We start from the raw sequence: 72,089 nt of genomic DNA on the forward strand, positions 1-72,089 counted from the left end.
TTATTTACAGCAGTGAGATAAGGTTCCCTGGGATTCGACTGATACCTAGCACAATTGCAAACAACAAACATAATTTCAAGTCGACTAGTAGTTAAGTATAGTAACGAACCGATCATGCTCCTGTACAATGTGAGATCAACAACCGACTTGTCCAACGAAGGTCCAAGACGTGTGCCGACAACCATAGGTACTCACAATTTCGAACTATTCGTCATTCCAAATTTCTCTAGCAGATTGCAAGAATACTTCTATTGATTTATGAATATTCCTTCTCTTCTTTGACGAATGTTTAATCCCAGAAAATTATTTATCTTCCCCATCACGCTCATCTCGAATTGACACTTCGTCATATTCTCAAATTCAGTTGATAATGCAGGGTCAGTTGAGCCAAAAATAATGTTATCAACATAAATTTGAACAAACATGAGATGATTCCCAACTTTCTTTCAAAAGAGAGTGGGATCAACTGATCCTTGTTTAAATTTCGATTCCTTTAAAAATTTGGTAAGAGTTGCATACCAGGCTCGTGGTGTTTGTTTAACCCATACACAACTTTATCGAGAATATAACAATGATTAGGGAATTTATCATTAATAAAACCTGGTGGTTGCTCAACATACACAGTCTCTTCCAGTACACCATTCAGAAAAGCGCACTTTACATCCATTTGATAAACATCGAAGTCCTTGTGTGCTGCATAAGCTAAAAATATTCGAATAGCCTCGAGTCTTGCGACAAGGGCAAAGTTTTCTTCATAATCAATACCTTCTTGTTGCGAATATCCTTTAACTACTAGCCTAGATTTGTTTCGAACCACATTACCTTCTTTGTCAGTTTTATTTTTAAAAATCCATTTTAAGCCTATTACTGACACATCATCTGGTTTTGGAACAAGATGCCGAACTTTGTTTCTTTCAAATTCAACTAATTTGGATTGCATTGCAACAATCCAATCAGGATCATCCAATGCAACCTTAACTATTTTTGGTACTATTTTTGAAATAAAAACATTAAACATGCAATAATCTTGATGCACATTTAGTACCTTATTTTTAGCACGATGTTGGGCTCTTGTCAAAACTCCATCATGAGGATCACCCAAAACTTGTTCTTTAGGATGATTCCTTGTCCATTTGTCCAATGGTGGGTAGGCTGGATCGAAATCCAAAGATGCATCTTCGAACAAGTCATCAGGTTCTAAACCTTCACCTACATTGGACACATTATTAGGTACATCATGAAAAACATTAGTTTGTATGTCCGAATCATTAGGTATAGTTCCATATTGCTCCCCCTCGACAATAGGATTGGACTGGTGATGCTCCCCCTCGAAAGTTGTATTCGAAATATGACGCTCCCCCTCAACATAATTACTTAAATTTCCATGCTCCCCTGTAGTCGAATTCAAGTGCTCCCCCTCCACTTGATCACCTTGTAACACAGGATGATTGTCGACATGACATTGAGAATTAGAGGTTAAATAAGAATCATCATTTTCCTAAGTTACTGTTGAATCCTCAGAATGTTTTGAAGCTTCAGGAATCCGATTATCCTCAGCATGAATTTCTGCGTCTATGGCCCTGTCAGGAACACCAAAAATTAAATCATAATCAAAATTAAAAGAATTATTAATTTCTGACTCGGCATTTGTTTATGAGATGATAGGCTTTTGATCAAATGGCTTTTCGACTTGTTTAACATGACAATCATCAAAAGTTAGATTGAAAGTTTCTTCAATCTTCCTTGTTCGCTTATTTAACACTCAATATGCCACCAAATATCCCAAGAATATCCCTTCATCAGCTTTGGACTGAAATTTCGAAAGGTTATCTTTGAGATTCATTATGAAGCACCTACAGCCAAAAATATGGAAAAAGTTCACATTCGGTTTTCTATTATTGATAATTTCATATGGACCGATGTTAAGACGACGATGAATGAAATATCTATTTTGAGTGAAACATGTTGTTGATACTGCTTCTACCCAGAGATACTGAGGTAGATTCACATAGGTGAGCATAGTCCTCGCTGCTTTGCAAAGAGATTGATTTCTTCGTTCGACAACACCATTTTGTTGTGGTGTGTAAAGACATGAAAAATTATGTGAAATCCCTAGGTCAGTCAGAATTGAATCCAAAACTTTATTCTTGAATTCAGATCCATTATCACTTCTGATCTTTCTGACTTTATTCCTCAAACTGAGTTCAATATGCTTTATCAATTCGATCATTACTTGTGTTGTTTCAGAATTCTGTCGAAGAAAGAAAACCCAAGTGAACCTTGAAAAGTCATCGACAATGACCAAAATTTACCTCTTCTTGTTGAGAGTCTCAACAGTCGAAGGTCCACAAAGGTCAATGTGAAGCAGTTCCAATGGTTCGATGATCTTTGAATCGATAGTAATTGGATGAGCTTGTTGATGTTGCTTGCCCTATTCACATGTTGCACATAATGAATCGTTATCAAATTTTAAAACAGGTAAGCCTCGAACAAGATCATTTATCACCAATTTGTTCAGATTTTTGAAATTCAGAGACAATCTTTGATGCCACAGCCAGTTCATATCAGACGATGCCTTTGAAAGTACAAAAACAGAGGGTACGCCAACTATCGGCTTGATATTGAGAGTGAACATATCACCTTTCTTTTTCGACTTGAGAAAAACCTCTTTGGTTTCTTTATTCGAAATAACACTTCCTTCCTCGTCGAAGACAACTTAATTACTAGTCCCCACAACAAGTTGCGAAACACTTATCAGGTTGTGTTGATGTCCTTCAACATAAGCCACTCGATTGAATGTAAACTTGCCATTGGTGACTTTCACATAGCCTTTAACTTTGAATTTTTTGTTATTCCCAAACTTCACAACACCAGCATTGTCTAAACTTTGATAATCTCGCAGATTTTCCTTTCGACCTGTCCTGTGACGAGAGCAACCACTATCAATATACTAATGTTCATTGTATTGCTCGTCACTCAACACCTGCGATCAATTAAATAATTTAGGTCCCCAAGGCTTTTTGGATCCTTGGTTATTAGAGTAGAATGCATTATGAAATGAAGATCCTAAAACCCAACTTCGAGCTTTAGATTTCAAACTATCAATTAAGTCAACTTCTACTGACATAGATATCGAAATGAAATCATTCATTGGGTTAGGTTCAACACGAACTTTCCTTTTTCCATCAACACTTGGTAAGCATACCTAATCTCCTCTTGTGAAAATTTCCCTGATTAATATGACTTTCTTTTTCCTTCAAGCCAATGATTTATATTCTTCGTGTCAGTTTTCCCTTTGACAAATGAAGCTTTGACTTTCAACTTTGAATTAGGATTGGGAAAGTGATGTGGTTTTGGTTTAAATGGTTCACTCATTCTTCCTTTAACTTCCAACTTGTCGAATTCTCTCTTTGGCAATGATGGTGTAGCATGATTGTGAAAACGGGTTTTAAAATGTTTGTTATAACCAACAGATGTTCGATTATAAACTTGTTTCCATTTGAAAACCTTCTTTGATTTTGAACTTGATGAAAAGATCTTTGTTCATTTTGTTAAAAACCACTTCTATGAAAATTATTTTGTGAAAACCTTTCATTTTATTGATTAGGAACAAAAGTCCTTTGTTGTTAGTTTTTAACAAAATTCTCATTTCTTGGTTTTTGAAAAACTTGTTTTTAACTTGGCTTTTGAACTTTGGAATGACTTTTTGATAAATCATTTTGTTTTTGAGCGGGTTTGTTCTGAACGAAAGACTTATTTTGCAAAGAAGTCTTGACTTGTTCAACCTTTTTCTGTTCAGATGATTTTGTTAACAAAACTTTTTCTTTCTTATGAGACTCGGCATTTTGCCAATAAACCTTTTTCCTTTCTTTAGGCATCGAAATTCCTTCATCTTATAAAATCTTTTGAATTTGTTCATAAAATATTTGAGCTTTTGTGTTTTGAGAAACTGATTCATTTGAAGGTTTTTTATCATTTACTTTATCTTTCTTAACTTCCCAAGTTCTTTGTGGTTTTCGCCTTTGAAAAGTGGATGAGTTTTTGTTAAGAGTATTTTCAACCGTGTTTTGGTTTGAGAAAAACCCTTCTTTCGAAACTGCTTCATTATCTTCAACAATGATTTTGTTGATTTCAGGTTTCACTTTATCTCCATTTCCGGATGTAACAAAAACTTGATTTGGGAACACTACATCATCACTGCATTTGAAATTTAGATAAACAATAGAGTTTGATTCGAGATAATGAGGGCCTTTTTCCTTCATCACTTTTTCGAATTTCTCTGTTTCCTCATACACCTGATCAACAACCACTCCCGGAATTGTTGTTTCAACTAGAACATCTTCATCATCAGTGTCACTATCAGTTTGACTATCTTCGACAACAACATGATTATAGTAATGAACTTTCGATGTTGAGGGTTGGTCAGTGTTAACCTTTTCCAATGAATCATCACATATTTATTTACCCTTAGCCATCGAAGTAACATTAAGGACAGAGACCTGAGAACAATCAACAACTTCCTCTTCCTCAATTTCACTGATATTGTCAGAGTCATCTTCGATATCATCAAAATTATGTTGAGAGTCTGATGTCGAATTCTCAGTCTTTTTCAAAATCTTAATTTGTTCAGTTTTAGTCAACGTCTCATTCACAATATTAACCAAATCATTAGCATCCAAACATTCATCAATTTTAACAATACCATATGCATATGAGTCATTTGGGACTTTATCAAACTCAGAAATCTTTTTCTCACAGTCATAGGAAGTCGAATCGATCTTTTCCCTTTCGAATGTTAAAAATGGAAAAAGTTTCCTATGCTGTTCTTTACTAATGTCCGATGAATGATGTAAATCAGTCAACTTAGCATATAGTCTTTTGGTCGAGTTACAATATATGTTTCTTTGTTTAAGAATATTACAATTGTCTGTCCTCAAACCATCCTTATCACAAGAAACATTCTTTAATTGCAATTCTAAATGATATATTCTACTTATCTTCAACTCCATCCTTTTTTGTGGTTCTAGTAGTAACCATTTTGATTTCTCAGCATCACTACTAACAGAAATAAGCATGCCATTAAAGCAAGATAGAGTATTATCGAAATCATACAAAATAGCATCATATGAACTAAAAGTAATATCAAAGGATTCAAGAAGAGAATGTACCTTAAAAGTCATTGGAGATTTGTCAGCACTGGTATAAACGAAGCACCTTTCTGTCACATTCTCTTCATCCTCACTTCCTTCTTCAAACTTTGCATACATGGCTCCATGTGTGGGGTTTCCCATTTCCTCATCATCTGATCCAGATGACCAGATTTGGTATGTACCATCCCCATCGCCACTTCCTTTTGCAACAAGCGACATCCCATTCGTCCTTATTTTGACTTCTTCTAATTTTTCAGTATAATAGGCCTCGTCCTTCACTTTCTCTTCCTTAACATGCAATCACTTGCCATATGGTTCGCACCATTGCAGTAATGACAATCGAAACCAGAGTCACCTTTCATTTTCTTCTCTGGCTTCACAACCTTAGACTTGTTATCTTTCTTCTCCACCTTCGTCTCCTCTCTCATTCCCTTCGCAGTAGATGGATGAGTTTCCCTTAAAATCAACTTTTCCTTTTTGAATTGAATGGCTTCTTGAAAAATTTCTTCACTTTATTGTTTGAGTAAAAAGCCACCGCTTCGTCATCAGAATTAACAAGCAGACCTTCATCTTCAGATCCATCATTCTCAGCTGACACCACCTTGATTTCTTTAATTGTTGCCTTCGACACTAATGCTAGAGGATCACCCAAACTCATTTTTGTTTCTTCAGCTATTTCGTTGATCTCACTTTCATGAGCTTTCAAAACATTGTAGAGATCACCAAGAGAATAGTTGTCAAAACTTTGTTGGGTCTTGATCATCAGACTGATATTACGCCACTCTTTTCGAAGCCCCATCAGAAAATTCAAGTTGAATTCAAGAGTAGTACGATTTACTCCATATCAACTGCATTTGAAGATTAATTCATTCGGACGATCATAGTAGAGTTCAATATTCTCACATTCCTTCTGTTTGAATTCTCCTAATTCAAGCAGACACTGCTTAACATAACTTTTTTTTGTCTTCTCGCTCCATTTATACTTATCTTTCAAAGTGTCCCAAATTTATTTAGTAGATTTGCAACCATGAACATAGTTGTAAACTACCTGTGGAATAGCACCGTGTAGTTCTCGCATACATCGTTTATCATTTGCTTTGTGTTTATTAGTTTGAGTAGCAACATCAGCAGATGAACTAGCATTTCCGACTTCATCAAGCATTGAAGGACAAAAGTTTCCACTCTTGACACATTGCCATAGATCTTTATCAATCCCCATCAGATAATCTTCCATCATATCAGTCCATTGATCATAGTACTCAGGAATCAACATAGAAATTTTGGTTGAAGAACCAAGGAGATGAGAGAATCCAGTCATCAAGTTCATGTTGAAGTTCGCCATTGATGTACGGGAAAAGTTGATGAAAAGCTTCAGAAAGAAGAATCTAAGGAGTGAATCTTTCAGAAATCAATCACCGAACACTCGATTTATCAAACTAAAAGCAGAATCGAATCAATACAGACGATCAGAAAAGATTTTCTAGATCAAAACTGCGGAATATTTTCAATCTAAAACGAGATTCAAAAACTTTTGAAAACTCTAGAAAATCAGAAATCAACTGTAAGAATCCTGCTCTGATACCAAATGTAGTTCGTATGGATCGAGTAAACGAAATGAAATCAAAGTTTGAATTGAATGTAGAACACAAGTTGTAAATATAACCTGGATGGCTCAATTATACTTCTGAAAGATACAAGAGTGTTTATATAGTAAGAACACGAAGTGCCAAAAGTTACTCTAACTCTAGCACCTATCCCTATTTATAGGAATAACTGAAGTAAGCAAAAAAAATACATAAGGGCGTAAATATGAAAGCTTAGAATCTAAGCTACCCTTACTAAATACATATAATCGAATCTAGCATACAAACTTCGAATCCTATCAAGCTATGTTAGGTCACAATTTTGTGGTTTGAGCTAGGCATTCATCTTGTATAGGTCTTGGTAGGCTTTGGGGTTTGTTATGGTGGTTGTAACTTTTGTGTGGCTGTGTGCGGTCGTACATGTGTGTGCGGCCGTACACCCTGTGTGCGGCCGCACACGCGTGTGTGGCTGTACACTGGTGTACTGTTGGGTGTGCTATAAATAGTAGGTTTATGTGTCAGTATTAGGTGAAATATGTGGGTGACGTATGTGTATGTGTTTCCCAAGGTGTACCTGACATTTATGCGTAATAGATGTGTGCATGCTTGGTTTGATTTACCTTCTACTCCTTCTACACTCTGTTTGATTGTTTGCAATTCATTGATTACTGATTTGGATCTATAGATCGGGACTTACAATTGGTATCAGAGCCTAATCAGTGTCAATTTGAAGAATCATAAGAGTGTGCGGTTGAAGATAGTTGTGGTTTTTGAGGTGCATTTATAATTTTTATTGAGAAACTGCTTCTAATCATTGTTTTTACTAAGTTTGGAACCAAAATTCATTCAAAAATCTAGTATTTTTGGGTGTGCGGTTGAAACTTTGAAGGAGTACGGTTGAACGAGTGCTGCCAAGTGTGCGGTTGGTGTGTGCGGTTGAGTGTGTTGTTGGTGTGTGCGGTTGGAGTGTGCGGTTGGAGTGTGTGGTTGAGTGTGCTGTTGGTGTGTGCGGTTGGAGTGTGCGGTTGAGTGTGCGGTTGGTGTGTACGGTTGGCGTGTACGGTTGTAATCCCTTGTGCGGCCGTAAACCCTATCAGTTGTTGGGACCCAGGCGTGTAATGACCTGGGTCCCCAAATCTAAATAATCCCGCTCATTGTGCAGGAACAGCTATGGAGGAATGTCGTCAGACCTTGGTACGTCGACAATGGTTGTTCCAAGCACACAACAGGAGACATCTCCCAACTGCACGTCATTCAGACTATTAATGGGGGCTATGTTTCCTTCGCGGGAGGTTATGGAGGGAAGATCACTCAAAAAGGAATAGTTATAAATGGAGTACTGAGTTTTGAGAACTTCATATACGCTCTTGAGTTAAAATGTAGCTTGTTGAGTGTCTCACAGATCAGCTTATGGACTACGGATAATGATATAAGGTTAAGCAGTGAAGACCTCGATGCTTTCTTTGATACTGTACATGATGTTGTGCAACCTAGACATAATGAGTTAGTGGTGTTCTCAAACTGACGTCTCCAACTTTTGATCAGATGGCCGACACCTTTCAACCGATATGGATACAACATCAAGGATTCCTCCCCTTCCAGTTGCTATTCCAACTTCATTGCCATTTGATGAGTGATCAGATACTGACACAAACCTCCCGCCTCTTGTGAAAAGAAGACGACTTGATCCGAGGCAAGGAGCAATTATCCAAGAACAAGCACCACCAGTCCAACAACCCGCCACAGCTGCTACACCAACTCAACCAGCCCTAAAAGGACCAAGTGAAGGAAGTTCAGGGGGAGCAGACCCATCTATCTCAGAGCTCAAGGAGGAGATCATTACTCTTAAACATAAGATCATCGAGAAAGACGTTCTGATCTGAAACCTCGATATTCGAGTTTCCGAGCTTGAAAAAGAAAACTTTCAGAAGTCTAAACAGATCTCCGATCTCCAGCTTAATCTTGGTGCCCTATCAACAGGCTACTTTGACTTGAAGAACAAGCTTATTGCAGAATTTGGTGACAAGTTCAAGACCACAGTCGAAGAGCCTTGTGTGACAACCCGAAATTTTCTATCTTGTACAGTCAAACACTTCATTGGAAGTCAAACTCATTCCTGCTAACTTTTAGCACAATTTGAAACCTGTTTGAATGTTCTGAGCCTTGTACACTTAAGGGATAAGTGTTGGGGTTTATCTGCTGGATCTATAGTACAAAGAACGAGTCTGAAACACCTTGACCTGGAGTTCACGGCCACCACATGGGAGTTTACGGCCGTAAACTCCATGTGGGCCGTAAACTCCACCTTATATGATCAAGTGAAGGCCATTTGTTCATTTCTTTCTTTCCCTTGGCTGATTTCCTCCCAAATCCTCTCGACTATCATCCTGATCTTCGTCCCCGATCTTCAAAACTCGTAAGTTTCTTGCCCTAACTAGTTGATATCTTACATGAACTAGTGATCTTACATGATTTCATCCGTGAAATCATTCCATTTGTGTAGATCTTCAAGTTTCACCAAGAACATCAAGAACACACACTAGTGTTCTTGGCCAAAAACGACCATTCAAGCTCCTAGATCGTAAGTACTCTTGTTCTAACTCATTGTACACTAGGTTTAACATGTTTAGAGCTTAGAAATCACAAAGAAACACAAGATCAAAGGAGTTTACGGCCAAGACATGTTCTTGGGCCGTAAACCCCTATAAGTGGGGCAAATTGCACCCTAGTCCCTTACCAAGCCTTGGAACTTAGTCTAGAACCAACCACCATTGAACTAGGGACCTTAAACATCAAAAAGGCCATGAACATATAGAGTTTACGGCCGTAAACCCATGAGGAATGGTCCATGGGCCGTAAACTCTATAAAGGGGTGAAATTGTTCCTCCATGACTTCCTAAGGCTTAGACTTGAAGTAAGGATGCTTCTTTGTGACTTATAAGACCTCAAAACACCACATGGCACTTAGTACCATGAGTTTACGGCCGTAAACTCATGAAGGAATGGTCCTTTGGCCGTAAACTCATGTTAAGGTCAATTCTTGGACCTTAAACTCACATAGCCTCTTGTTTAGCCTTGGAACACTTAACCACTTAAGATATCATACCTTTAAGCCTCAAATGGAGACCCATTAGAGAGTTTACGGCCAGGAGTAAACTCCCCTGGGCCGTAAACTCCATTAAGTATGGTCCATGGACCATAAACTCACTTACAATGCCTTGCAATCTTTTGTTGCAACCCAATGGCCTCCTAACACTTTGACCAAAGTGTTTTCCACACATTAGGGTGTTTATACTTGTCCAACTAGTGTTATAATCACTAATTATTTACATACATATGTCTTTATATGTTATTAGGATCTTTGTGTATGTTCAAGTCTTCACTTGACACCAAGCACTTGTCCGACACTTCCATCCGATCCACTCACTACAGGTGAGTTCATACCCCTTAATTAACCTTTTAAATGTTTTTGAATGCTTTTATGGGGGAATACAAGTTGAATCATACTAGTTATTATATCTATCACATGTGATTAATAACTAGTACACAAATGGATTTTCTACACTTTTAGCTGTTTTACCAAGTAAACTACTTCAAAATGATTTCTCAAACGTTTTTACATGTTGAACTCGTTATCAAACTTGTTTTATTTACTAAATCTTTCCTTTCAAATTCTGTTACAATTGTGTTTCAAACAAATGATTTCTTATACTTTAAAATGTTCTTATCAAACAAACTGCTTTCAAATCATTTTTATAAACTGACATCAAGTCATCGATGCTTATTTATTAAACTTTTCAAAGGTTTTACAAAACTCCTTTTATACTTTTATATTGTCAAATGCATGCCTATATATGTATAGTTATATAAGTAATGTTTAAAGGACTTAGGAAGGCTAGCTCGCTTTAATTCCTTTTCCTTCTTTGGATGTGGCTTTAGGGTATCGGTTATCCGTCCGAAGGTCGTCTAAATATTAGTTATATATCTTGCATACGTATATAGTCATAAAAGTTCTATCGGTCAATTCAGTACCTTTGGGTAGCAAAGGTATACCTTCGGTTATACACATACATTAATAGTAACTATAATAGGTATAGTTAAGCAGATACTAATTACTATTCCTAGTACAAGGAATCGCACCAGAGTCAGTTCATTCATGAGTCTATACAATTATTTTAAATACTATAAATAGAATGTGACATACTACTTCTCGATACGACACTTCTTAGTGGTATCACCTTGTAACCAGAGTCTCCTGGAGGGAGAACGGGCATTATGTGTATAGATCTATATGGGACAGACACTCCCACATCCCGACTGCTAGCTACAGTCCGAGCCGACTAGGCCCAGGGGTGACAAAATGTCACCATACTACGTGTGACCTGGAGGGTCATCAGTTATTCGATCGTCAATCAGCATGGTTACATATGAGTTCACATTCAACCCTTTATTTATCCAATTATGAATTAAAGGTTAATTTAGACTTTTCGAGGCGTATTGTTCAATCGATACCACCTGGAGTCTACCCTTCTTTCACTCAGACTTTTCGAGGCGTATTGTCCATTCGATACCACCTGGAGTCTACCCTTCTTTCACTCAGACTTTTCAAGGCGTATTGTCCATTCGATACCACCTGGAGTCTATGTTTCTTATTCACTTTATAGCCAGTAGTATTACTGCTGAGGTAAAATATTATTTTCCCTATTACAGTTACTTTGTGAATTTATCACACACACGTTTATTTATAGCTATATTTAGATAATAATAGTTATACTAGGGGAAAAACCTTCATTTTTACAGAGGTGCAAATCTTCAAAATAGTCGGGTCTTGGTAGAAGACTGCTTTTCAATACTAGTAGGAAATATGGGATTTTCTAGGGATTTTCATACTTATACCAAGTTTTCATAAAACAATTACAAAGCTTTTCTTTACAGTTTTCCAAAGCAATGACACTAAAATTACTTATGTTCTCACCAGCTTTAAAGCTGATACTCGCTTTCAAAATAACTTGTATTCTCAGGTCACCAATAGACAGGTACGACGACCAGGTTTTGTGAAGACGGAGCAGTCAAGACTCGTCTTTTATTTTGAATATTCGTTATATTGATTTATTCTATGAAAGAACACACTTGTATTTAAAATTATACTATTAATGCAATGGATGATGTTGTTGCTTGTTTACTACTTTGCATTGTTGTGATACTTTACATGACGTCCTCCGCCCCAGAACGTTTCCGTCGTTCTCGGTTTTGGGGTGTGACACCTTGTGCCACTGCAGTGATCAACTTTCGAGATAGCTATTGTGTTATTCGTCTTGTTGATGCTAAAGATCTTCTGCAGTTCAGGAAGCGAGACATACACACCTTGGTGATGCTGATTAGAACGACTGAGTCTTTGCTAGCCACAAACCAAGGGGGAGACTGTTAGGTCACAATTTGTTGGTTTGGGCTAGGCATTTATCTGTATAAGTCTGACGTGCTTCTGATCGAAGAAGACCTGAGTCCATGCTAGCTCAAACCAAGGGGGAGACTGTTAGGTCACAATTTTGTGGTTTGAGCTAGGCATTCATCTTGTATAGGTCTTGGTAGGATTTGGGGTTTGTTATGGTGGTTGTAACTTTTGTGTGGTTGTGTGCGGTCGTACATGTGTGTGCGGCCGTACACCCTGTGTGCGGCCGCACACGCGTGTGTGGCTGTACACTGGTGTGCTGCTGGGTGTGCTATAAATAGTAGGAGTCTGTGTCAGTATTAGGTGACATATGTGGGTGACGTATGTGTATGTGTTTCCCAAGGTGTACCTGACATTTATGCGTAATAGATGTGTGCATGCTTGGTTTGATTTACCTTCTACTCCTTCTACACTCTGTTTGATTGTTTACAATTCATTGATTACTGATTTGGATCTATAGATCGGGACTTACAAGTTACAAAATACTTTCACACCTCACAACTAATATTCGAACCCAACAGCTTCTCATCTCTTTCTCCATAATCTCCTTCAATTGCTAGTGTTGGGTGTGAGCCATTAGAGGTGTGACATTTGTGACACTTTTTCTCAAAGACTCAACAACACAAGGAATTTGGATTGCTATTACTATATAGTGATCAAGGTATGATTATACTATCCCTAATTGTGAATCTCGAATTTAATAGAAGCATGCTAGGGTTTTCTACTTTGTTGTTCAACTTGTATGTTCAATTAGAGAAAAAGTAGATCAAAATTATTTAGGGTTGCATGCACACATAGGATTGTTTGTTATGCTCAAAACCCATCACCCCAACCCTTATGGCTTCCTAGACGAGAATCCTCAGTCTTGGGTGTCTTTTCCTGGCTCACTGCGATCTGAATCTTCTCTGTCTTCCTCTTCCCGAGGTGCGTGTCACAACTAGCATTTTTGGCTAGGAAATCTATCTATGTATGATCAACTCTTGATGTATCTTGTAACTTTAAGATTGATGTTATACATGTTATTCATTTCAAAAACAACTATTCAAATCAAAACTCACTCGGGAAGCCCTAAACCTAGTTCAATGCACTATGATCACTCAACTTTGGATTGTGACCCTAATTTTTTCCGGTTCAACCTCTTATTGGACCAGGATCCTTTTATTGGGCCTAATGGGCCAATAAACCCACAACTTGATTTATTTTGGGTTAAGATACCTCATTTGGGCCCTAATTGGACCCACATTCATTAAGTAATTGATTTTGGGCCACAAAAACTCTTCATGGGCCTTAATGGGCCGTAAACATTGTTGTGAACATTATTGGGCCGATAACCCATTGTTTATACCACTTTTGGGCCGAAAACTATGTTATTGGGCTCCATAAATTCGAGCTAAGCTAAGAAAAGGCCCAAACCATTTCCTCTTCATTCCCTTTAGCCCAATCCTCGGCCCATTTATTAAAAAAAAAAAGAGAATGATGCTAGATATTATGAGTGCCACCTCATTATTATTTACCATACTTTGATGCATTGTCTAACATGTATCAAGGAAATCAAGAATTGTCCAACATACTTCAAGAACCACTCTCTCTCCCCTCTTTTCTTCTACTTCGTCCAAGAGCCAAACACACACACACACACTTTTTCAAACACTTCCTCAATCACTCTCAAGCATCCTTCTTCTTCTTCCTCCAAAATCTCGAAATTTTACTTGTGTTCAAGAGGATTCTCACAAGAATATCATCATTTCTTGGTAAGTTTTACATATCCAAGCTATATAACTCCTTTCTCATGATAGATCACTTCTCCTAAACATTTTGGTGATCATACTCATAGAAAACCTCCATAAGCTTGAGATCTACAACAATGGTGTGTTATGACCAAAAATCTCTTCATCTTTTCTCCAAAACCGAACCAACAAACCCAAGGTGAGTTCATACCCCCTATTTTCTATTTTTACTTTGTTTTGGGGGAGAATACAAGTTGTGTTGTGTAGATCTATGTGTGTATGCATGAATATGTGTGCTTTTCATGATTTATTTGGTGGTTATGTGTTATTTACTTCATAAATCTAAAAATATGTTAAGAATATTAAGTTTATCACTTGGATCTACATGAAAACCTTGAGAAAAGTATGTGTTATCACATATAATACATGTAAACTAGTAGATGTGGGATTTATACACTTAAAATAGTAAAAATGAGTGTTGTGTTCCAAGATCTATAAACTAAACTCAAAAATCAGCCCTTCACAGAAAGGTTTTGGTCCAATCTCTAACTGTTTCGACCACCTAAATGATAGTATTTTTCAAAACTCTTTTACATGAAAAACGTTCAGGTTTATACCTTTAAAATGACTACTCTCACGTTTTCATATGATTTTTCTACAATTTTTGGAGAATTTTACAAACTGCCTATCAGATTTGAAATAATTTCGGACCAGCCTGTCAAGGTGAGCAATTTCACACTTGTTAGAATCCATTAAAAATTATGAGAAAAATTCTGAACAAAGTACACAAAATTTCCAAACTTCCATAATTTACGGATCCAAATTTCGACTTACGATGATTTTTATACAAATTTTCCAACAACTAGGTCAGAAAAGCCCAAAACCAGAAAAATGTGTGTTTTCACAAAAATCAAGCCAAAAATGATATTTTTGACAAAAATGGGTTTAAAATGTTATTTTTACCACAATCTAGTCATCAACACAAGTTTTCAACAAAATGGAGACTAAAGTGTTATTCTTACAAAAATTGGGCCTTAATTGTAAATTTTTGGCTTATTGGGCTAAGAACGTCATTTTTACAAAAAGCGGACTTTTATGCTATTTTAGTGAATACTTGAACCAAAACCAACGATAAACTAACAAACGGATTAATTTTGATCCCTTTCTAGGTTATTGGGCCTTTGTGGCCCATTTATATGTTTGATAGGTCATGTATACTATTTATATGTTTATTGGGCCTCATTGACCCATTAACATGTGCGACGGACCTTGGATACTATTTGCGTGCTATTTGGGCCTGTAAATGCCTTACATGTGAAATGGGCCTTAGTTGTCCTTTCATATATATTTCGGGCCCATGTTATATAATCTCATTCCAATTGGGCCTTGAAATGATTTACATGTTTAGCGATGCCTTAGTGGTTCACTTACATGGTTCATTCGGCCTGGAATGAGTTTATACTTTTCTTCGCGTAAATTCGATTAAGGATCTAGTGAGTTTTGTCGGTTGGCACCTATTAAGTGTACGATCATAGCCTGTAGTTATACCCAGAGTCTCTTGGAGGGAGAGTGGGGATTTGTGTATAGATCTATACGGGGATGACACCCCACACCTGAGCTGTTCGCTACAGTTAGACTAACTCAGTCTAGGGTGACGAAAACCTTATAATCAAAACCGGCGTCCAACAACGCCAAGACAGGCGAAATTGTCATTATTTAGTATGGTTATGACGGCTCACTTAGAGGAATTAACACTATGAAGTTTACGGAAGACCATTCTCTTTTCTCTTGGATTACTCGGAAACATACTCGTACTGGTACTCAACCTCGGGGGTTGGTATGGCAGCTTTCTTTTTTTACAGACAACATCGGGTTGTCTGGGGACATTCTCTTTACATTCTCTTTCATTCTCTCTACGTTCTCTTTACCCCTTTTATTCAAATAAACAATAACATACATGCATTAATACAAGATCTGACATAAACGTACTAAACAGCTTTCAGAAAATATAGGATTTTCTGGTGGTTGCAAAGTTATACAAATCATTTTCACAAACATGCTTATGAACTCACCAACATTTTTATGTTGACCTTTTTAAATTAACTTGTATTCTCAGGAAACCGTTGAAGCGGGATGAACGAAACAAACTAATGGATATTTTGTTATATTTTGTTTCATCATACTCTGACTATTTTGGCATGTAATATTCAAATACAATACTCGATGTAAACAATGAATGTTGTTATATTACATGTGTGATGATGATGATGTTATGTTTCAATTATATACTCTGTAATGATATTACAATGTTGAAAGTCACACCAAGCCCCCGGACGTTTTCGCCGTCTGGTTCGGGGGTGTGACAGTGCTCCAAATCAATCTTCCGCTCTCGAGCTCTAGCTATCATGCCATTCAGGGTCTTGCACCCTGAAAATCTCATAAACTCACTCATATCATCCCTCAACATATCATGATACCTCACCTTCTTCATCTCCTCGTCCTCCGCATACTGTGGAACCAACAAAACCCTCTCCCGAAATGAGGGAGTTTGCACTCCCAACTGTCCAACCGCAATCTCGACCCGAAAGGCCTCGAGTCTCTCATCCAGCAACTCCATAATCTCAGTGCAGTACGTGTATTGATGCTCCTGCTTAATTTCCATGATCCCCTCCTTGATCGTACCAAAGATCACATGAGTTTGCTCCAAAATACCACGGGTGATTTCCGACAAGATGAACTCCCGCACCCGCTCATCCATCGGCTCAACACCAACACCTAATCCTGAACCAGAACCCGAACCTCCTCCACGAGTTCTCATCACCATTCTCAAAAGCAACTAGACAATAATCAAAACATACTCAAAGAATCCTTATCCCACAGGCTTCCTAGATTCTCCTTGACCATCCTTGATTCGAGTACAGATCCTATGCTTTCAGTAGTACGGGCCCAATACTAACTTCTACACCTATCCATACTTTCCTCAAGAGTTTTCCCGAATCCTCTAAGTCACCTTCTCTAATCGATACTCCAAGTACCTGCTAAACAGCGCAACCAAACCCACTAAAGCACTTCCTAGGATCTCCTAGGTTCCGACCTCACCCTGCCATTAGCTGCTGAAGAACTCCCACTAATATCAGCTAATTACTTCATGAATATAATCACATGCCACAAATCTTAGATAATCCTTCGAGTAACAAAATCAACCCTACAACGGTTAGACTCAGACGAGAGATTCACAATAGAGTCAAACCCATCACTCCAAGATTATTTAACGTTTGCAACATGTGACTTGACATATTCACTTAATAGTTAACTCACATCACTAAGAGTTCCATAGAGCACAAAGCAAGAAACATTCATGCAGTAACACTCCAAGCCATAGAACAAACAAAGGACATCCTAAGCTCACTTACTACTATCCATGCTTGGAACCTCCACTCTTACTGCCGGTTGCCTTATGCATGCAAATTATACACAATACAGGATCAAATAGACTGTCGAATAAAAGAATCGACCCTAGCACCACAACCAAACGAGGGACATGAAATAAGTCCAAATAAGTCATTCTAAGGCTATATGATCCTAATCATATACAATTTTTAAAGCATACACTTAGCAATTACTGATACCAATACATATTCCCAATCTAGCATAACATCCAATGCTTCATAGGCTACAAAGCATCACATATCAGGCCAATCTATCATGCAAGTCCTGAAAGTATCCCTAGCCGTATCCTAGCATGAAAACATTCATATCATATAACATATCAACATGTATGGGTATTCTGGGAATCACATACTTGAGTGTGGTCGATTGCACGCATCACACCCCCTTTTTCTTTATAAAAATCTTTTTAGAAAATTTATTTCCTTTCAAAAGATTACCAATTCCTCAGTTTGAGTTCAGAAACACCCTAGAGTGTGCCCGAATCCCTCAAACCAAGGCTCTGATACCAACTTGTAACGTCCCAAAAATTATAAGGTAAAAAACTTCATTTTTAATTCAACCAGAAACACCAATTATCCTTTTCAATCATTCAAAAGTATATTAGAATAAAAATGTTATCAGAGTACAATCTCAAAAATCATATAGTTACAGAAACATAGGTGGATGCAATGCGATCAAGTCGGGCCCTTCCCTTTCAAACCGGAAGTACCTGAAATCATAACCATAAAACTGTACGCACAAAGCTTAGTAAGTTCCCCAAAATACCACATAGCAAAACATACAAGTGCCATGGGCTTCCCCAATGGTCTTTCCATGAAATATCGAGGGCCAAATCTCGGTCTAACATACAAGTGTCATGGGCTACCCCCATGGTCTTTCCTTGCAATGTAGATGGCCAAATCCCGGTCTTACATACAAGTGTCATGGGATACCCCCATGGTCTTTCCTTGAAATGCCAAGGGCCAAATCCTGGTCTTACATACAAGTGCCAGGGGCCATATCCTAGTCTTTCATGCAAGTATCACAGAGACAACTAGCATTCTACATAAAATTATAATGGGCTGGCATTGGTGCCTTCGGCCCACGGTTACAGTAAGAAAACTCACCTCAATCTGAGATAACCAAAACACATGCGCTGATGCTACCGAAATCCTCACACTGAATACAACCAAAACATCCTTAATCAATAATTAAATACAACTTTCCAAAATCCAAGGTCCCAAACCATATTCTCTACTTCCAATGGGTAAAAGACCATTTTACCGTTCTCAGATATGATGCAATAAACCATGAACCAAACTCCAAAACTCCAAAAGACCCTGCGTACCCAACTCGTACGGCCCACTGAAGCACAATGTACAACTCACTAAAGCTCATGGACGAGGACTTCATGTATTATGTTGAGCGTACGCATACATACGCCCAACGTACTCATCAGATGAACAAAACTTCATATTAAGCAATTAATGTTTAAGGATAAAATGTCCAAACTCAGATCTAACCTCTAAATAAGGTCTTAATCCATAAAGTTGCCAACTTTACTCCTTTGCATGTCTTAATGGGACCCAAAACCCGTTTTTATCTAGCTAAACCCATAATATGAACATCAACTTAAGCATGATTCATCAAAAACCATCAAGATGACATAACTCCATAATGGATAAAGTTTCCAATTTTATCTATTAGAATGGTCCAACCAACCAAGATCTAGTCTTTAAATCTCAAAGGGACCAAAAATACATTTTTTCCAACTTAACGCATTAAGTCCAAGTCTCAACCTTTTAGATCTGAATCAATATGATGTTTAGATAGATAAAGTTTCCAACTTTATCCATAACAAGGTTACAAACTTTCAAGATCTAAACTTTATGCATTAAAGTGACCAAAAGCTCATAACACCCACGACTAGCTAGATCTATCAAATGCATCATCAAGATTCAAACTTTATACTTCTAGAAAAAAGATCAAGGTGAACAAAGTCTGTATATACAAGCTCCGATGCAACCAACACTTCTCCAATGAGCTCCTTCTTCTCCAAGATGCACCAAGAACACTCCAAAGCACTTAAAAACACATTCTTTTTGCTCACAAGGCTCAAACTAGGGTTAGGGTTTCAAGGGAGGGTTTTTGAGTGGTGGAGGCTGAGAATGGAATGGGTTTGGGGAAGTTAAAGAGCTTAAATATGGTTCAAACCACAAAAATAATGTTTGGGCACTGATCGCGTACGCCCAGCATACTCCTGGTATGCCCAGTGTACTCAGGGATACCCTAGTATGCCCAACATACTTCCCCGTACGCCCAACGTACGCGGCTTAACCCAAAACCGTCCTAACTTAAAACGGTCATAACTTCTTCGTTTCAACTCTGATTTCGACGATCTTTATATCAATAGAAAGGTATTGAGGAGCTATACAGCCCTATCTAAATACTTTTGACTTAAAATACCTCGAACTAAAATTATTAATTCGTAAAAGGCCTGAACCACCACTTTTACCATTATACCATTGGGCTCTAAAACACAAACCGAACTCTTGGATCACATAATCTACATTACCCTCATCCAAAAGGGTCTAAACCTCTCTTTTCCCAAAGCCTTCTACCTTATGATAATTGATCTTCGGTTCACGGCCCCGAACTATGGAAAGACTCCGAACAGGATGTTACACATACACATAAGCAGATACATACATACACACATATGTATATATGTATGTACGAACATATATACATCCATACATGTACATACATATACATACTAACAACTCCTCTTTTATATATCTAATTCCAAAAACCCGATACCCTTTATCATTGAAGGATTATAAGTGGGTAAACTTTGTTGGTTGCTTATACAAGGTGCTTTTCAAATTTATTTATAATCGTTTAAAGAATGTATTACCGTCCCGAGCATATGTCGTATGTAGAAGGGTGAGTATTTTAGATGACCTAATTTTACTTAATGAAATATTCTCTTGGTCTAAGAAGATAAAGGAAAAAACATTAATTTTCAAGGTGGACGTTGAAAAAGCATTTGGCAATTTAATTTGGGAATTTTTAGACTTGATTATTAAGAAAATAGAGTTTGGGTGGAAGTGGAGAAGATGTGTTATGGGATGTCTTTCCTCTAGTAGAGCCTTCTTCTTGGTCAATGGATCTTCGACTAAGCAGGTTTACATCAAAAAGGATGTGAGACAAAGTGACCCCCTTAACCCGTTTCTTTTTATCTTCACTATGGAAAGTGTACACCTGTCTATGGAGGCGGCTTGCGACCTTTACTACTTTATAGGCATCTCTTTTCCTCACAATGGTATGGATATTTCTCATCTTATATATGTTGATTATGTAACTTTTATTGATTAGTGGTCGAATATTGATTTTTTCATCCTCTATAGATTACTTTGTTGTACCTTGCATCGGGTTAAAGGTGAATTTACATAAAAGGAAAGTTTTTGTTGTTGGTGTTAACAATGTGGATATTGATAGATTTGATAGTATTTTGAAATGTGATCCCACATATTTCCCTTTCATTTATCTTTGTTTACCAGTGGGGCTAATATGAAACTTGCTTGGCATTGAGCTCCGATGGTGGACAAATTTAAGGCTAGTCTTTCAAATTGGAAAGTGAAATCTTTATCGTTTGGTGGCGCCTCACACTTGTGAAGTTTTTTCTTAAGAGTCTTCATATTTATTATATCTCTTTGTTTTGTGCTCCTAGGACGATTACCAATCTTGAGAGTATTAAAATGTGGTTATTATGGGAAGGTAATTATGACTAAAGAAAATATTTTGGGTTGTTTGGGATGTGGTTATTAAACCGAAAGAGAAGGGTGATTGTGGTGTTTGTTGTCTTGATTCCACCAATGGTGGTGGAAATTAAAATTTGAAATGATTCCTTTTGGTTCTCGTGTATAAAATCCATCCATAATCTCAAGCTCATTGACGGGAATCCTTTAACTAAAATATCTATAAATGGCGTTTGGTTCAATATATAACAAGTGGATATGGATATTGCAAACATGGGTATTACATTAAATAACTTGTTTAAGAGGGTGGTGGGTATTAGAGATAAGACGTACTTTTGGAAAGACATTTGGTGTTGCGATTTAGCTTTGAAAGATCTTTGTCCCAATTTGTATGATTTGGAGAGAAACACATATTTTTTGGTTATGTAAAGGGTGATTTTAAAACTTGGAATAGAATCATAGTGGATTTAATTGGGATTGGTGTTAACAATTAAGAATGGGAAGGGGGACTAATTAACTCATGGTTTTGGTTGACTTGGTGAGTGATTCCAGTTCAACAAGGGCTATGCCAAATGTCATTGGGAGGGTGATAATTTTGACTCCTTAACTGTAAAGGCGTTGTGGCAACTTATGAACAACTACAAAGATTCCCAAACAAACATAATCAAATGAGTGAAGTGGATTTCTCTAACAGTTAGTTATTTTACATGGAGATTGTTCAAAAAAAAGAATCCCTACTTTCACTAACTTATGAAAATGCGAGATTAATGCTTCTTCCAAATCATGTCCGTTCTATCAATCATCAAAGGAGACTATCAATCACTTATATATTATCATGGTTTTGTTGTGCATATATGGAAGTGGTTGATGCAATGATCTGGTATGTTCAAGGACCAACCTTCCTCGTATTCAATTCTTTTGGAGATGCTCTCAATTCTAGTATAGGTGGTAAAATGTTAAAAAGCTAATTTTGTCTATTGTCTACTAAGCTTTAAAGATGATCTGGAAGGCACACAATAAATTTATCTGTAGGAACGAAAGGCAGGAGGTAATGCTTTTGACGATTGATATAAGTATGAGCACGTTTAATTGGATTAAAGTAGGTGTAAATTTAACAATCGTGATTGGTTTGTTTGGTGTATTTGTAACCATTTATGAACTTTTATTGTAATTGAATTGAGCTTCTCGCTGAAGTCCTTGCTTTTTTTTGCTAATACATTCGATTGTAGTTCCAAAATAAACTTATTTTAATGAGGGGTTAACGGAAGAATAGGTAGAAGGAGAAATAGATTTCAAAATGAATAAAAAAACTATGAAATTTGTATGGTAGAACCTCTTACAAAATTTTTGAGATATCAAATTAAAACTAATTTGAACTTGGTTATTAGTTATCAAATTGTCCTAATATATAAAGGTTATAAATTACTGAGAATATATATATATATATATATATATATATATATATATATATATATATATATATATATATATATATATATATATATATTACAAAGGGATATCTACAGAAAAGTTCCAAAATTTTGGAAAAAGTTTCAATAAAGTCGTAAAAGTTTTTTTTTAATAGAAAAGTTTCAATTATTTAACATTTTGTCTAAATTAACGAAAAAGTCATTTTTTATATTTGAATAACAAATAATAGATTATATGATTTTTTCAAAATAATGAGACTTTTATGTTAAAAAAAAATAAGGATTTTTTTAAAATTTTTTCCAAAATTTTGGGACTTTTCTGTAAATATCCCATATTACAAATTAAAATTATGAAACATAAATAAAAATTTAGTTTACGATATGGAACTAGGAACCATTTTATCAAAGAAAATATCTTATTGTAGTGACCTTGGAAAATAATTATAGATGTGAAATGACCCAAATACAAAAAAGTTATATTATTGCATTGATAGAGCTAACGAAAATTAGAGAAACACAAGAAACAATTATTTAGTATATTACAATCATAATGGTTTTTTATTGGTCATGCACATTTCTTGATCTTAGAGATTCATAGATACTCATTGACTATAGTATTAACCGATGATTGGTACCAAAACTAATGCAGACTTTCTATGAACAGCAGCGCCAAAGCACTCTGACATGTCTAGATGTTCATTCGTTTCTCCATTGGGAAGTTTCCAGTTGAAGTGATAAAGTATATTAGCAAGAGGGAGTCGAACATTGGCTAAACCTAGGCCTACTCCAGGGCACATTCTTCTCCCAGCTCCAAATGGGAGATATTCATACTCTGCACCGACCATATTAGTAGGGTTGTTTTCAAACCTCTCTGGTATAAAACTTTCAGGATCTTTCCAGTATTCTGGGTCCCTGTTTATTGCAAAGGCATTGATTATAAGTTTGGTCTTTTTAGGTATATCGTACCCTTCCAAAAAACATGATTCCCTAGACTCTCTTGCCATAAGCAAAGGCCCTGGAGGGTGCAACCTCAACGTTTCTTTGATTACTTGGTTTAAGTAGCCGAGGTCTCGGATATCTTCCTCTAGGATCCTTTCTTTTCCATTTAGCAATTTCCTTAGTTCGGTTTGTAGTTTCTCCATTACTCTGGGACTTCTTATCACTTCTGAAAGTGCCCATTCAACTGTCGCTGCTGAGGTGTCCGCTCCAGCTGCAAACACATCCTGTATTATATAATTATTAAACCATTATGTTTGTAATACGATAATATATATATATATATATATATATATATATATATATGTTTACGTTCATTTGAGACCATGTTAATTTTGTGAGACCGTGAGACGCAATCTAAAAATAATTTTAAAATGCAAATAAAAAGGAAAAATCCGAAAATTCTTTTTTTAATTATTATTTTCGTCATTTTCTTTACCTAAAAAAAATAAAAATAAAATAAAAAAATAAAGATAATTACTGTTTTTTTTAATACGTGAAATATTATAATAGAATATCTTACACTGTAAATATTCCAATGTGATTTTTAGAATGTTAGAATATTCTGGTATTCTAGTAGATTTTGTCAGATATGTAAAATATTCTAATATTCTACTAAAATATTCTAAAATTCTACTAGATTATTTCACAGATATTTCAAAAAAATGTAATTTTTTTATTTTATTTTATTTTTTTGATAAAAAAGTGACGAAATCAATATTTAAAAAAAATTCGAAAGTTTTCAATTATTTTGCATTTTAAAAATGTTTTTTTTTATCTACGAACTGAGTGGCTAAGATTGCGTCTCTCTGTCTCACAAAATATAGTGGTCTTACATGAACTTAACTATATATATATATATATATATATATATATATATATATATATATATATATATATATATATATATATATATATATATATATATATATATATATATTGGTATTTGAAAACTTACCAAAAGGACTGCTTTTATATTATCAATCGTCAAAGGAAACTCAGTGTTATCTTTGACTCTTAGCAAAATATCAAGAAAGCTTTCATGGGATGTGTTGCACTGTTTTTTTAGGGTTTCAGAAAATACTTTGTTAACTATATTCTCAACTGCTTTGCGTATCTTGGCTAACCTAGCACGTTTGCCTGAAAGATGATGAATAAATTTTTTGGAAGGAAAGATATCAGCCACATCAAAACCTCCCATTTCTGTTAATGTCTTCCTCATCAAATCTGAAAACAATATTGGGTCCTTTAGTCCTTCACCGAATGCAGCCCTACTTACTATTAATGCGATCCTGCTGAAAATTCTATGGGAAAGATCGATAGGTCTCCCTGGCCCAGATGATTGAATGTCTTGAACAAGATTCCAACACTCCTCCTCACGGAGAGAATGAAACGACTTCACTTTCTTGGCACTCAAAAGCTCTATGGTGCATAGCTTACGTAATTGTCTCCAGTATTCACCATACGGAGAAAAGACGATATCTGTGCTATGATATACGACAACCTCAGCAGTTAAATTTTCGGGTCTATCTGCAAATGTTAAGTCATAGTTTGTCAAAACCTCCTTGGCCAATTTTGGGGAGGACACCACAATTGTGGAGATCTCACCAAGTTGTAGATGCATAAAAGATCCGTACTTCTTGGCTAAGTTTGTAAGACCATGATGTGGCAAAGTACCTATATACGTTTGTCAATAGATGTATATTTGTTTAGTTATAAGAAAACAAAAATACAAAATACATGCGTTATCCATGCATGGATGCAATTAATTAAAAGTATATTTAGAGCATCCACAATGCATAGTTCAATGGGAGAGTTGAATGAGGTGGCATGCCTAATTGGCATTCAATGCATTAAACTCTACCATTGTAGGATGTCATGTTGACATTCAATGGGTATGGAGTCAATGGTCATTGAACTCTTCCATGGGAAAAATGAAACCTTTTAACTATTAAATATATATTCCATTGAACTCTATTGAGTTCAATGCATTGTAGGAAAATTAATATAGAGTTGTATAGCAAGTAAAATGATGATGTGTCAATCCATTAAACCCTAACAATTTTAATGCATTGTGGATGCCCTTATATGTAGAGATCAAAACAAAACCATCATTAAGATGATCTAGTGGTGATCACTTAGGATTTAACACTGCAAATGAAACATGTTTGATTCATATATAAGAATATACAGACCGAAACAAAGATATGTACCAATTAAATGATGCATGTGTCCTATGATAGGAAGTCCCCATGGCCCAGGAAGGAGTTTTCTCTTGGGTGTTTGACGAGTGGCAAACTTGAAAAGAAAGAAGAGGAGAGTGGTAAGAGCAATGAAAATAATAAAAGAGAGTTCCATTGTTAATGCTGAACATAGAATAATTAAATGAACACTTATAGTTCTTAAATAGCTGACATAAATCTTGAAATAAAAAGTATTGAATAGATATTTTAGTCATATAGTTTATATTAGTAATATATATTTATACCAATATTGAATTTAATTTTATAATAAAAATTGAGGTTTTTTTAAAGATAGTGAGAGAAGGATGACCTTTGATCTTTGACCTTTGAACCAAGGATATATTTGACCATTGGACTCGACGGGATGCTGGTGGCTTAGAGGATTTCAACTCGTTGGTAATGGCACATCTATTATTGTCATAGAGTCAATTGACTATGCATTTACAATTTTCTCTGACCATTTTGCTTGACAATCATAACTTTCCATTATTATTTTTTTTAATAATCTTTTTATATATTTTTTTAATAATCCATTTAATACTTATTTTTAATAACTATAAAATAAATCATGAAATTATATAAAATTATATTTCTTTTATATTGGTATACCACATAAATAATGTTTATATTATATTTTAATTTATTTTTGCATCTCACATCTTTCGTAACAATTTGGTGGCTACTTCATAAATCTATGTCACGATTATTATTATAAATGTTTTAAAAATCGATTCGGACCGGCAGATCGAACTGCAGCGATTGGATCGGGAACCAGATACGAGCATGGTTTAATAATGACTGATTTTATGTCAATTTCTAACCGGATCCAACCGGACGGTTTCTTCAAAATTCAGGTTGAACCGATGTAACAGAACCGGTAAAAAGTCGTTTGAACCGGTTTATTGGATTTGTATAGTTGGATTTTACTTAACCTGTTAGATAAACAACTTATTTCTAAAGAAAATTGAACATTTTCGGAATTTACACAACTCGAAGGCGGACGCACACTACCGCCAGATATAGAAAAAAATTTGGTTGAATCGGCGGTCGAATCGGTTGAATCGATGATCGAACCAGTTGAACCGGGAACCAGTCACCAAACCGGTTCAACTAAAAATCCGATTTTTAAAACATTAATTATTATAAATATAATTTATTAATATTTCAATATTACATCCTTTTACATCTTTAGTCCTTTATTTTATATTTTATTTTTCTGTTTCTATCTCTTTTAGTTATGATATATTTTATTTACAACCTACTACTATTATTATTATATATATATATATATATATATATATATATATATATATATATATATCAACAAAATATAAATTTATTTATAATCTTCAAATATCTCGTCTAATTGTATATTAAAATTATTGTGTAGTGCATTTAGTGGAATGTATGTATTCAAGCTAGCATTATATATGATTTCTCATCCATCAGAACGTTCTAATCTATAGCTACGACAAAGTGGCAAAAGGCTATGTTATAAACTAGGATAAATCTTACTTAAAGACAAAGTAGTTGCGAAATATATAAACTTGACAACTGATATATAGAATGATAATGAAAGACCAAATGCGTAAATAGATAAACATGATGAACAAAGAGCAATCTTAGATTTCAATGAATATCTTCTAGAAAGATGATGAAAGGTGTAAGGAGAATCACATCCCGGTTCGTCTTTTATAGACATGCAAAAAAGATAATCTCATAAATAACATCTGACACAAGATATATATATATATATATATATATATATATATATATATATATATATAAAGATCTATTGAAACAGTTAATAACCGAGCATCTTTATGAACTAATAGTTAATAATTGCTTATACGAAAAGGCGAAACACTAAAGTCAACTTCCTCTGATGCTCTTCTTCGAACGACACTTTACTTCAGATAACACAACACTTCGGTCATCATCTATTGATAAACTTCTGTAGTGGGTCACTTTTAGGTTCATCAATCTCCACTAAGTGACCGTAGCTGCTTATGATTTAGATATCTTAAGAGTTGTTCAGGAAATCAATTGTCCTTTGGAAGAATCTTCTGACAACAAACATCCATTTAATTTGCTTTATAATTTCCAATTTAGTTGCAACAGATGCTTCATGAGATTCTAGAGCAATGTTCATGATGCTATTCAAGAAGGGATTAGAGCAACAATGCTTCTAGCTTAGCCTGAAAAAGTGCTTCTCTTCTGTATCTTTGAGTCCATAAACAACTCCAAATTCGGGAGTGCCAGTGATGTCATATTCTCGATCTTCAATTCCTTCAAGGCGAGAATCCATATCTTCAATGTATAGAAGAGGAATAAGAAGTTTATTTCATAACAATTGATGCAATTTCAAAGGAGGTTCTTTAAAGAAAGGTTTTAGATTGGTATGAGAGCAGGCTTCGCTGATTCCTTGGCGGAAATTCTTCTCTTTAACTCATTTGCAATGTACAATAGATCAGCGGGATTGGCAATTAGGATGCCTGCTTCGGTGAGATAGTGTTCATGTTCATCAGATCTATGCAGTTCGAAAGCATAATACATAGTGCCTCTGAAAGGAAGAGATCAGAAAGTTTTGGTTTTGATAATTGTTCTTCTTAACCATCCACACCCATAGATCTTCTACTGGTACTTAGAGTAAAAACCACTTAGCCTCTTTCTTTCCTCATATATTGGATCACTCTAAGGTTTAATGACTTAAAGGAGAGGAAAGATAGGAAAGTATTGACCATTTGGAAAGATAGGAAGATCCCACTCGATTGGAGACTTCTCTTTTGGATTGTCTTCATCTTCATTAGATATGTTTTCGATAGTGACACTGTTGTGATATGTCTACGGGTTAACTCTATCTCTTTGAAGAATGGAATGAAGGGCTTGAGAATCACAGCAAAGAAAACAAGATCGTCAGTCGTCGTCCGGGAGGCAGTCCCGGAAGGAGGCTTCGACGATCAAGTTAGTTGGTTTCTTAGAGAGAAGGTGAAAAGATGTTGGGTAAGAGTGTAAGGGTCGTGTTTTTTCGATCCCTTCTATTGGAGGAGAAGGAACCTTTTTATACCTATGGTCAGGGGGACAGATCCCCGAAAGTATCTTCTACCTTTTTCAGGTTTGGCAGGGACGGATGGCCTTCTATTGGTAGATCGTGCTCTGTGAGTGGTTGTTTGCTATTGGTGCAGGTTTTCCAGGAGAGGCACCCTGAGCGCTACACCTGTCGCTCTCGGAGGCAATTGGTACTATTTTGTCCTGACACTAACCTTGGCGCTTGGGTGCCAAGGAACGAATACGGGATCGCGAGGGCGAGGGCGAGGGCGAGAACGCGGCGCTAGACATACGCCGTCCTTTGCCCAAACCGTCTACCATACTGACGGTTCCATTATGTTTGACGTATTCCTGGTGGGATACGTTATCAAGTCCCCTAGGCTAGTAGACGTCAGCGTCTGCTTAGGGTAGCTGAGTTGTTCTAGCTTAGATCTGGACACGCTTTTGGTGGGGATGGATCTTTGATAACCTTTGACGTGACAGAAGCGTCTGCACAGGCGGTTTCCATCATCATAACCGCTTGAACTTCACACCTGCATTTAAATCTTCCCCTGTTTGTGTCGATTTCTCTTTTATTCTTACTTCTTCTTACTTCTGCTACTTCTTTCCCTCTTTCTCTCTGTTTTTCGAAGAATAAAGGTTGGCCCCAATACCAGAATCGTTCCTTCTCCGAGCGATTTCACCGGTCTCCAAGAGCGGTTTGGCTTCCTCCCTGAGCATGGTGTGGAATACCCTCGAAAGGGGGCTATAATTTCTCGTCCGCCGGAGGGGAAAGTTGGAGTCCCCATTATGATCTTCGAGGATGGTCTGAGGCTGGCAACGGCAGACTTTTTCGACGAGGTAATGCGTCAGTATGGCTTCCACATGGACGATTTGAGTCTGAACGTTGTCAACAAGATTGTTGGTTTTGAACTCGTTTGTCGCACCCTTGGAGTTCTGCCACAGTTTTGGGCATTCAAAGCTTTCTTCAATTCTTCTACTCTGTCTAGTGCTTGAACTTTTTCCAAGAGGGGGGGGGGGTGTTCACGCCTTTATCTCTAACAAAAAAGCTCCAAAGAAAAACTAGCAAGACCGGTGGCTCTAGGTAAATCTCAACCTTTTCGGTTTTGGCTATCCTCGTTTGACTACTTTTTCCGATCGAGCACCAGAACTGTGGGCTGCCAGTGCCACTGTGGCGCAAGAATTGAAGACCATCTGCATCAATGGAGAGGATTAGGAGGATCATATGCTGGCTACAGTTGGGATGAGTGTTGCTTGGAGGGCTTGGGGGATGATGCCTCAGTTCTATGTTGAGAAGGATGGTAAGTACCTCTCATTCCCCCCTCCCTTTGGATTGTCGTTTTCTTGTGTTTTTCATGAACTGTGTTGGCGTGTTTCTCGTTTGCAGGTCACGAGACGCTCCCTCTACCGGTCAGTTCCGATCGTTCCTTGGCCCTTGCGGCCCTCTTGTTGCCTCTCCGCCCGGGTCTGATTCTCCCGTTGGTCAGGTGTTGATTGACGCGCTTGTCGGTGGTGTTACTCATGAGGAACCTTTGCCTTCTGATACGGAAGAGGAGGAGACGTTGACTGGACTGACTCGGCGTAACACTCGTGCGGCCTCCAAACGACGACTTTCCTGGCTAGATTTGCCGCTTGTAGAGTCTGTTGAGGCTAGCTCCTCGGGTCGACGCCGGATCAAGAGGCAGAACGTGGACTTCCTTTTGGGGGAGGCAATGGTAGTGGTTGACATCCCCGATGATGACACTCCGCAACAGTCGGAGGGGATGAGAGAAGGGGAGAATGAACTGCCCTATGGACCTAAATAGGAGCCAGTGGAAACTGCTGCCTCAGATGTTGCTCGCGAAGGTGTTCCAAACTCACCGGTCCTGCTTCTAACTAGGGAGAGTACTGTCGAGGGCTCTGCTTCTGCTCCGGTGCTGGTGGTTCCTTGTTTGTGTTTCCGGTCGAGCTCTGTGACTTCACGTGTGTGTTCCTTCATTTCCTTCTTTTCCATGCTTTGTGACCTTGCTGCACGAAGGCGTGTAGGTACGCTCAGTGATGTCCAACCTCACTTGGTGTTCGTGCTGACGATCCTTCATGTTTCTGGAGTGGTATGTTGTTGTTATCGCGCCCTCCCCCCTAGGCTATTCGTTTGGGGTTGGTGTCATTTCCTCTTGTTTTGGGTGTGGATATTTGTTTTTTTGCGCTTGACCGTATGGGTGTTAGTTATTGTTGTGCGCTGCTTTCTTGGGATGTGCGCGGTAGCCTAAGCGGCGATCGCCCGAAGTGGTTTTGCCTGTGTATTTAGGGATGTTACTGTTGCTAAGCCGCTGGTTGTTCTGAATTTTATTGTGTCATGTATTGTTGATGGGATGGCCTGTAGTCTGAAGAGAGCAGGTCGCCCTAGGATCATATCTTCTTCTGACTTGTGTGTAACTACCGAGAACTTGATTATCCTTGTTACCCTTTCCTTTTCATCGTGCCTGAGTAGTGTCAACAGGAGGTTTATGGTCCCGAGTGGCCATAGCTTGTGTCCTATGAAGCCCACGAGTAGGGCTCGGGTTGGGGGTCTTAGGCTTCTCTTCCAGGATGGTAGGATCCGTTCGAAACAGTGCTCATAGAGGACGTCGGTGCTGCTACCTCCATCAACCAGGGCTCACCAGATCTGATGTTGTTGTACAAGGGTGGGGATTATGATTGGATCTGTGGGGTCCTAGTCAGGCGCTCATGGGTCTTCCGATGAGAAACTTATGTTGAGAATATCGTCGGGTAAGCCGTCGATGCCATTGTGTAACACCCATAAAAATCATGCTAGATTTGAACTTTTTAAAAAACATTTCAAAACCATTAAATCATTACAACTTGTTTTCAAAATGTTTAATATCAGAGTTTTCCAAGAAACATAAACAATACATGAGGAGTTGTACGATCACGCCTTCGCCTTGTCGCGATCCCCTGATGTACCTGAAACAATAAACTGAAACTGTAAGCCCGAAAGCTTAGTGAGTTCCCCCAAAATACCCATACCCACAACAATACACATATAATCATAAACAACATACTATGGGTCCAGTCAACCATCGGGTTGGAATACCCCAGGCCCTCAACCATCCGGTCGGAATGCCAACATACTATGGGTCCAATCATCCTTGGGATGGAATACCCCAGGCCCACAACCAACAGGTTGGAATGCCCACACACTATGAGTCCAATCATCCTCGGGATGGAATACTCATGGACCACAACCAATAGGTTGGAATGCCCAGGTCTATTGGCTTCCGCACAAAGCAGGTAAGCCTCAACCGCCAAACAAACATGTGCACATATACCAGATAATCACATAACAGTCTATAAACAAGCAAATTGATCTAACGGATCATATCACATAACACACAATACCATCCTATCTACCAGGATGCCGATCTAACAGATCATACTAGCATAACATATCCAGATAACCATCCAAAGGGCCGGCCTTGGTGCCTTAGACCCTTGAGTATCGTGAGGATAATTCACCTCTCAATTATCGTCTCGAAAGATAAGCTCAAACTCTCAGATCACCGCCACAAACTCCACCACCTATATTTACCATAGAACCATACTCGTAAATTTCCAATTTCCCAAAATGCCCCAGAAGTCAATTAGTCAACCCTTGGTCAAAGTCAAAGTCAACGGTCAAGGTCAACGGTCCACGTTGACCCGACTCGTCGAGTGCAGTCACTGACTCGTCGAGTCCTTCCAAGACTCGAGTAGTCGTGAAATCCCCCGACTGACTCGTCAAGTTTCCCTTCAACTCGCCGAGTTCATGCGTGTCTAATTATCAGGAAAACCCTAGTTGACTCGCCGAGTCACCCCACTGACTCACCGAGTCCATGCAAAAGTCCTTGCACGACAATCTTCATCAGACTCACCGAGTTGACCATGCAACTCGCCGATTCCCTTCAGTCCTTTATCCATACAGATGCTTTTTAAGCCATTTTAAGGTTCCATATTGCAGATCAAGCTTCCCAAGGTATGTTTATCACGTAAAGTTGCAAACTTTACGTGCATGCAAGGCTCTAAAGGCTTAGAATGTCAAATCCAAGCTTGAAATGGAGTTTTACACCTAAGGATAGGTTTACACTTGCTAAAGCTGGAACTTTATGGACTTAGAGACCAAAGAGAGTTCAGATCTAAAGTTGCAACTTCAGATCCTAGCTCATACCCAAGAATAGCTTCCTAACATGCTAGAAAAGCCCTAATCTTTAACCAAATGGGATCTAGAAGAAAATGAGGTCAAGGTAACGACTTGATACCTTCAAATGATGCTAACTGAGGTAGATTTCAGATCCACACACGTTCCTTGCTGCTAGCTACTTGATCCTCAAGCTCCTCTCACTAAGATGCACCTTCCAAAGCTTCAAACACACAAGAATGGAGCACACACACGGATTAGGGTTTGCTGGACTCTCAAGAGGCTGTAAGGGAGGCTAAGGGAGGCTAATGTTCCTTTAAATAGGGTGAAAAACCCCGGAAATTAGGGTTTCATCCTCCAGCTCCTACTCGTCGAGTCCTATTCTGGACTCGGCGAGTAGGTCACTTAAACACATGGCCAAACCCGCTCCTACTCGACGAGTCAGGGCATCAAACTCGTCGAGTAGACCTTACAACTTATGAAAATTAAAGCCATAAAATTAATACCTGAAAGTTGGGGCGTTACACATTGGTTGGTAGTCGACGCCTGGCTCTGTTCTCGGGTCTTATAATTGCAAATATTTTATCCTTTTTGATTTGTTGTTTATTCGCCTCCTTCCGGGTTCTCCCGTCTTTCCGTTCGGCTTCGAACTTTGATCGTAGAGTCTTCGCGACTTCCGTTAAGTCTTCATTCAGTCACATGTCTTCTACTTCTTTTTTGAGGATCGCATACTCTCCAGTGTCGTGGGTTTTGCTCTTGTGATATTCGCAATATTTGTTTTTCTCTTTTTCCGTCCGTTGAGGGGTTTTTTCTACCGCGTGTACTTCCATCTTACGGCTCCAGGGCTCGTCTTTGACGAATGGGTGGAATCTATGAGATGAGTGTCTCGAATTTCTGTTATGTTTATCATGGCTTCCATCGTTGCGCTCCTTGTGGCTATGGTGGTAGTGGGAACCGACTGATTCTTGTTTGAGGTAGGCGTTCACTACAACTTTTAGATTGTCTTTGTTTGCGTTCTTCTCCCTCGATCTGCCTTAGGTATTTTTCGACCATGTATTTGAGCTCATCCATAGATTTTGGCACTATTCCTTGGATTTTCCTTGACAGGGGGCCTGAGAGTAGCCCCTGGGCGAAGTCTCTTGTGACTAGAAATTCCTCGTGACTGTGGACGCTCAGGGCCCCGAGGGTAAACCGATCATAGTATGCTCGACGGAGTTCATTGCTAGTCTATGGCGACCGCCGCCCATCGCAACGGAACATCCGGCCACGACTACCACCACAACGCCTCAAAGAGCGCCAACCGCCCAATCACAACAAACAAAAAATCAACCACAGCCATCGGCGCGACAGGCGGGGACCAGCGCTTGTTCCCCCGGTACCATTCTATCAGCCGCACCACCTGCAGGCCATCAGTCTTCTCCGATGGCCGCCATGTCGCATATCTCGTTGTTTGCACAAAAACCACCGTTCAACCCATATCCATACCACTACCAAGGCGTGTACCTAAAAACATAGCCACAAACCCACAACATTCAAAGCACACCAACACAGGGGATGAACTCACACACTACGGGGCCAACGGAGTCAAGTTTGCAGCCAAATCAGGTGATGCACGCATACCCCACACATGCATCGTATATGCCTCAAGCGACCAAGTACAACCACAGGTACCATTACGAGTGTGGCCAAGGGTACAACAACCCATACCACGTACAACCGACGATGGTCAGCGGAACACCCAACTACCTACATATGAACAGCCCCGTAACAAGTATTAGCTCGGCATTCTGCTAAGAGCTATTACAATATGAAATACCACATTCTTCCTTGATCCCAAAAATCCCAAAGTATGACGGCACGACAGATCCTGAAGAACACATAAACACCTACAAGTGGACAATGACATCCCTTCGGATGGACAAGAGATTTACCTGCACCTTCTTCCCGGTAACACTATCGGGAAATGCTAGCAAATGGTTCAAGGCACAATGTCCGAGAAGTATCTCCTGCTTCGAACAGTTGAGGTACCTTTTCCTCCCCAACTTCATGCAATTGAGGAATGTCAAAGGAGATGCGAACTCTATCATGGCATGCAAGCAAAAAGAGGGATAATCCATCTGTGGGGCCGACTATCGGTGGCATCAGTGTCTGTGTGAGTGGTTGCCCTTCCAGTGTCGACAGACCACTTCCTTCGAGGGACTGCATTGGTCTAACCGGGATATTGTCATCACCTTCCTGCCGTATCGGCCCTTTATCCGTCATTTTCGGCGCCTGATGTTGTGAAGTGGGTTGTGTCGTACTGGCTGCACGTCCGGATGGCGCCAACTGTTGTGACATGTCTCCAGTTTTACTTCATCTCTTTGAAGAATGGAATGAAGGGCCTGAGAATCACAACAAAGAAAAAAAAAGATCGTCAGTCGTCGTCCGGGAGGCAGTCCCGGAACGAGGCTCCGACGATCAAGTTACTTGGTTTCTTAGAGAGAAGGTGAAAAGATGTTGGGTAAGAGTGTAAGGGTCATGTTTTTTCGATCCATTCTCTTGGAAGAGAAGGGAACTTTTTATACCTGTGGTCAGGGGGACAGATCCCTGATAGTATCTTCTACATTTTTAGGTTTGGCAGGGACGGATGGCCTTCGATTGGTAGATCGTACTCTGTGAGTGACTATTTGCTATTGGTGCGGGTTTGCCAGGAGCGGCGCCCTAAGCGCTACACCTGTCGCTCTGGGAGGCAATTGGTACTATTTTGTCCTGACGTTGACCTTGGCGCTTAGGCGCTAGAAATACATCGTCCTTTGCCCAAACCGTCTACCAGACTGACGGCTCCGTTATGTTTGACTTATTCCTGGTGGGACACGTTATCAGACACCTTCTGGAATTTTCTTATCATTAGAAGTATCGTTGGTCTTCTTCTGAGCAACATATTTCGGAGGAGACTTACAATTTTCTTCTTCTTATCACCCTTTCGTGAAAGAAGGCACAACCTCATTCACGGATTCCTTTGCCAAATGCTCCAGTTTGTCAAAGACTTTGACAAAAGATTGAGTCATTGCCTTCGAAAGAAATTCCACACCAGTGTTGATCTCTGCAGTTTCAAGAAATTCTCCAACCTTCTTGATATACCCACCTATCTTGTGATTTTTTTTCTCTAGGCCACTTCTTCATCTCAAGGAAGTTGTTGGAAATCTTGGTACACATACTGGTAATTATGATACTGTTTATTTGATAGTGGCGAAGGATTTGTCTTAGATCTTCTACCTATTCTCCATGCTTCTTTCCCAGTTCAACAAAAAATAACCCACATGCATCCTTAACATAGGTCTTGTGATCAGACAGTTCCTTGGAGAGATGAGAAATCAATGTAGAGATAGAGTTTGAAGTCCTAAAACTTCTTTAAGAGGGATTCTTTAGCATAGTCAGGAGTGGAGAGAACCTTCTGAAGTGGTGCTTCCAATTCTTCAGAAGTGATTGAATTTGGTTCTGAAGGAACAAACTTCGGCAACTGTTGAGGAATTGGATCAAGTTTAGCTACCAGAAGTTTCAGGTTGCCAGAAGTTTGATGAGGATTCAACAAGTTCTATTGGAGGCTTTTGAGATGTGGTTGTCTTTGAGATGGGATGAGGCTTTATGAATATGTTGGGCATAATCCCAACTGATTCAGAAACATATTCCTCAGAATCATTTCTAAAGACATCATCTCTGAAGCTTAGTTGAGTTTCGGTTAGAGTTTTGATGAAGACTTGAGAGTTGTTGAGGTTTTGGGATCGGTCTTAAAAGATCTTGGAGTGTTTTCTTCTAAAGAGCTATTTTCTTCTCTCCGACATCTTTCTCATCTCTCTCTTTATGTAACACCCTATTTTTGCCTTAAAATATTAATGACCAGTTACATAAATAGATGTTTTTGATCGAGGACTATTTAGAAAAACATTCTTGATAAAATTTGTAGTAATTGAAAAAGCGAACCCATGCATATAAAAAACGCGTAAATCTGACTTCATATGAGAAAATTATGATTTTTTGAAGTTTCAGCGTAACAGTGTGCAACACGGAAACCGAAATTAAAATCAATCAATTGTTAGGTAAAATATTCTAAACGAGAATTGAAGATCTCATGAATGGGAGTCCGTCGATATAAAGAGAATCGAGAATGTATGACGTATGAAAGGGTTATGATTTTTATACGGACTTTAATAGACTAAGCCTGTTAAAAATATAACTTTAAAAATAAAGTGAGAATAGCCAACGGAGTCTAAATGAAAGTTGTAGTAATCGTCGATAGCTACGTACAGATATAAAAAACGTCGAAAACGGAGTTCGTATGAGAAAGATATGATTTTTAGAAAATAATTAAATCTCATAGCACACGACGCTTGTAGAAGGTGGGACGCGGACCACCAGAATTGTGACACGTGGCAACATGGCAGGGGAGAGACACCAAAAAAACGTGCGGTGCGCCTCTAATCTGCAAACAGTGAGTGCCCCCAAAATCCGCCTATAACTAGCATTTCACCCCTCATTCACTTCTTACACCAAAACTTCATATCTCTCTCTAGTTCCGAACTCTCTTGAGTTTTTTCAGGGTTCTGATGAATTTCATTAGCGAGGTATTGCGGCATAGGAGAGCCCGAAAAATAGAAGTGCTCGGTATTGAAGACCTGTCTGCCCAAATCTCGGTTTTCGCTAGAAATCTTTGTAATTGAAGTTACATTTACTAGGCTTTTAAGATAACTTATAATTATAATTATAGCCGTTATTAGGAACCTATAAGTGCTAGATTCATCATTAATTCCAGGCATAATACTGATTAATCTACTTACAAGATAGGTGTCTAGAATGGGCATGTTGGCTTGGTTGTTGGATTTCATAAAACCCATATGTCGAAATGATCGTGCCTCCCAACTTTCATGTCTAGTTGATCCTTATGTCATAGAACTTCCATTATTCATTGGAATTAGTGAAAGATCTATCCTTCATTACCAGATTCCCGTATGGACTAATAAGCTAATGTATTATAGGTTATTACTTGTTAGACACATTGCTCGCCAATTGGATTACCCAGAAATTGTTAATCTTCGGAGAAATTGTCCAGGTGAGTTTTCTCACTATATTGTATACTCCTGTAAGTATCCTCTATATGTTAGGATGCAGTTTCCCTGTAGTATGCAATTAGGCAATTAGGTTGGTTTAGTTAGTTGCCTATAGTGTTAGACTGTTTGTCTGCTATATATGTGTATTATATGGAGAGTTGAGGGCGGAACAGCCTCGTGCTAAAGGCCAATAGACTCTAGGCAGATTAGCGTTATGCTAAAGGCCAAAGAGCGGACTAGCTTTATGTTGAAGGAAAAAAGGGATAAACCAGGTTTATATTGAAGGCCAAGAGGCGGGCCAGTTTTATATTGAAGGTCATTATGTGTATGCATTGTATACGTATTGTGGTATATGGTATTTTGGGGAACTCACTAAGCTTCATGCTTACCCAGTTAATTATAAATGTATTTCAGGTACTTCATTAAATCGTGAGAAGGACAAGGCTCAACCATATACACACGCATTCGCAACATTTTTTCTGCAGAATGTAATTATACTCTGATATATTGAATAAATCACTACTAGAAAAACAGCATTTTACGACGCGCAATGCGTGTTGTAAAACGCTCAGACGACGCGCAAATGTGTGTCAAGAAAGGCCCTGTCATAACGAGAGACGACACGCTTTTGCGCATCGTCTATTTACGACGCGCATTTACGACGCGCGTCTACGACTCGCAATGTGTGTCAAGGAAGGCCCTGTCATAAAGAAGTTGACACGCTTTCGCGTGTCGTAAAACGATGCACATTTACGACTTGCATTGCGTATCATTAAAGCCCATGTCATAAAGAAAGATGACACACATTTTTGCGTGTCATAAAGTTTAAATGTTTTAAAAATTATATATTTTTTTGTAAATTTACTAATTTTCAAATTACATCACACATTTATTGTCTCATAATATAAAATAAAATTTCATTCACAAAAAATAAAATAAATTGAACAAAGTATAATATGTCATACAAATAATCATTCAAATGTTAAACAAAAATAATACATTGCTAACATGGATTATACATTCCTATAAAACTAACAACCCTCGGTGACCTTGATCTAGATCGAGGTCGACTTGGATCGATGGCGACGATTGGATTTTAGATAGACGACATGATTACTGACCTAAGACCTTGTGCAACCACCACACGTTTTAGTGTCTCAAGGGCTAGTATACTTCCTCCTTGCCATCCAATAGTTTTCATTAACAATGGAACCAATGCATAGTATGATTTCTCCTGCATGTTGTTGACATTTTTTGAAAAATATTAGAAAAGAAATTTATGATCTTATGATCTTAATACACCTTCATATCATCAGATGCATCTTGTAAGGACCTAAACATATGAGGGAAGAACTAATTATTTAACCTCTATGATAGGGTGTCAACAACCCTGTCAGGCCGTGTAACAATCTTTTTGTAATCTATCTAAGCATAAACAAATCCAATATTATAAGACCAAAACACACACAAACTTGATAGATCAAGTGGAATGCTTTTGAAATTCTAACCTTGTATGCACCCTGGTATTCTCTAACCTGCACATCACAAAAAAGATGAGGCTTATAGCAAAAGACTCTCTAGATATATAATGATAAACACAGTACTAGCTAGTTACCTCTTCACCCATGATAAAGACACTGGAATCAGCAGCCATTTCCTCATCAAGAGCAGAGTTCAAAGCATCTCTTACTGTCATCTGCAAAAACATGAAGTTAAATCTATATATACCAGTTTCTCTAAAACCTTATTTCAGCACTATGCAAAGGTCTACTAGTGTTGACATCATCAGTGAAGATGACATCCATTCCAGCTGTAGCCACTTCATTGTTATATGTTGCTGATGGATTCAACTTAGCCAATAAGAATCTTGCCTGTTTTTCACATATTTTTGTGACCAAAATTGAAAAAATCAACTACATTCAAAAACCAAGAATGTAATTTACTCTATAATTAATGAATATTGTAAAATTTGTTATTTGGAATGCAAGGGTAAAATGGCCATTGAGTCTCGTTCAAACGGTCAGTAGCCATTTAGTCTCGTTCAAAAAATATTAATTAATTATAGAGTAAATTACATTCAGAAACCAAGGAAGGCCATGTTGATCACACACCACCAATCTGCATCATCATGTGGAGCTTGTAACAACCGAGCAAATGCCTACAAAATATAAAAAATATATCAGTCTGATGGTTTTTTTTTTTAATTATAAAAAGGAAAAGTGAAATGAGTAATTCGGTAAATTAACAACTTTTTACCTGAACAAACTGTGATCTTTGAAGATTGAACATGAATTGAGGGAACAATGAGAAACTAGGGTTTAAAGAAAATGAAGAAGGGTCGTCTTTTCTATAGTCCCCAAATTTGGAACATAGACGAATTAGGTTTCTATCTATCCACCTTGTTGCATCAACTGATTCCTGAAAAGGGTAATTCGGTAAATAAAATTTGTGTAAAAAGTACTAGAAAGCCAACGACTCAGCAGGCCATGACCGAGTTCAGAGCTATTCCTCTGACCAGAGATTTGACTGCCAAAGCATTCCTCGGCTATCGAGAACAAAAATGCCCCATGTTTATGCTACTCTGCCACTCTTTATCCCTACAACCAGTTGTTTTTTTACCATAAAAAATAAAACCTTTTGACTGACAACACAAAGACATCCCCCCCCCCCCCCCCACCACACACACACCCCAAAAAAAACTACTACATATAATGTAGCATCTCTAATAGAGCATCTCTACTACATATAACTACTACATATACCGTTTTCAGGAATGTCTTCAAGTGGGTTTTTTGGGTTTAGTTTGTTGATTTTATCTTTGGCTGTTATAGAAGCTATCTTTTGCCCCAGAGACTTGTCAGCCTGCAACAACATTCCATTTTTATTGTAAAGTGTAAGAATTTAAAACATTCATCTTGGAGAAAATTACAAAAATGGTCCCTGAACTTTTTTATTCTCACGTTGTTTATCTTTTAGTCCAATATTGAAACTTTTTTTTCTTCCAATTCTGGTCCTTATTTCAAGGTTTCATATCGATTTTGAACCTTGCAATAAGGACCAAAAACGAATATAAGCAGTTTCATCTGGACTATTATAAAACACCTGCCAACATTTCAGAAAATTAAAAACATATAACAAAAAGGGCAATTCGGTAAATTAACAACTTTTTACCTGAACAAACTGTGAAGTAAAAATATAAATGTATAATAAGTGAAGTAAAGACTGAAGTAAAGTAAAGGAAGTTGAGTTACAGAATTTACTCCACTGATATCATCGCATTTGCCTGCTTCTGATCTCTAAAGGGCACTTATCTTGATTCAGTGACTTGATGGGAATCACTTTGGGATACTTGGTCTCCAGTAAAAGAAACATGGATGTTCTAATTTCATCACCTAAACAACTTTTAGCTGCATTTTTTTCATTGGTTCGAAGCTCTCAAGCTTTTTTACTTGAAAGTGAAGTGTCTGGTGCAGCATAAATACTTGTTAAGAGCATGGGTTTCCATTACCCCTGGATTGGAAACAACTGGTCTGTCATACAGAAAAGAGCCACCGGCTGCTTGCTCATAATTTGATCTCTCTCGAGATTGTTGAGCATATGTCAACACCTGCCCAGTTTTTTTTATATTAAAATTAAAATAAAACACAGCATGCATTCTTCTTTTCTTTTCTGTATGTCTAATCTCTAAACTAAAATAAAGAAGTTATACTGAGACGAACAAGGGGATTCCTATGTTCTAGATATCTAACAACAATTTCTGCAACCTCTCTGTATCTTGACATCATGAATTCACCTGTATTTCTGTTTCATGGAAAAAGTTTATTCAAGCAAGTAGCAACTAGGGTTTATTAACTTAACTGCCCTTTCCCTAACAGCTAATGTTGGATCCCTCAATGCCACCCAAATACAAACCCGATGATGGCTACTGCCCATAGGACTACCACATGAACATTGAAAACTGTAGAAGCATTAAGTAATGATTACAAAATACAAACCCGCAAGCGATGCTTTATGAGAAGAGCATGAGCATCTAAAACCTAAAAGAACCAGAAAGGGTAGAACGAAAATCGAGCAAGAGCATAGGGGTACCTGAAGAGAAGAACGGAATCTTGTTCGAGCAAATGATGTTGGAGGGTTTCCGGATTGCAATTACGATGTAGTTTTTAACAGAAAACAGTCATGCTTTCCAATTCCATATAGGAGTGCAGTGCTTCGGCCTTTGAGCGTAACATTCGTGTTTGGGCCCATGTTTCCAGAAATTCTAGTATCCGCTTTTGGGCTTCTATAATCTTTCATCAATACGGAAAGATGCTTAGAACAAATGAGAATCAGAAACAAACGAGAATCAAGATTTGAATTCCTATTGAGACTTGAGAGTATAATACTAAATTAGGGCTTTTCTGACAATTTCAACATCGAGTGGGAGATATGGCGGTTCCGGTGGGTAGAAGTAAGTAAGCCTTGATCCATGTCCTCCCTTTCTCTCGAACGCCTTTTGTATCCGATAGAGATTCCTTCATAACTTCCACTTACCGATGATGCTGATTATCCAGACTGGCCTTGGAAAACGACATCAACGGAGGTGAAGGGAACGGACAAAGAAACCCTTGTGAGAGAGAAAGAAAGATTCGATTTGAAGCAACCAACAAATGAAATTGAAAGGTAGAGGCGCTACACTCCTTTTTTTTGTTCGTGTCACCACACATCAACATAGAGAAATCGAGAACCCCTGCGGGTTTGATCTGTTCAAAAGACGGGATCAGAGATTTGGTGATATTGTGATTTTGTTGTGGGAGAAAAGAGGATTGGTGATGATATTAGGATTTTTTTGGGTATTAGAGTGAGAGAGATATACAGAGAGAGAGATAGAAAAGAACGATGGAAATAAGGTAGAGGATAACGATGGCGGCCTTTCAAACTTTTTGGATTTCGTTTCCCACCAGCTGCAAAAGAAAAGAACGCTCCTTTCATTAAAAAAATATAAAGCGACATTTCTAGATGACGCCCATTTTAAAATAGGTGACCTCCGTGTTTTTAATTTTTTTTGTTGGACGTTAATTTTAGGGCACGCACAAAAGCGTGTCCTCTATCCTTCAAATTTTAGAAGAAATGACATTATTGTTAGGGCACACGCTTTTGCGTATCGTAAATCACCGCGTGTCATTGTTTGCGTGTCATTAAAGGGCTGTTTTCTAGTAGTGAATAAAAACTAAAAATTTATGTTGAAAATTAGGACTTTACACTTTAGCTTCTTTCTCAACATTTTCTTTAGCATGTCATTAAACTCTTTCTACGACTTCTCTTTTTTTTCCTTGCTTATATTTCTCTTGCTTGATTTTGGTTGTATTGGATTTACTTCTGTCAGAGGAAGCAGATCCTTCAGGAGACTTGATTTTATTTGACTTAGGATCTGGGGAAGTTTTGCATGTAAGAAACTTTATTAATTGAGTGACACCCATACACACAGAAATACCAACTGTTCCTTGGAACTCTATTCAAGCAAGTATAGATACTGAAGTTTCCATCCAGCCACACTAACATGATGGTTTTTATGTTAGTCCTAATAGAATTTCCTCTGGATATATCCAAAGTTCTGGCAGCATAAGTTGTATCTAAAGCAAAGGCTTCAGAAGTGAAGTATGTACATAAATGAAGAAGATATTATCTTATGAATTCAAAGAAACTTACCTAAAAGAGTGTCCATTCGGGGATGAGTGGAAGAAGTAAACCCAACATATTTTTTAGAAGATGTGGTTGTGGAAGAAAACTTAACTCCTTTAACTTTTGAGATACCTTCTCTTTGAGGAGGTGAATGGTCTACTTTGATTTCCTCTGACCTGGCGGGAGGTCTATTATCACACTCGGATTGTTGGGAGTCTGTGTTGTGTGATAGAATATGACTTTTGGGAGTAGGAGAGGGGACAATAGATTCCTTGTGCTTCTTTTCAATCTTCTTCTTCTTCGCAATGGATTTCCGATGAGTTGGAGTATTCTTGACTTTGGTATGAAAGGCTTGCTGCAAAGTTCTTATAGAGGAAGAGGTAGGATGTTCCGATTATGGTTCATCCGTATCCTTGATATGTTTCGCAAAAACATCAGAATATCTTGGAATTAAATCCAGGAGGGTAGTAGATAGACGTTTGGTGTCACCAAATTCAGTTTGATCAGGAATGGGAAATTTTTTCATATATCTTGCTTCGAACGTCTCCAAAGATTCGTCGATGGTGCAGTCTTGGAGAGAAAGAAAAACTTCAAAGATTGACACGTTTCTTTTATTTGAAAAATTGCTTTTGAAGAGAATGATTTAAAATTAAATGTAATTAGTTATGGTTTTGAGGACAAACATTCTTTGAGAGGATAATGAGTCCAAAAGAATAAAACCGATTAAACATTTAATGCAAGTCATAAGAACTCTATTTATTGTACCTTTCATTGTCTTGGGGATTAATGGCTTCTTCTTATGGAAGGGAAATAACATAACTTGTGGACATATGTGCTTTGGACATATGCGCTTCTTCGTTTAATTCTCCATTGAGAAAAGCACTTTTGACATTCATTTGATGTACGTTGATGTTCTTGTGAGTTGCATAATCTAGGAAAATAACAATATCTTGTAATCTTGCAACATGAGCATATGTTTTTTCATAGTCAATGCGTTCTTGTTGGTTGTATCCTTTTGTAACTACTATTTTTGTAACTACTCTAGATTTGTTCCTTATAACAATTCCTGATTCATTGAACTTGTTTCAAAATACCCAGCGAGTTCCAATAACTGTTTGATGCATTGGTGGTGGGGGTGGGGGGAGGGGGGTTGGGGAAAGAATCCAAGCCTCTTTTCTTTCAAATTAAACTAATTCTTCTTGCATGGCAGTGATCCAGTTAGAATTCTCTAAAGCGTCATGGATTTTATTTGCTTATATTAGCGAGATAAATGCAACATACTGGCATTCATCTTGGATGGATTTTGTTGATCTAGTTTGAACACCACCATTGGTATTGCCAATGATGTGGTTTGGTGGATGATCCTTGGTATAAATATAAAGACGAGGGGTAACATGATCGATTACAGAAGTTAATGTGATGTCTTGAGTTTCACCATGAGAGTCTTTGAGAATGTTTTTCAGTTGGAAGCTAACCCTGAACAGATGAGCTCATATGAGATATGTTATCAGAAGGAATAGAGGTTGCTATATGAAGAGTATGATCTAAGGGCTCTGAGTTCTCATTGTTGAATTCCTCAGACAAGGAGTGGATTTGATATTCTCCCTCTCAAACGGAGATGAGGAATCCTCACTGGTAAAAGTTTCAGTTTGGATGGGTGCAGAGGAATTTATAGAGACCAGAGCATTGATAGATTGTAAGACATCAACATCAAGAGCTACTTCGGGAGGTCTGAACAGGGAATCAAAGTCAATGTTTATGATGATTTGTTGAATAGTTTTATCTGATGGAGTGTCATTGTCCATAATATGGGTGGTGATGGGATTATGTGAAGAATTCGGATAAACACGTCATCAAAGGTGACATCAAAGGTTTCTTCAATTAAGTGTGTTCTTCTGTTCAGAACTCTGTATGCAACTCCTTTGGTAGAGTATACTAGGAAGATTTCCACATCACACATGGGTTGAAATTTACTCAGATTATCTTTGTTTTTTCTTGATGAAACACATGCAACCAAAGATGTGAAAGAATTTAACATTAGGTTTTTTCCCATTCAGGTCCTGATAAGAAGTGCATTTGAGATGTTTGTTGATTATCCTTATGTTTTGAACAAAACATGCAGTGGCCATAATATCAACCAAGAAGTGTAGAGGAAGATTGGAAAATTTTAGCATGGATCTAGTAGATTCGATGCCTTTATCTACTAGAAATTTTTTTGTAGAGCATTGGTGAATTCAATACCATTATCACTACGGATGCTTTGGACAGGAAGTTTCATGCAAACCACAATCCCTTTGATGAACATAATCAATTATTGAGGAGTTTCTAATTTTTTTTGATGAAGAAAGAAGACCCGTGTGAAACGAGTGTGATTGTCCACGATTACCAAAATGTATTTCTTCCTAGACATGCTCTCAATTACAGAAGGGCCACAAAGGTCAATATGTAGCAACTGCAGATATTCCTTGATGGAAGAGTCAAAGATCAGAGGATGGCTTTTCCTACTGCTCATTCCATATTCACAAGCAAGACATAGGGTGTTGTTATCAAACTTCAAAAGAGGCGTTCCTCGCACAAGTTTACCCATAACCAGGTTGTTGATATATTTGAAGTTCAAATGTGCGAGTCTTCGATGCAACAACCAACTTTCATCCAAGGCAGCATTGACAAGAAAACATAATTGAGGTTTCCCAATCATGAGTTCAATGTCCAAAGGATACGTATTTCCATTTCTGTTTGAAGTGATGAAGCACTTAGAACGATCTTTTGATAGAACATAACTATGTTTCTAATTAAATTCAACTATGAATTTAACATATATAAACATTGTTATACTGATGAGATTGTCCTTAAGTCCAATTACATAAGCAACCTTCTGAATGGTAAATGTTCCATTTGTGAGTACACCATAGCCTTTAATCACGCCGTTTGAATCGTTCTTATATGTAACATAGTCAACTTTTGAGGTTGGTATGAATTCCCGTAGATATTCCAGTTTGTCAGTCATGGGCAAGGAGCAAGCACTATCAATGTGTCATTTTTTATCTCGCTTGTCCTAACATAAATCATGCAAGAAATCAAATAGTTAGTTTTGGCACCCATGATTTTTTGGGGTCGTAGGTTTTCTTGACCGAGGTGTTATTGACAGAAGTAACATTTTTATGATTATTGTCAATTTGGGGCTTAGGCTTTGGAATAGACTTGGAGTGGACAAATAGATAAATACAAAAGGTGATATTCACTTCGTTAATCCACCAGTTGTTAGTGATGACATACTTATGGGTATATTCAGAGGACTTTTGTTTCCTTGGAAGTGTAGAAGGTAATGAGTTCTCTTCTGTTCTGAAACCAAAGGTTAGTTGCACATGTTTTTGTGTTGCTTCCCTGGATGGTATTCTCACAAGTTCTAAGGTTTGTTTCATCTTATTTTGAGGTATCTTAAGATCAGAGAAGTTGATCCTTTTCTTAGCTCCATAAATTTCTCCTTCTACTGAGCATGCACTTTTTGAAATTGGTTTAGTAGAAACAGAGGATGTTAAAGCTTTAGCATACGAATCATGTTTTGGTTTAGAAACAACAATTTTTTTTGAAAGGGACAGGAGTGACTTCAAAGGAGTTTAATATGTTAGAAGAAATATTCTACAAATTACAGAAGTTATTAGGGATGTAATTCATTGTAATTTCCTCATCTACAAATTCTTCATTGGTATATCCTTCCCATATATTTCCTCCGATTTCAACAGACTGATCAAAAGCATGTCCAGAGGTTTCTAGAATGATTTCTTTAACTACATAATTGTTTGGAATTAACCCATTTGTGTTGCATGTTACTTGGTCTTTGAGAAGATAATTTTGATTTATTGAAGATGAGATGTTTTCAATGACTTCCAAAGAAAAGTCAAAGGTTCTTGGAACAAAACTTGTATTTTGAAACTCATTGAAAATTTGTATTCCTTCAAAATCAACACTAGAAATGCATTTGTCTTCATATTCCAGTTGTAGAATATCTCCCATGAATTTTCCATAGTTTTCCTTCAGTTCCTCTAGAGGAGTATGGTTTTTTGTGCCAAGACCTCCTCCTTTGGATAATGGATATTGAATTTTTTTGTAAGATGTTCATTTTGCTCAATTTGATTCATAGTAGAATAAAGCTTTTTTTTATTAAACCATTCAAACGTACATTATCAGCTACCAACACATCTAGTTGTTCTAATGCTAGTACATGTCTACTATCAGCCAAGAATATAAACTAATCAAAAGGATATAATTACTAACCTTACAAGTATAATCACATATACTTGTGATTCCCTTGTAGATCTTAAATTCCTTGTAATCGCTTGGAAGGACTAGCACCCAAAGTAGAATGCCTCTAATAGCTCACACCCAAAATACTAAAACCCTAGAATATTTAGGAGAGAGGATAAAGCATTTAGAGAAATCATATTAGTTAAGAGTATGGAGAAAAAGGAACAAAAATTATAAAGGCCAAATGATCTATTTATAGCTTATATAACTTGCACATTAAGTATATTTGAATCAATTAAATAATCAGATTTAATCTTGATTCAAATCCTTATCCCTTTCAACTATTATGATCGATTATATAACCCTTCTAGAGCTCCAAAAGCTTCCATCCCCTTAAGGGGTTCCAGAATGTTCCTTTTTCTCAACTTTTGAACAATTAACATTCAATCCCTACATCTTTAATTAATTCCCGATTAATTATAACTAATTCGAAATTAATTCTAATCAATTCTAACTAGTTTCTAATTAATTTATTAACATGTAATAAATTAATAAACTATTTATCTCACTCTCTTAAATCCTTTCTAGATGTTTTAGCTCTTGAGGGCAACCCAATAAGGACTTTGTCATTATTCCTAAAGTTGTACTAATTTAGTTGTGACATTAGACACTTATTTCCAACAGTCTCCCTCTTGGATAATTCATCAAATACTATTGGTCAAATAATTTTCGAATAATCAACAAAGTGTGCCTTCCACAACAACTGTCGAACTCTGATATTATCAAGTTCAAACCTTAGATAAGTAATCAATTATTCATCTGTTCCTACACGATATCATTGTGAAATGAGTCATGGATTTATGGATCAACCTAACAGTTCAACATTATGTTTCTCGATTTCCAATTTTGGACTATCAAATCAGACGTCTAATTGAACACATCAATTTATTCCAAACCTGGCCAAGTACATGAAGATGGAATTTCTAGGTTACAAAATAAAATTAAACAAGCATGATTTACACAACAGAAATTCACATAAACAATTATGGACACATGCAACCGAAAAATCTATGGCTTTTCTAATAATAACAACATACTTTAAAAAACTAAATAACCCTAGCTAAAATTGAAAAGTACAAAGTTTAGGTTATGTACCTTTTGTTATTATCGAAAATAACAACCAACTTTGAAGAACCCTTTCTTTGGAATGCTAGCCCCAATAATATGGAAGCCTCTAATGTGTCACACCCAAACCTTAGGAAACCCTAGGATCGAAAACTAGTGAGAGAGAGAGAGGGAAGGGATTTTTTGAAAATACTTGTGAATTATATAGGGTTCTCAAGCCTTCTAAAGGTCCCTATTTATAACGGTAGGGAACCGTGATTTGAATTTAAAATAATAATATTTTAATCCAATTCAAATTACTTTCCATATCAACTAAAGGAAGCTTCCAAAAACCCTAGAAGGGCTTCTCAAAACCGTCCTCTATAGAGAGGTTCTAAATTGCCTCCCATGTTCAATTATTGAACAATTGCATTCTAACCCTTGTACATTTAATTAATTCTAATTAATCCGGAACTATTAATTAAATTAATTCTGATTAATTATTAATTAATTATTTTCTAATTATTATATTAATCATATAATATATTAATAAATCATTTATTTCTCTCTTAATATCAATCCAAGCATATCCTGGTTATTAGGGCAACCAAAAAAGGACTTTACTGTTATTCACTAAATTATACCAATTTAGTTAAGACCTTATACACGTTAATCCAACAGTCACCTACTTGGATAAGTCACTAGCTACAATTGCAAGTATAAATCTATGAATAACTAGTAAAGAGTGCATTCCAAAAGTCACTGCCAAACTTTGATTAAATCAGTGTCAGCCCTATGATAAGTGATCAACTATTCCTTTGTTCTTCATGATACTGTATTGAGATATGGATAATAATCAATCTCATGGTATAAGATTTTGTTTCTCGATTTCCCTATTTTGTTTCTCGATTTCCCTATTTACTCTCAGTTGGGCCCCCACACTATAATTTCAACATCAAATCACTGAGGGGCCCAAAGGTATCGCTTTTCCTAAATAGACAAAAGGAAAGAACAAAATTTGACTATATAATCTTACCTTTTACTCATTATTGTATACATGTAAATACACTTTATAACATCTAGTTACAGATGCGTTGATGCAAACCAATGTACAACAAACTTGAAAACTATAATTTATATATCTCCGTTTTAAGGTATCGCTTTTCCTAAATAGACAAAAGGAAAGAATAAACTTTGACTATATAATCTTACCTTTTACTCATTATTGTATACATGGAAATACACTTTATAAAATCTAGTTACAGATGCGTTGATGCAAACCAATGTACAACAAACTTGATAATTATGACTTATATATCTCCGTTTTAAGAATAGAATATATTATCGTCTTAGAATTACTCTTGATTAAATTCATGAAGTAATCTCTAAGTGCAAATTTAACCAATACTCAAAAATCTCTATTTTCTAAGTACTCATGAATATTGCAGCAATCCCTATATAATGTCTAATCCATATGTACAATCTACAAATAATTCATGTCAGTCTTAAATCAATACCAACTCCCAAGAAGTATGAACGATTGTGGTAATTCGAATAAATTAATATTCAGGCAGTAAAATAGGAAAAGTGAAATACAAGAATAAATTAATTGAGTAATGATATCACACATTCTGAACAAAAATAAATCTCTATAACTTAATCACCATTCAATTACAATTTATTATTGTTACATTGTTTCAAAATATAAACTAACTACTAAAATCTAGAATCTAATATCATCTCATAGTCCAATGCTCTTAGCATGCTCGAAGTGCTTGATCTTGCTTAAACCTTTTCTGAGAGGATCAACAGGATTCTCCTCTAATGATACACGATTCACCATGGATTCGCCTTCTTCAACTTTATGTTCAATGTAATGGTACTTTCTTTCGATATGCCTTGATTTACTATGATCCTTTGGTTCTTTTGTTAAAGAAACCACACATTTGTTGTCACATAAAATCTCCATTGGCTCTTGGATTGATGGAACAACTCTAAGATCTCCAATAAAATTCTTTAACCATGTTGCTTCCTTTGTCGCCTCGATTGTTGCGATGTGAAGGCTTGTATTTGATCGGATACACTTCAAGTATGAATAAGAAAAGAAAAACTAATCTAAACGAATTAATCAACATAAAGAAAATAACACAGGAGTTCTCCAAATGTTCCTTTCACCAAGAAAAGAGGTTTTGTCTTCACCAAGGAGACGGGTTTGTCATAAAGACAGTTGACACAAAGCCACAAACAAAACTACTCGACCTCAACATTAGGGTTTACCCTAATGTTGTATATATACTAATCTACACATATATATCCCATGATTGACGGGATTATATCTAATCTATACTAAGAACCGATCATATCATAAAGATATGAGATCTGATATATATTCTATATTTATCTACAATAACTGCCTAATATACAAAAGATTACAATCGGACAACTATACTATAAGCTGACGTTGTTGAACTTGTGATGTTGGTGTTGTCGTCCTGTAGACGCTGGCATTGATAGATCAGCATGTCATGTGTTTGACTCATCAGATCATAAGGTGTGACCTTACAATCTTCCCCTATGTGATGATGTCAAAACTAATCCTCAATGAATTCTTTTCTATACATGCATATCCCATGATTTACGGGATTGTATCTAATCTATACTAAGAACCGATCTTATCATATACAGGATCTGATATCTATTCTATGTTTATCTATAATAACTGCCTAATATACAAAAGACTACAATCGGAAAACTATACTATAAGCTGACGTTGTTGAACTTGTGATGTTGGCGCTGTCGTCTTGTAGACGCTGACGCTTATAGATCAGCATGTCATGTGTTTGACTCATCAGATCATAAGGTATGACCTTACAATATCCCCTATCTGATGATGTCAAAACTAATCTTCAATGAATTCTTTTGGCTCATGCTCCTCCCGAGAGTAAGAATAAAATATTGACTCTTGTAGTTTTAGTGAATGCTCCCCCCTGAGAAGATGAATGACTTATCAAGCATTTATGAATTGCGGTAGACGGCAGACTAATAAACTTGAGATGAGCTTGACTTTAGCTTGACTCGACTCCCCCTTATAATATGCTTTTCTATAGTTCTAGTAGCGAGATTTCTTCAGCAAGATTTTCAGTTTTACCAAGATTCTCTCCCCCTTTTTGACAACAACAACTAAATTCAAATATCAACTTGTAGTCTAGTAAGATTGTGATGTCTTCTGATAGTGTGGGCTTAAACTACCATTCAATGACATAGTATTTCAAGATCTCATTGGCATGTGGTGTCATACGCTGAATCATAAATCTCTTTTATTAGAAGAAAAATGGCAAGAATGGATAGGTGCATGTAATATATCACGGACAATGATATACCCATCAACACAAATTTGTCAAGCTCTCATCAGCGAATGGTACATTATGTTGAATCATAAAAGTTTAAAGAATAATATAAGGGCAAGAAGGGATTGTTTCAGTCACGTTGAGGTGAAATCAGCATGAATCATTAACAGTTTAACTCATCAACAAGAAGTGATTTAAACTTCTGTATCATAGAGTAAGTTGCAATCTAGAATCAAAGATTCACCGTTAATTCATAATGGTACCATGTCTACCTTAAACTAGGAGGTCAGGGACATGAACAACCCTTTGTTATTTAAGGACCTGACAAGTATCTCTTACGTTGATGACTATGCAATCAGGATAAGGCATTGGGTTATGCTCAATGTTTCAGCAGAACATGAGACTTGATGCATACGACAAGCATGCTTCTAGGGACAGGGTCAGGTAAAAATGACTTAATTAAAAATAAACACCTTAGCCTTTTTATCAATTATTTTATTTGGACCAGGAGATCCCACTTTGAGAGTTTAGACAATTCTAGACAATCAGTGTGAGAGGGTGACTCAATGTTCTCAGAAGGTGGTCTCGCTGATGAGAAACTTAGAGAGATTTTATCACATACAACAGCATGCATCTAGGGATAATGATATGTCAAAAGTTGCATACTAGGCTCAAGTTGCCACCATCGGATTCCTTTACAAAATGGTACAAAAGAATAAATAATATAAGAAAACAAACAAAAGAATTAATCAAACAAGAAAACAGTTTAAACATCGAAATATGTGCAGCTTTTTCATAAAAGTGATAAAGACTTGATCCATCAAATCTTTGGAATTGAATGGTCATTAATGGGCTTCCATTTTCCAAGATATCTATCACTTGAAATTCCAGCTATAAAAGAGATAAAAACAAAGGTAAGTACATTACTAAACAATCACAATTGATGAAGTCTTTTATTATTAAAGTGTCACAGATGGATTCCAAGCTTCATCAGGAGCAAGAGAGAAGTAGAGATTAGTCTTTGTAACCAACAAGTTAACTGACTTGAATCTATAAAAACATTGTGTCTTCAAGATCAACATGAGGGAATACAAGGTTTTATTGGATTATAAGTCGGTAGATGAAGCTAAGACTTACTGCTTTGATGGTTGCTCTTTGCATCCATAACAGTGAGTGGAGGAGAAAGAGGGTATTCTCCAGAGGAAAAGGACACGATGCCACTCTTTTTCTCAATACCAAGAGCTTTGAGATCCTTCAAGACAGCTTCAGTCCATACAAATAAGATGCAGATAAATCTTAGATAGGTTTGAAAGGAAATACAAGTAAATACTAAATGTAAGATTTTGCATTCATAATAAAAGAAGCACTTGTTTGTTTTTCGAGTTTTTCATAACACCAAAAGAAGTTAATTAACAATTAAACCATATAAAGAATGCCAAGATCAACAATTAATTTGTTCAAACTCTTTTCATCTAATGCCTTAGTGAAGATGTCAACTAGCTGATCTATGGATGGAATATAGAATAATTCCACTTTTCCCTTTTGAACTATATCCCTGATGAAATGAGGGCGAATGTCAGCGTGCTTTGTCTTGGAATGTTGCACTGGATTTTGAATCATATGCATGGCACTGGTGTTATCACAACAGATAGGTGCCTTCGAGAAATTCAGACCATAATCCAAGAGCTAATTCTTAATCCATAGAATCTGAGCACAACACCTTCCAGCGACAATATATTCAGCCTCAGCGGTAGAACTAGCCATTGATGTCTGCTTTTTGCTAGACCAGCTTACCAATATATTTCCAAGCATTTGAGCTCCTCCTGAAGTTCTTTTATGATCAATGTCACACCCACAATGATCGGAGTCAGTGTATCCCACCAGCATGAACTTAGAGTCACGAGGATACCATAACCCAAGATTAGGTGTATGTTTTAAGTACCAAAAAATCCTTTTGACAGCATGAAGATGAGATTCCTTAGGACTGGCTTGATAGCGAGCACACAATATGGTGGAAAACATAATGTCATGGTGACTGGCTGTAAGATAGAGTAGAGAGCCTACCATTCCTCGAAACAGAGTTGCATTCACATCAGTGCCATTTGGAGCAGTTCCATTAGACGCTGATGAAGACATCAGTGTCTTTGCCGGTTTGCAATCAGAGAAACCATACTTCTTCAACATAATTTGCAATATATTTAGCTTGACAAACAAAAATACCATCAGTTAGTTGTTTCACATGCGATCCCAAAAACAAGGTTAGTTCACCCATCATGCTCATCTCAAATTTCTTGGCTATGACCTCCACAAACTCTAAACTTAGCTTTTCATCAGTAGATCTGAAGATGATATCATCCACATACACTTGAGAAAGAATGATATGAGATCATGATTGCTTTATGAACAGAGTTTATCGATCTTTCCTCATTTGTATCCACTTGAGAGAAGATAGATTTGACAACGTGTCATACCATTCCCTGGGAGCCTGCTTTAAGCTATAGACAGCTTTATCAAGACGATACACATGATCTGGAAACTTATCATTTTCAAACCCTGTAGGTTGTTTTAGAAAGACTTTTTCTTGAAGAACTCCATGTAGAAAGGCAATCTTGACATCCATTTGGTAGACTTTGAAGTTTTTGAAAGAGGCAAAAGCTAGAAACAGGCGATTTGCTTCTAGTCTAGTAACTGGAGAAAATATTTCATGATAGTCTAACCCTTTAAGCTGACAGAACCCTTGAGCTACAAGCCTAGCTTTGTTTCTTATGACGATTCCATCTTCATCCATTTTGTTCCTTATAGCCCATCGAGTGTCAATGATAGTCTTTCCTTAAGGTTTGGGAACAAGAGTCCACACACGATGACGTTCGAATTCATTTAGATCATCCAGCATGGCCTTAATCCAGTCAGATTCTTTCAAGGCATCAACAATATTCTTTGGTTCGATCATTAAGACAAAGTTTACAAACATGAAAAAGTTATTGTTGACTCTAATGTGAGTGAGAATTCCATAATTTACATCTCCAATGATTTGAGATTCAGGATGATCTCGAAGGATTCTAGGATTAGAAATTTCGTTTGAATTGCTATGGCCAGAACCTTCCAGATTTTGATGAATCAGCTTCTTCATAGACAATGGGCTGATCTTCAGGGATAGGCTGAGAACAGATTAATTGATCAACATTGGGAACAATGGGATCAACGTCATTTGAAAAGAGCTTAGCAATTAGGTCTGAAGGAATGAACGTAAGTTCATTCAAAATTAACGAGGGGTGATCAACTCGATCATGAATGAATAAATCCTCATCAAAGGTGAAATGAATTGTTTCTTCAACAATTTTTCTTGAAAGATTAAATAATCTGAAAGCCTTGGATACGTTGGAGTATCCTAGAGACACTCCCTCATCAGCTTTAGCCTCAAACTTCGAACACTGATCTCTTTGATTCAAGATGCAACAAACATATCCAAACACATGAAAATAAGAAATGTCTGGTTTTCTTCCTTTCAATATAGCTCATAAGCAGTTTTCCCATGACGTTTGATAATAATAGACCGGTTTTGGGTATAACACGTTGTATTGACGGCTTTAGCCCAAAATCACAATGAAAGACCAGCTTCAACAACCATAGTTCTTCCAAGTTCAATAAGAGTTCTGTTTCTTCTTTATGCAATACCATTTTTTAGGGATTTCTAACTGCCGAAAAGTTCTGAGAGATTTCTGAGATAAAGCAAAAATCTTCCAGATAAGAGATTCTGAATTCAGTCCCATGACCACTACACATATGATTTACATTGTGATCATAGAGGACTTCCCATTGCTTAATGAGAGCAATGATTTCATCAGTGGCATGACTTTTCTTTCTTAAAAACACTACCCATGTAAACCTTGAAAATTCATCCACAATGACAAGAGTGTATTTCTTTCCAGCTCTTGACTTAATTGAAATTGGTCAAAAAAGGTGCATATAAAGGAGATGAAGAGGTTTGATGATTGAAGAACAGGACTTTGGTTTGAACAAAGACTTGGTTTTCTTCACTTTTTCACATGTTGAGCACACTTTGTATTTGACAAATTGCATCTTAGGAATTCCTCTCACAAGCTGATTCCCTGCAATCCTTGAGATATTATTGAAATTCATATGCAATAGCCTTTTGTGCCATAGCCAATTTAGATGAGACTGAGCACGAGAGAAGAAGCAACGATGAAGAGATTTGTCAGCATAAAACATATCCATAACATAGATGTCGTTTTGTCAATTTGTAGTAAGAAGAGTGATGTTCTTTTGATCAACAACTTTTCATTCTTTCTTGTTAAAGAGAACTTCATAGCCAGCGTCACACAATTGACTGATAGGGATGATATTATACTGAAGACCTTTCACATTAGAGAAATTCTTGAAAATAACATAATTGCACTTGATGGTTCCATAACCCTTTGTAGTTCCCTTGCCATTATTGGCATAAGTAACTGACAAACCATCCTTCTTTATGAAATCTTCCAAGAGAGATTTGAATCTTGTCATATCTCTTAAGTAGTCGCTGTCTAAATCCAGTAAGTCTAAAAAAACAATATACACTAAATATACACTGACCCATTTGCAAAGGATCACTAAGAAAAAAATGTTATAACAATCATCAGAGAGACAGTTCAGCGAGTTTCCTTTTTTGACCCACTTATCATTTCGAGTCATGATATTATCAGCGTGAATGGTGTTCTTTTCAAAAGATCACTCGCTGACTTTGTGAGAGGCATCACCACATCGATAACAAACTTTAATTCTAGAAATTTTTTTCTTTTAACATTAGATTTTTATTTCTTTTCATCTGCTGAATTTGAAGAGCTTTGATCATTTGATTTAAGAGTTCTTGAGTTAGCTTTGGAACAATGAGTATTATTAGTGGTATGCCTATATACTACCTTGTCATGAGACTCATGATCCTTTGAATAGTTGTCAGGAGTAGAAGGCTTTGACTGATCTTCAGGTTCAGAATTGCTAACTGAGCACTGAGGAAACATGCTAAGAATTTCGTTTACAGAATGAACTTCACCATTACATATAGGAAACCTTAGGAAAGTCTTAGTGGAGGGAAGAACATAATCACGATGTGATGGTTGGAGAGAAGGATGAAGAGCAGACAATTTAGTAACACATTTATTAATGCCATTAGAATCAGTAGAGCGGTGAGTATTGATTAGGGTTTGATTTTAAAGTAAGAACTCACAAATCTACTTTTAAAGTCTTCTTTTAAGCAGTCAGCTTTATAAAAGGCTTGTTTATTTTTGACTTTGGTTAAGGATACAACACCTTCTATATCACCTCCAAGAATTTTCTTACACTGATCTGGAATCTGAGCATTAATGATTCTTGTGATATTAAAGTGAGAGGATGCCCATTTCAAATAAGTTGAGTGCGATTAGCATAATCAACAAATTTTTATTTTTCGGTGTGAAGAAAATTATTGGTAAGTGATATACAAGTGTTTTTTTGAAGTAGAAATAGATTTTTCTATAGAAAGAAGTTTTTCTTTGAGAATCTTTAGTTCAAGACTGAGAGAAGATTTTTCTTTATTTGAGATCAATAAATTGAAATGTAAGAGATCGATCAAGTCATCTTTTTCAATTTTATCAATAGAAGAAAAATTAACATGATTTTTTACCTGATACGCTGATGTATCGTCCCATTCTGACTTGAGGTTATCAGTAGTAAAAGGAGAATCAGCGTTAAGAATCCCAATGTTGTCATGTGAAGTGTCAGCGTAAGATTCAACAGTTTGAGCCATGAGACACTTAACTTCATTGTCTGAAGAGATTTCCTATTCAAAAGAATATGATAAAGTGATCATCATCTCTTAATCAGTTGAGCAGTTTTGCACCAAACGATAGACAGAAAAAGAAAGTGAGTTTCCAATAGAAATTATAGCTTTTACATCAAGATTCAACATCTTTTTCTCTTCCTTGCTATAACAGTGAACATACTTCCCTTTTAGCTTACTACCAGATGCACCATTGTTTGATGATTGATGTAAAGCAGCTATAGGACCTTTTTTCACGACGTCGAGTATATTCAAATCCATGAACTCTAGAACATTCATGGCCTTTGATTTTCAATTAGAGAAGTTGTATTTGTCAAGCGTAGGAATCTTTTTACAAACAAATGACTTAGGAACTAAAGAAGACGGCATGATTACTTGAGTATATTACAAACCTGCTCTGATACCAATTAAATGTTTGTATTTGATTGGATGCAATTCATGTATGAATAAGAAAAGCAAAACTAATCTAAACGAATTAATCAACATAAAATAAATAACACAGGAGTTCTCCAAATGTTCCTTTCACCAAGATTGACGAGATTGTATCTAATCCATACTAAGAAATGATCTTATCATAAAGATACGGGATCTAATATCTATTCTATATTTATCTATAATAATTGCCTAATATACAAAATATTACAATCGGACAACTATACTATAAGTTGACACTGTTGAACATGTGATGATGGTGCTCTCGTCTTGTAGACATTAACGCTGATAGATCAGCATGTCATGTGTTTGACTCATCGGATAATAAGGTGTGACCTTACACGATGTACTCTGAATCACAAGTAGAATCAACCACCGTCTGATGCTTGGAACTCTTCCAAGTTACCGCTCCACCATTCAATTGAAATACCCAAGCAGATTATATATAACTATTATCCTGATCATTTTGAAAACGGACGTCACTATAACCACTTACTTTAAATTTATATCTTCTACCAAAAACTACGATTATATATTTTGTTAATCTCAAATACTTAAGTATATTCTTCACTGCTGTCCAATGAGCCATGCCAGGGTTTCCCTGATATCTGCTAACCATGGTCAAAGCATAAGAGACATCAGGTCGAGTATATGTCATAGCATACATGATCGATCATATATTCAAAGAGTATGGGCTCCGAATCATCATATCTATTTCCTTATCACTATTGGGACATTGAGTATATCTCAATTTACAGTATGATGCATGGGTAAATCCCCTTTCTTGGAATTCTCTATATTGAAACGTTTCAATATTTTATCCAAGTATGTACTCTGGCTAAGGTAAAGAAAACATATTTGCTTATCTCGGAAAATCCTTATTCTAATAATGTATGTAGCCTCTCCTAGATCCTTCATAGCGAAACATTTCCCAAGCCAAAACTTCACTTCTTGGAAATTTGGAACATATTTTCCTATAAGGAGTATGTCATCAACATACAAAATAGAAAGGTCACTATAATCCCACTAGATTTGACATACCGGCAAGACTCATCCTCATTTCTAGAAAAATCCAAACTCTTTCACATTTTCATGGAAGCAAAGATTCCAGCTATGAGATGCCTGTTTAAGTCCATAGATAGACTTCTCAAGTTTGCACACCTTGTTAGGGAATTTGGCATGTTCAAAACCTTCTGGCATAGCCATGTCAACATCCTCAGTCATTTTCTTGTTAAGGAAAATAGTTTTAACATCCTTTTCCATACTTCATAGTCATGATAAGCAGCTATGGCCAGCATTACCCTAATTGAATTAACCCCTTAGGTTTGAGTAAAGCCCTTTACAACAAACCTTGTCTTGAAAGTATGTACATTACCATCCATGTCGGTCTTCTTCTTGAAGATCCATTTACACCCTAACGTCTTTCTACCATGTGTCTAATAAACCAAACTCCACACTTGTTAATCATACATGGATTGGATCTTGCTATCCATTGTCTCTTTCCATTTTGTTGCTTCAGGCCATGTCATCGCTTCCTTGTAGTTAGCTGGCCCATCCAAATTTACCAGTGTATTATCACTAATAAACTTGTCCTCATCTGTTGTTATTTGGAAACCATAAAACGAATGTGGAATACTAACTCTACCGGATCGCTGAAGACGTAACGAATTGTTAATTGGCTCAACAAGTTCAGCCTCAGGTTGAGAGCTAGTGTCATCAACGGTTCCTTCATTGGATGACTCTTGACTCTCTTCAAGATCAATTCTACTCCTACTATCCTCTTTAGATATGATCTCGCTCTCTCTCTCTCTCTCTCTCTCTCTCTCTCTCTTTCTCTCTCTCTCTAAGACTCCCCTTCGAACTACAAAGACCACGTTCTCACTAGGTGTATAGAACAAGTATTCAAAGGACGTATGTGGATAGCCAATGAAAATACATCTCTTGGCTTTGGGTTCCAGTTTATCTTAGGTCTCATGTCTGACCAGAGCCTTACAACCTCATACCTTGATATGTACGAGCAAGGGAGGTTTCCTTGTCCACATCTCATGAGGTGTTTTGGCAACCTTCTTGGTAGGAACAATATTGAGGATATGGGCGAGAAATCTTTTTAGGCTTGATCCTTTAAGTCTAGCAAAAATAAAAGTGTTATTGATATTACAATACGTTACAAAACCCAAGACTTTAGGTCAAATACTCAACTAGGTTTTGTAGTACATAATTTGTGCCATAACTAAACCTAGTTGTACACCTAAGTATTATTATGGATTGGCGATATGAACTACCTAACTTAAGTGTAGTAGTTGATAGTCAGGGACAGTTAGGAATATTGAATAAATAAATCACAATTTAAAAATACATGAATGCTTGAAATTGTACGATATATATATATATATATATATATATATATATATATATATATATATATATATATATATATATATATATATATATATATATATATATATATATATATATATATATATATATATGCATGTCAGTTATTTATAATAAAATAATATACTAACAAAATATTTTATTATATAGATGGCCGATTGGATGAACCTAGGAGGAGATGCATGCCCTACCCCCATGCTACCACGCGACCCATATTACACCGACCAAGAGACCAAATATCAGCTAGTTGCATCAGAGGACAGGGCCCCTATGCCTATAGATAAGGAGAACCAGAAGAGGACCCTTCAGAGGAAGAGGATCTGGAGGTAGAACCTAAGGAAGAGTTTGATTCTTCTGAGAATGAGGAGGTCGTGGAAGACAGTGAGTCGATGGAGGAGGAAGTAGTCACCCCACCCCGACTAGTACCCCTAGTCCCTACATGTATATATTTCGATGGGGAAGACGTAATACACTACTCGGAAGTCCATCCCTATCACATGGAGGATTTAGAAACCTCAGTTTAGAATGCCCGATGACCTGAGATGATATATGGAGGATCTTGTGTTGCTGCCTATTGTAGCAGAGGACTGAGTATCGGGCGGGAGGATTTCGAGCCGATATGAAATCGGTCGGGGTTTAGGAGCGCACCCTCTACCTACTACTGATGTAGGTACCCTAGCCCAACTTTTCGAGAGTACCCTTAAGCTCGAAAAGCAACTACGATTAATAGATGTATAGTTCTGACTGTTGAGATTAACATTGTGGAAGGAAACAATTCACACTTGGTGATGCGTGCAGATAGGATCGAGGGTCATCTTGCTCAAAACCAAGCTACTATGATGGACGTATAGTTCCAACTTGACTAATACGTTTTTGAGAGGATAGTCGTGATACCAGGATGGTGGAGGTAGAGCTCTAGGCCCGAACTTGTATTCTCAAAGTCGGGGCTAATTATGAGCTGGTAGCAGCTATAGATAAAAGGTTGTGAGCGATAGAGATGTAGGTGATGAAGGTCACCAATGCGTTGGCAGAGCATTTAGGGTTCTGGTAAGGATGGAGAGGCAGGTAGTGATGGATGTAGATAATTGCATTGTGGTTGTGATATAGATGGGAGTATAATATGCCCTGTTAGTTGTGGTGTAGAAGATCATGTAGGACTGACTAAGTTAGAAGTGATTTTGAGGGACAAGTAGTATTTGGATTGTCAAGGTTGCAACGAAGGGTGTCGTAGAAAGAGTATGTGAGCTCTTGCGAATTTTGAGCCTATAGGCTATGGATATAATAGTTGATAGGACTTTGTTTTCTTGAAATTCTTGAACAATCGTTTTAATGGTTATTGTAATCAAATTCTGTAGAATATAATCAAGCCTACGTTATGTTATCTGAATGTGTTAAATAACTACTTGAATTTTGTGATTGAAAAAGATTTCTATAAAAAATTTATGGTTATATTATGAACAAAACAGGTCATGTGATATTGTAACTAATGACTAACAAATCAGAACAAACTCATCTTAATCTGCTAAATGTAATAAGATGCTTAACATGCCTACAAAGAGAAAAAGCAAGAGTAAGTGCAACAGCTCTAACTTAGACCCCGAAGACCTTGTTCCTATAAGTACTTCATGAACTGCAAACCAAGAAAATTTGACGGAAACAAAGGAGTAGTGGGCCTGAACCGCTGGATTGAAAGAATGGAAGGTGTCTTCGAAATCAACTACTGCTCTGAGGGCAGCAAGGTTCGATTCGCTGCCTGCACTCCAATGGATTTAACCCCAACTTGGTGGAACGATCAAGAGAAGACGTTAGGTGTGGTTTCTGCTAACTCAATGTCATGGGATGAAATGAAAGTTGTACTGATAGAAGAATACTATCCATGAGACGAGGTGCAAAACTTAGAGCATGAGCTATGGAATTTGAAGATGAAGGGATTGGATATCAAAGCTTACACAGTTAGGTTTAACGACATTGCACTTCTATATCCAGGAATGGTAAACCCAGAATGCAAAAAGGTGGAGTGCTACCCTTGGGGTTTGGCGCCACAAATTAAGGGAATGGTCCTTGCATCAAAACCTACTACCTACAATAGTGCTAAACGCCTAGCACTCCAACTGAAGAGAAATGAGGTTGATCCAAGTACAATGACAACCAAGGTTGAAGCTCCAAAGTCTGATGAGCACAAACGAAAGTTCAATGGAGGGAAACAACACCAACAGAAAAAAACAACAAGTCGAGAAAGTTTATACGGTAACCCCAAGCCCTGAACCAACACATCAGAAAAAAAATATGTTGGAAAAGCCCCACTTTGCAATAAGTGCAACCGACACCACGTCGGTGAATGTTTTCATTGCACCAAGTGCAATAAGAAAGGGTATATAGCCAGTCACTGTAGAAGCTTAGGATCTGTTGCAGGGAACCCACGGGTTGGCATTGAATCAAGTGGGGAAGGAGGAAGAAGGTGCTACGAGTGTGGAGAATTAGGGAATTTCAAGCGTGACATCCTAAAACTGAAGAACAATGGTAGGAATGCTTGTGGAAGAGCGTTGGTGATTGGTAGCAAGGATGAAATTCAAGTTCCTTCGATGGTTTATAATATTTTCTTCATAAACAACGTATATGCTATAATACTTTTTGACTCTGGTGCTGATAAAAGTTTTGTAGCTCCAACATTTAAACAACTCCTAAATCAAGAGTCTAGCAAATTAGATGTAGCCTATGAGGTAGAAGTAGCTAACGGCCAAATAGAAAGAACTATTGAAACATTAAAGAATTGCATCATAACCCTTGATGACCGATCTTTCCTAATAGATTTCATGTCAATTCAATCGGAAGCTTTGACATTATCATAATTATGGATTTGTTGTCATCTCACCATGCCGAGATCTTGTGCTACGAAAAGGATATACGACTAAACTTGTAATGCTTGATATTCGATATGAAGTTGATTCCATGTTGTTTATGTTTTCTCTTTGGGACACGGCGTGTTGGAGCCTCAAAACGGCATGTCAAGATGTTTTTGGACACATAGTTTAATGAACCAATACGGCATGTTGAGGTGCCTCAACATGGCGTGTTGCAAATAGGAAGGAAACCCTAATTTTTAGGGTGTTGCACCCTATTTAAAGGCCTTAAGTTCCCTTGACCAGCCTCCTTACCAACCTCCTTTGTTACCTAAAACCCTAAATCGAGTATTGAGCTATCTTGGTGGTGTTCTTGAAGTTTTGAGTGGATTCTTGTGGGTTTTTGTGCTCATTTGAAGGATCTTTGGAGTTTGAAGGTGCCTAGCTTGGAAGGAAGGCCATAGATCCAGAATATCACCACTTCTTTAAGTCTCCTTGAGGTATCAAGTTCATACCTTGCTTTGTTGTTGATTAGATCTTCTCTTATGGGGTTTTGTTATGATTTTTTGGTCATTGTTGGGTTGTCTAAGGAGTTAAGTTGTTTAAGGTCTTGTTCCTTCAGATATGGGTTTATTTTGGTATACTTGAGCATAAAGGTGCAAGCTTCATGAGAAGAAAGGTGTCATCATGCTTCTAGTCCTCTATTAAGTCCCTTTTTAGCTTAAGAGCTTCATTTAGTCATATATAGATGTAAAGTTGGCAACTTTACATGATATTCCAGCTCAAGGAGGTCAGATCTATGTTTTGGGGCCATGTCTTTAAGGATTAAGTGCTTATCGGCTAAGTTGTTAAATCTCGAGAAAAAACGACGTGTTTGCAAGCCAACACGGCATGTTGGCTAGGGATTTCCCGATTATCTAGATCACGGAAGAACACGGCGTGTCCAAGGGGCAACATAGTGTGTTGGGTCAACATGGACTGTTGACCTTGACTTTGAATTTTGCTGTTGACCAGGGTTGACCATTGGGTCTTTTGGGCTTGTTTGGTGGGGCATTGTTCGGCCATCTGAGAACAAGTGTTTTAGATTAGGGAAAACTTAATGGGCTTAAGGGTAAGGCGCATGTAAGGGTTTGGGCAAAATTTGGAAAATTGGACCATAAGTGGACCTTGGATGATTATTTGTTTTGTGGGCGTTTGATTTTGAGTTTGGGCCTTAGTCTTGTACCAAAATAGGTGAGGGGTAAAATGGTCATTTTACCCCATATATGTGGATTATTGGATTTGGTTTGGAACCCAATTGTTAATTGGGTGTTATTTGTTTGATAGCTTGGGGTTTCTAGCAGATCAGAGGTTAGAGATTTATTCGTGGGTTCAGCTGTCGAGGTGAGTCTCCTCACTGTTCTATGTGTCGAAGACACCAATGCCAGCCCACTTGGTTTGTGTATTATAGGAAGACTAGGGGGTGACCCTTGGCAATTTGTATGCAAGACATGAGTCTGAATTCAGGCAGTTAATTAGTTAAGTAGTGATAGTTCGTATGCTAGTTGTCTTTGTGATGCTTGCATGGAAGACTAGGAGGTGGCTCCTGGCACTTGTCTATAAGACCCAGGGTGTTGGCCCCCGGCCTGGCAAGGAAGACCATGATACAGCTCGTGGCATAATGGCAAGACTATGGATGACACATAGCACTTTTTATTGATTACTGGATATGTATGATATGTATGGCTCGTATGTTATGTATGGTATGTGGTATTTGGGGAACTCACTAAGCCTTGTGCTTACAGTTTGTGGTTTATGATTTCAGGTACTTCCGGTTCGAAAGGGAAGGCTCGGCTTGATCGCAGCGCATACACCAGTGTTTTCCTCAATTCATGATTTTGGGATGGAACTCTGATAATTGTTTTATTTTGAAATGCTTCTAAATGTTTGAATAAAGGTTAAATGAATGTTTTTATTTTAATAAAAATGAAATTTTTACCCTATGATTTTGGGGATGTTACAAAACTTGCCCATCAGAGAAACCTTAATTGTTTATGGTGACAAGTCGGGCCAAAACTTGAAGCTTATTTCTTGCACCAAGGCCCAAAAATATCTACTAAATAAATACTACGCGCTTTTGGCTCACATTGTAGATAATAAAAGTAAGGTGAACGAAATCAAAGATATACCTCAAGTGTGTGATTACCCTGATGTATTCCCCGAAGATCTACCTGGATTACCGCCACGTCTTCATGTCGAGTTTCGAATTGACCTAATCCCCGGAGCAGCACTAGTGGCTAAATCACCCTACAGGTTGGCCCCATCTAAAATACAGGAACTCTCGATCCAACTACAATAACTTCTTGACAAGGGATTTATTATGCCAAGCTTTTCACCTTAGGGAGCGCCAGTGTTGTTTGTCAAAAAGAAGGATGGGTCTTTTAGAATGTGTATCGACTATAGGGAATTAAACAAACTGACGATCAAGAACCGATACCGACTCCCTAGAATCAATGATATGTTTAATCAACTCCAGGGATCTAGCTACTACTCAAAGATAGACCTAAGATTGGAGTATCATCAACTTCAAGTGCTAGAAGAAGATGTTCCAAAGACTACATTCAGGACTCAGTACAACCATTATGAGTTCCTAGTTATGTCTTTCGGGTTAACCAATTCCCCACCAGAGTTCATGGATCTCATGAATCAAGTTTTCAATCTATACTTTGACAAGTTTGTGATAGTGTTCATCAATGACATTTTGATCTACTCATGAACAAATGAAGAACATAGACAACACTTGCAACTGATCTTGAACTAGTGAGAAAAGAGAAACTGTACGCTTCTGAATTTTGGATACGAGAAGTACATTTCTTAGGACATGTTATAAGTAACAATGGAATACATGTGGACCCCACAAAAATAGAAGTAGTTAAGAATTGGGAAGCACCAAAGACGACAATGAAAGTGCACCAATTCTTGGGCCTTACGGGCTACTATTGAAGATTCATCAAGAACTTCTCTAAAATAGCAAAGCCTCTCACGACGTTAATGCAAAAAGAAACTAAATTCAACTGGGGAGATAAACAAGAAGTTTCATTCCAAAAGTTGAAGCAAATGTTGTGTAGCGCATAAATCCTATCCTTGCATGAAGGAACATACAACTTTATCGTTCATTGAGATGCGTCGATTCAAGGAATGTGATGTGTTCTCATGCAGAGAGACAAGGTGATTGCATATGCCTCTCGCCAACTCAAAGTGCACGAATTCAATTATACCACTCATGATTGTGAGCTGGGAGCAGTAGTCTTTGCTCTAAAAATTTGGAGACACTACTTGTATGGTATGAAATGAACTATCTTTACAGATCACAAGAGTCTCCAGCATATCTTCGACCACAAATAACTAAACGTGAGTCAACAATATGGATTGAGTTTCTAAATGATTATGAATGAGAAATTTGGTATCATCCCGGTAAAGCAAACATTATAGAAGACGCCTTGAGCCGTAAAAAAGTGTGAAACCTCGCCGAGTATGAGATCTAACCATGGCTATCCATTCAAACCTTTCCGCTCAAATCCGAGTAGCTCAACTCGAGACTCTGAAAGAAGAAAACATTGCAGAGGAAGCATTAAGAGGGATGGATAAATAATTCGAGCTTAGGGATGATGGAACTTGTTATCTCATGAATAGAATATGGACGCTAATGTTTGGTGATATCTGAAGCTTAGTTTTGGATGAAGCTCATTAAACAAGACATTCAATTCACCCGGGTTCAGATAAGATGTACATGGACTTGAAGAGATTATATATGAAGGCTGAGATTTTCACTTATGTGGGCAAATGCGTAAGTTGTTCTAAAGTCAAGGTAGAACATCAAATGCCCTCGGGATTGCTCTAAAACCTGAAATTCCCAAGTGGTAGTGGGAACAAATTGCGATGGACATCATCATGAAGCTACCTAAGACTCCTAGTGGTTATGACACTATCTGGGTAGTGGTCCACAGATTAACAGAGTCCACCCACTTCCTACCAATCAAGGAAAATGACAAGATGGAGAAGCTGACTAAAACCTACCTCAGGGAAATTTTCAAACTTCAAGGAGTGCTCATTTCTATTATCTTTGATAGAGATAGTAGGTTCACTTCTAGGTTTCGGAAATCACTTCAGAAATACCTGGGAACTCGCTTACATTTTAACACAACTTACCATCCATAGACTGACGGGAAAAGTGAGCGAACCATTCACACCTTGGAGGATATGCTCTGGTCTTGTGTGATTGATTTCGGTAATGGATAACCATTTTCCATTCATTGAGTTCTCCTAGAATAACAACTTCCACACCAACATAAAGGCGCACCATTTAAGGCTCTATACGAATGAAAATGTAGATCACCGTTATGTTGGGTGGAAGTGGAAGATACTAAATAACTAGAAATTATAAGGGTGATACATTGTGCATTGGCCCAAAAATAATCCACGAGACCATGGAGAAAATAGCGCAAATTAAGTAAAGAATGAAGGTTGTTGGTGATCGTCAGAAAAGTTATGCCGATGTAAGACGAAATCCTATGGAATTCCAATTTGGGGACAGAGTTACGTTGAAAGTCTCCCCTTGGAAGGTTATGATTAGATTTGGAAAGAGAGGTAAGCTAAACTTGTGATATATAGGACCCTTTGAAATTTTTGATAGAATTGGTCATGTGGCATATCGACTCAAATTACCTTTGGAACTAAGTAATGTACATGATGTGTTCCACGTCTCAAAGTGGAAAATGTGTATGTCTGATGACACCCTTACTATTCCTCTTGACGAGATCCAACTAAACATAAAACTTCACTTTGTCAAGGAACCAGTAGAGATTATAGATTATAGAATTGATCATGTGGCATATCGACTCAAATTACCTTTGGAACTAAGTAACGTACATGATGTGTTCCACGTCTCAAAGCGGAAAATGTGTGTGTCTGATGACACCCTTACTATTCTCTTGACGAGATCCAACTAAACATAAAACTTCACTTTGTCGAGGAACCAGTAGAGATTATAGATCGTTAAATCAAGCGCTTAAAGCAAAGTCATATGCCTATTGTTAAGGTGCACTGAAACTCTCAATGAGGACCAGAGTTCACATGGGAACATGAAGATCAAATGAAACAGGAGCACCCGCAATTGTTTAATGATGTTCCATCAACAAGTTGAATTCCGGGACAAAGTTCTTTTGAACGAAGGGATAATGTAACAATTAGTAAAGTAGGCCAAGAATTGTCGATCAATCCCGGTGAACTTTACTATAATTAAACCTATTGTTCAATACAATTTTATTTTATTAAGCAATTAAAGTTGTGTTATACTTAATTGCTTATGAACTAATCCATTTTCAACTAAGACTTATATTTAACGTTCAGTTTCATTCGAATAATATTTGTAAAAGCTATTAAATAGTAACTAACTGAACACGAAACTTTAAATTGTTATTTTAACATGATCTCGGGTATATGAAATTTCATTTCTATGTAGATTTTGGAATCGTCATGATTGACATAATCAAAATATATTTATTACTGAATTAAAATGAAGGAAAATAAATAACATTGTTATAAGACAGTTACGGATACATAATTATACATTAAAATTACAATATTATGTATATATCATAAAAATGTAATGTGAAGATATATTATGTACAATTAAAATACCCAAGAATTTATAAGTTAGGCATTTTATAAATACCACAAAAAATACAAACACATGTATCTTACATATTCTATTTATGTATAACCCTACACACACACACACACACACACATATATATATATATATATATATATATATATATATATATATATATATATATATATATATATATATATATGTGTGTGTGTGTGTGTGTGTGTGTGTGTTTATGTGTATGTTATGTATAACTTCAAAATGTGATATCCGTCAAAACTCAGATAGTGCTCAACTTCAACCTCAGCATCTTTATGTGCAAACATAACTTGGTTCTAAATGCCACAAGATCAATTAGGTCGCGACTCAATAGATACCTCTGAACAATTAGTTGTTACTTAGCTTGTACTAAGCAATCACATTGATATGTTAATACTCCAACTAGGTTATAAAGTGCCAAAGTGTAATCTTAAAACTAAACTCAAAACCATGCTCGGTAAATCAGAACTCAAGGTAAGTTAAATACCCTAATTACCCAAATGGAACATTTCAAATGTTTAACAAGTCTAAGTGATTTAGACAAATATGAACTAATTAAATCATAATACGATTTAATTAAAAGCACAATTGAGACAATGTTCATACAATTCATAATTTGAATTATGAACCAAAAATGTAATCCAATGATTGTCTAATCCAACATTTTATATGTGGACCTTTGTTTCATTTATTTGAAAAATAAAATTTTATTTTATAAAAATCAAACCATATGTTATCATTTCTATAATTTAATTAAAGAGAATACAAGTTTATGACTTATTTCTAAAAACAAAATACTTGAATAAAAACCAAGAATAAACTCTTGGAAGTTTATAAAAATTCATAGAATATTTATAAAAACTAAAGATCATTTTTTAAAAATGGTTAAGAGGCAACATTATTAAATATTTCAAGCTTTAAAGAGCCTCTTAAAACCTCTCTTAACCCCAAAAATTCGGCCATACACAACCCCCACACACACTCTCTCTCACTCATTATACCTTGCTTCTTTATGCAAAATCCTGAGGTCAGATTTTACATGTCCTTAAGAGAGAGCAAATCCGATGTTAGAAGAAACGTCTGTGGGAGAGACTTTTCTGGTTCATTGTTCATATGTTAGCTCACATTTCGGGAGTTTTGTGGCCTACTTAGGTGAAGTATAAACCCAAAGAGATGACGAGAGAGATAGCCTATCCAGAGAGACAGAATCCCACTTTCTCTCTTTTTTTTCTCTAAAAACATTATCTACTTCTCTCAACTTTTTCCACCAAAAATCACCCTTCAACACACGAAAATAATGAGATATTTAGGTGTTTTTGATACCTCAAAATCGAAGTCAAAGTAAGAGACTCCACTCTCTCCATCATTTTCTTCATCTTGATGCAAGTTTTAGCTTGTTTTCTCTTCATCAATGGATTATATGCCCTTTAAAGGCTAGAATCTTTCCTTTAATCTTGATGTTTGTAGATTATCACCATCACATGTTGCATGTGTTTAAAATGGTGATAATCCATGATTAAGATCAAAGATTAGCCCATGCATGCTCTTACAACTTCAAAAATCTGATTCTACTCCTTCATATTCTTTAAAATTCGTTTTCTTATGGTTGAAATGGTTTTTAGAACATTGTGGATGTGTTTTGAAACCATGAATGTGTAAAAAATAAGTTTTCATGTTCATGATCTTAGCACAAAATCGGTTTTCAAGTTAAGAACATGAAACTCATTTTAAGAGTTCTTGAGAACAAAGATTTTGTACTTGAATGCATGTGTGTATTTTATGTTTTAAAATTCACTTTTTTCTCTGTAAAAATCACTAGTACATGTATGGATCATGATATCTTTAAATGATTTTAAAATATATTTTCTCAAAAGCAATGATTAAAGCTAATTTTCCAACCCACTAGCAAAAATGTAATCTAGCAGATTTCTTTACCTGAATTTGAACAACCATATCTCACTCATTACTCAACCAAATCACAATATCATTTTCCTAAGGACTAGTTCCCTAAGTAATATTTCGAACCCAAGTTTCCTTACTGTAAAACATTAAGAATTTGATTTTTGGCGATTCTTACAAAACCGTTGCGCAAACAGCACGTTTTCTGTGATCACTAGTTTTTCATTACATGATCAAAGGCCTTAAACCCCACAATAAATCTAAAGAAAATTATTTTAGGAACTTGACACATTTATCTCAGAAAACCTAAAATTTCATGAATTAAAACATTATGGTCCTAGAGTCATAAAGTTGTCATCTTTGAAGCTTAGATCCATCCATGCATGAGTTATGGCCGTTTTTATGAAAGTAGAATGTCATAAATCGAAGTTGGGATCTTTTGGGGCATGCAAAGTCACCAAGTCAGTGACTTTATGGTTCTAGATACTCTTTGGGACCCAGATCTGTGTTTTGGACCGTTAGACTTAACCATTAAGAGCTTAATCGAAGAAATGGCTTAATGATGAAGTACGTTGGGCGTACAAGCCAGTAAGCGCAGTGTACAAGCCAT

The 72,089-nt window shown here is 37.0% G+C and overlaps 1 protein-coding gene, 1 long non-coding RNA gene and 1 pseudogene across 5 annotated transcripts; all 3 read right to left on the reverse strand.

The window, feature by feature from the left end:
- Positions 1 to 23,146: 23,146 nt before the first annotated feature.
- LOC145111968 (germacrene A hydroxylase pseudogene) lies at positions 23,147 to 25,883 on the reverse strand (annotated as a pseudogene). The gene is made up of 3 exons (XR_013710397.1): positions 25,739 to 25,883; positions 24,484 to 25,202; positions 23,147 to 23,752 (listed from the first exon to the last, which is right to left on the reverse strand). The product of XR_013710397.1 is annotated as a germacrene A hydroxylase pseudogene (transcript).
- A 13,106-nt stretch (positions 25,884 to 38,989) lies between these two features.
- Positions 38,990 to 40,642, reverse strand: LOC145116886 (uncharacterized). Of its 3 annotated transcripts, none has more exons than XR_013712355.1 (6): positions 40,310 to 40,642; positions 40,165 to 40,211; positions 39,835 to 39,924; positions 39,669 to 39,749; positions 39,562 to 39,588; positions 38,990 to 39,287 (listed from the first exon to the last, which is right to left on the reverse strand). It is a non-coding gene; the product is annotated as an uncharacterized LOC145116886 (long non-coding RNA). The 3 variants fall into 3 exon arrangements; XR_013712354.1 differs by having other exon boundaries at positions 40,129 to 40,211; XR_013712356.1 differs by lacking the exon at positions 39,835 to 39,924 and having other exon boundaries at positions 40,129 to 40,211.
- A 10,162-nt stretch (positions 40,643 to 50,804) lies between these two features.
- LOC145111969 (uncharacterized) lies at positions 50,805 to 55,198 on the reverse strand. The gene is made up of 4 exons (XM_079048199.1): positions 54,849 to 55,198; positions 54,650 to 54,749; positions 54,475 to 54,585; positions 50,805 to 51,146 (listed from the first exon to the last, which is right to left on the reverse strand). Exons 1-4 carry the CDS (start codon positions 55,196 to 55,198, stop codon positions 50,805 to 50,807), a joined length of 903 nt encoding a protein of 300 aa, XP_078904325.1.
- Between the last annotated feature and the right edge of the window lie 16,891 nt (positions 55,199 to 72,089).

Source organism: Lactuca virosa, chromosome 5 (genome assembly GCF_052849685.1).
Source record: "Lactuca virosa cultivar CGN04683 chromosome 5, Lactuca_virosa_CGN04683_v6, whole genome shotgun sequence".
NCBI classification, from domain to species: domain Eukaryota; kingdom Viridiplantae; phylum Streptophyta; class Magnoliopsida; order Asterales; family Asteraceae; genus Lactuca; species Lactuca virosa.

Coding starts and splice junctions, on each gene's coding strand:
- LOC145111969 (XM_079048199.1), bottom strand. CDS start 55,198: ATGGATGAAGATGGAATCGTCATAAGAAACAAAGCTAGGCTTGTAGCT. Junction 54,750..54,848: donor TCAAATCTATCTTCTCTCAA/GTGGATACAAAT, acceptor TATCATCTTCAG/ATCTACTGATGAAAAGCTAA. Junction 51,147..54,474: donor CAACTCTGTTTCGAGGAATG/GTAGGCTCTCTA, acceptor TCATACTTGAAG/TGTATCCGATCAAATACAAG.